General features: G+C 44.3%; 4 protein-coding genes and 2 non-coding genes across 7 annotated transcripts in view; 1 reads left to right on the top strand and 5 right to left on the bottom strand.

Annotated features, from left to right (window-relative positions):
• Nucleotides 1–437, top strand: part of SNF8 (SNF8 subunit of ESCRT-II) — an 8,232-nt gene extending 7,795 nt beyond the window's left edge. The window contains exon 8 of the mRNA XM_061176712.1: nt 1–437. This exon is cut by the window's left edge and continues 263 nt beyond it. The gene's annotated coding sequence lies outside the window, so the exon portion shown is untranslated.
• The window catches only part of UBE2Z (ubiquitin conjugating enzyme E2 Z), a 17,710-nt gene extending 2,144 nt beyond the window's left edge, over nt 1–15,566 (bottom strand). The window contains exons 1-7 of the mRNA XM_061176711.1: nt 15,140–15,566; nt 13,074–13,146; nt 10,959–11,146; nt 8,516–8,627; nt 6,233–6,345; nt 5,350–5,440; nt 1–3,374 (exon numbers count right to left, since the gene is read on the bottom strand). The exon at nt 1–3,374 is cut by the window's left edge and continues 2,144 nt beyond it. Of these exons, the coding sequence (XP_061032694.1) occupies nt 3,204–3,374; nt 5,350–5,440; nt 6,233–6,345; nt 8,516–8,627; nt 10,959–11,146; nt 13,074–13,146; nt 15,140–15,453 (1,062 nt within the window). The 5' untranslated portion in view covers nt 15,454–15,566 and the 3' untranslated portion in view covers nt 1–3,203. The remainder of the gene's footprint in view (nt 3,375–5,349; nt 5,441–6,232; nt 6,346–8,515; nt 8,628–10,958; nt 11,147–13,073; nt 13,147–15,139) is intronic.
• Nucleotides 15,567–24,289: 8,723 nt separating this feature from the next.
• ATP5MC1 (ATP synthase membrane subunit c locus 1) lies at nt 24,290–27,145 on the bottom strand. 2 transcript variants are annotated; one of them, XM_061175320.1, is made up of 5 exons: nt 27,051–27,145; nt 26,417–26,464; nt 25,411–25,488; nt 24,828–25,006; nt 24,290–24,507 (listed from the first exon to the last, which is right to left on the bottom strand). In XM_061175320.1, the coding sequence occupies exons 2-5, from the start codon at nt 26,453–26,455 to the stop codon at nt 24,393–24,395; spliced, it is 411 nt and encodes a 136-aa protein (XP_061031303.1). In that variant the 5' UTR covers nt 26,456–26,464; nt 27,051–27,145; the 3' UTR covers nt 24,290–24,392. The 2 variants fall into 2 exon arrangements, with proteins under 2 accessions (XP_061031303.1, XP_061031304.1); XM_061175321.1 differs by having other exon boundaries at nt 26,981–27,068.
• A 1,778-nt stretch (nt 27,146–28,923) lies between these two features.
• LOC133081014 (small nucleolar RNA U89) lies at nt 28,924–29,218 on the bottom strand. Its single transcript, XR_009698689.1, has one exon. It is a non-coding gene; the product is annotated as a small nucleolar RNA U89 (small nucleolar RNA).
• An 11,785-nt stretch (nt 29,219–41,003) lies between these two features.
• Nucleotides 41,004–41,952, bottom strand: LOC133079834 (small ribosomal subunit protein uS5-like). Its single transcript, XM_061175517.1, has one exon. The coding sequence runs from the start codon at nt 41,931–41,933 to the stop codon at nt 41,034–41,036; it is 900 nt and encodes a 299-aa protein (XP_061031500.1). The 5' UTR covers nt 41,934–41,952; the 3' UTR covers nt 41,004–41,033.
• A 24,816-nt stretch (nt 41,953–66,768) lies between these two features.
• On the bottom strand, nt 66,769–66,841 carry TRNAG-CCC (transfer RNA glycine (anticodon CCC)). Its single transcript has one exon. It is a non-coding gene; the product is annotated as a tRNA-Gly (tRNA).
• Nucleotides 66,842–70,994: the final 4,153 nt, after the last annotated feature.

Here is a 70,994-nt window from a genome sequence, read left to right as displayed (position 1 = left end):
TCCCCCAGTATTCTTCACCCATTACTTTATTTTTTTTTTTTTAAAGTGCCTTCACATTGCATCTTTATTGGAGAAAACCTTTTTTATCCGCTAAGGATAACCTGAGTAACATAGATAACAGTGAACATGTATAAAATGACTTGCACAGGTCATCTACAAGTTCATGGTAGAGCTGGGCCTAGAATGAAGGCCATCTGTCTCCTGGCTAGACAGTCTAGTTTCTGTGGCCCTGAGACATAAATTGTAGCCTCTGTTAATTCAAACCCCTTCCTCATAAAATGTTCCTTATCTCAAACGAGCAGACCCTAATGGACCAGTAAATAGTCACTCTTTCAGTCTCTTCCAGCTTCCTTTGTAGGGGTTCCAGGTTATGGCAGCAGACTCAGCTATGAGTATGAAGGAAATAGAGGTCAATGTTAAATGGTGGTTAGAGAAAAGAAAATTTGAGGGGAATTAACCAGTAGTGGATGCAGTATTTCTCCAATTCCTGACTACCTTTTCCTCCTATAGTGATTACCAGGTCATCCCTCTAACCTTAGGGCTGGGAAAGGAAATCATTTATTGAGCACCTACCAGACACCCAGTTTTATATACACCTTGTATAGTCCTCACAACCTTAAAAGTTAAATAGGTGTCCTTAACTTTGGCAGGTGAGGAATCTAATTGACCAGAGGCCACCACCTTAAGCAGAGCCAAAGCTAGAGCCTAGGCTCACTAGTCCCCCGGGCCCACGCTTTCCTGTACGCAGCTTTGCGTGGCACAGGTTGGCAGGACATTTTGTGTATAATTTCTTCTTACACACATGGTCAGCCAAGATGAAAAGCCTCTGTACCAGAAAGCAAGAGCCTTCTATAGCAAGTAGAGAAGGTAGTGATGAGCTGGGAGGCCAGCATTAAGCCCTGTCTTCATGGTCTGAATTCTGAATTCCTAAGAAGGGGTAGTTTGCTATCAGAAAACTGAAAACCCAATGGTTTGGACTATCCATACTAAGACACCTTTCCCTTAGCAAGGGGATATATAGTCTGAGCCCATCTCTACCTCTGCCTGTCCTTGAGGACAAGCTCACTTCCTGAACAGGTCTTTCTTTCGAAGCAGCCAAGGCTAAGATGGCATTCCTCTCCTTGACTCAAAAAAAGGACCCTATTTCTTTTGCCACCAGTAGTCCTGCTTCCACCCACACCACGTAACCCAAGTTTTTGGCTTCCACTGAGCACTGTCTTTATCCCTGACAGTTTCAGGCCTAGGTGAGAGGTGCAGCTGTCAAAACGATCCCGTTCTTCCTTTTACACAAACCCTCCCACACCCATAGGCGCTTCCTCCTTCTGCCAAAACAAACTTTATTGCACCAAAAAGAAAAAAAAAAAAAAAAAAAAAAACATTATGTACAGTCAGATATAAAGACATCTCTTTGACTCCTGTGCATATATTTCCTCAACTCAAGATTAGGACGTAAAAGTCAGGCTAGTACGCCAGACATGCTCTGCCCATGGCAGGACCAAGGAGAGGATTGTCACTTGAAAGTGGGAACACTTAAATGTATGACAGGTTAACACTGGACCAACAGACCAAGGGCATTCTTCCAAGCCCTGTACTAGCTCTGGGAATGGAAGAGGGAAATTGGAAGCAGGGCCCCTTCTTGAGTCTCCTTGGGAAGAGACCCAGCCTTCAGGTATCAAAGCTAAACTTCTGTCCCCCAAGCCCACTTCCTGTCCAGTTCCTTTGCTTCCTGCCCTCCCAAGTAGGACATTCTCCTTTGTGCCCAACCCCCTTCCCAACTTCCCCAGGAAGTCCCATGACCCACAAGGCAGAGGCCTCTCTAGCAGCGGGCAGAGCAGGTATCCTCTCCCTTACATGTGGCTGGATACTGACAGGCCCTGTGTCATGTGGATCACCAATACCCCACTGGGAGACCTATCAGTAAGAATCTGGAAAGTACAGGAGAACACATCAAAAAGGGGAAGGATGGGTCCCCTTGACGCCCAGTGTCACAGGGCGCCTAAAGCACATTTTTCTGAGCCAACCAGCTAAAGGATCACTGCAGCTAAATAGATAGAGAAGCGACACAGCCAGGCAAACACCCATCAGTCAGTGACAAAGAGCAGTTGGGGGGTGGGGGGGGGAGAGAAGGGGAGGAGTCTTCAGAGTCCCAGCCCCAATCCCCTCTGCCATTGGCTACCCTTGCTCCCCACAACTCCCTGGGCTTTGAAGTGAGGAGGGGGGCTACAGGCTGAGGTGAAAACACACAAGGACAGCCAAACAAAACACAATGGGACTAGCATCAGCCTCCCCCCTGTACCCCACCCCCAGGAGTAATACCCTCATTGTGACTAGTATTTATGAAAAATCTGTAAGAGACTGTTCTATGTAGTGGCTCTAATCCCATACACACAACAGCTGTCTGCGTTGGGAACTTTTCAAATCGGTGATTGCGGGAACAAACGGCATTTTCAGCTTCTTACGGTGCCTGTGCAGGCTTTACCAAGACCTTTGTTCAGGCCCAGTCACATTTACCTTCTGTCTTAAATCTAGAATGGGTGAGGGAATGGGGGGCAGAGGAGAAAGGTGCTCAGGTGCTAGGTAAAGCTTACTCATCAGCAGCCTAGACTCCACCACTGTTCCTTCTCTTTGGTCTGTCTAGAACAGTGACTATAAATTAGGAAAAACAAAATTATGCTGGCCTGTGGGAAATAATGGGGGTAAAGAGGCAGGGAGGAAAAGGGCATCGGGAAGCCCTGCTTCAAAACTGACGACAGACAGACAGACAACCACCCAGACTGCTTAAGTGTCACAGACAGCCCCCCACCCCAACCTCCCTTCCAGATATCCCCATAAATCATTTGGGCACACTCCCTCTAGGAATTGCAATTTCTGTCTCCACCTGTCCCTAAGGAGCTGGCCCTGTGGAGAGGTGTGTTGGTTGTTTTGTTTTTGCCAGAGGCCCTCGCCCTAGGTGCTCCTGCATAGGTACCTTGGCCCCTGATATGGGATGAACACAGCCCCAGATGCTCGAGAGCCAAGGAGGTCAGGTCGGGAACAGCCTCCCCACTTCCACACCCTGGGATCCAAGCTTGCTTGGTTCTTGCCATCTTGCGGGATGATGTCACATTTGGAGGGAGATACACAAGTGCCTCTCCATCCCTGGGGTGGGGGGAAGGGACTTTGCTGGGACTCTCGAGTGGGGGGAGGGGAGAGGGGAGCAGGGTCTAAACCCTCAGGCTCCCGTGCAGGTCTGTCTCTGTCCCAGACGAGCTGCTATCAGAGTCCATTTCGGCGTTCTCATTATGGAGCCTCTCCAGCACTTTCTGACGAATCAGTCCCAGGCGCATCAAGAGGGACTGGTAGTCAAAGTGGCCCCGCTTCTCTCCAAAAGGGTCCTGTGGGGGAAAGGAGACAAGCTGGAAGGAAGATTCAAGTCTGGGTGGCTCACCCTGGACAGAGCAGCTTTAGGCCCACGTGAAACACACGCTCAACTTCTGAGCATGGGGACAGAAGGGGGCATAGCACAGAGAGTTCCCAACAGCAGACAACAGCACCTTTGTTTAGGAATATTGTGGCACGTTCACCACCCCAGATAGGTCTGGCTTGGGCCAACATTAAAATGTGTTTGCATTCCCCCAAAGCAAGCCACTGTGCAGAAGGGGGACACAGTAACGGCGAGATAGATGGGGAAGAGAAATTCAAGACCAGGACTGTAATCATTGAGTGTGCTGGTGTTTTCAATTAACCTCATACAAACTATATAAGGGGAAAATTATCCTTCATTCCCTATACTCAAAAAGGGTAATTTGCTTTTCTACGATCACAGGCAGGTCTAGAATGAAGGAGTTCTGACTTCGGATAAGCACCTGCCCTCCTCCCCACGGACCAGTCATCACATTCCTGTCCGGGTTTCTGGGCATCACTCCAGTCCTTGTCACTCGAGATCAAAGATGACCAAACATTACGTGGAAAGGGGTTAACTGTCCTTAAAGTCTCAAAAATAACTATGGGTGGGGTGGAGGGTATAAAGAAAGAAATTTAAAATGCTAAATAAGGATTATGGCAGCAAAGTAGCTTGCCCAGGGTTCAAACAAGTGGAGACCTCTTTCCTTGGCAGTTACCAAAAAGTCCACGATTTTCCCTCTCACATAATGTCTGCTTCTCCCACCTAAACTCCTTCCACACTTATGCCCACACATTACCCTCATGTTCAAGGGCCAGTGGATGTAAGTCAGTCTCTTGTGACTACAGCCCATACTTTTCACATTTGAGGGTTATGTGCCCCCAAAACTGAACTCCACACTTACTCTGGAGCTGTCAATTTCCCAGATCTTCCTCCTTTCATCACTGGCTCCATTTCCACCCATTCTCTTCCTCCCCAGATGCTGCTCCTCCCTGCCCTTCCCTCGTCATGAGTTGTTTTTCCTTCACAGACTGAATATTAGAAATGCTGCTAGATACCAGCAATGATAATTCCTGATGGGGAACAAGCTATAGCATGCATCATCCTCGATACATTCTCAGAAAAGGTTCAGGAAACAAGTCAGCCTTGAGCTGGCCCTGCCCTATGAGTTTAAATGCGGCACATAGGAGGGAAGTCCTTGAAGGGAGGATAGGGAAGCTACCATCTCTGAGCAGCACCTGAGGAAACAGAACAGTTACTCCCACTGCTGGTGGTGCTGGGTGGGTGGGAACATAGACCAAAAAGAACTGGAAAGAAACTGAAGAGGCCTTAGCCACTTATCCAAGTCACCACTTTTCTAAGCAAGTAAATGATCCAAGAGACACAGGACTGGCCCTTCAGGACAGGAAGATTCTCAACCAGTCGCTTATATTTGATCCTATTTACAATTCGGTTTAATAAGAACCTCTTCTTTTAAGCAAGCCTAAATTCTGCATTCTTATTGGAAGCAGAAGCACATTTCCCCAGTAGAGGCAGAGAATGAACAACTGGTTACCATCCTTGTATTAGATTCTTTCAACAATAATTGCACACCCAATGTTTCCCTAAGCATTCCTTCTCTTAGCACCCCCCTGAGCTAGGGATGGAATTCCAACAGATGACTCTCATAATCCCTAAGTTCTGAGAGGGCTGAATGTTCTTGGTTTGAAAAGACTACTGACCAAGAAGGGAAGGAGTTCCAGGCTAGAAAGCAGGATGATTCAGCTTCTACTCTTGAGTACCTACTTTATGCTAGGAACCTAGAACCAACTCCACATGACTTCAGTCTCTCTCTGGGCCTCAGCTACTCAATGCACCAGGTTCCTTTTGGCTCTGAACTCTATGAGAGATGCGGATGTCACCCTTGTGAGGGGGGTTTACATGGTCTGTTGTAAGGCCTCTGGAGTCAGCAGCAGGGGTGCTGTTACCTGCATAGTCTGGCCTTGAAGGTGCAGACGATCTTTGCAGGCCACCTCATAGAAGTCATAATACTCCAGGAAGGACTTCTCCATCACCCCTCTGAAAAACAAGCAGAGAAGCTTCACTTAGGAACAAGAGGGGAAGGCACCACCCCTTCACCATCTAACCTTAATGGCAAATTCAGCAGCTAGAGTTCCCAAGACCAGATTTGGTTTCCTACAAAGATCTTTCATTGGAAAATGGAAAAAGAAACAGCTGACTGCCCATGGTTGATTTCCCTTATACCCTAAGGATTATAAAATGAGAGTGACTGTTAATACTGATCATTTGAACTTCAACTTCAACTCATGACTTGCTCAATCTCATTCGTTTTCCATAGGCCATCCCTAATCCCAAACCTTACTCAAAATTCTCCTAGATACACCTGAAACATTGTAATCAACTATACGTCAATTAAAAAAAAAAAGAAAAAAAAACCGTTGCCCCCCCATTTCCTAGAAAAGTTTGTTTCATTAACTCTTTGCTCACCTAGTTTTTAACACCTAGAAATAAACTTGAACCCTAAGAAATGGGTTTATTATGAAGTACTCTACACCTCATTTGGCTGTATAACAGTTAAGTGTCTTTAGTCAAACAGGGGCTCCCTGAAGGCATGGACTATGTCTTTCCCATCAGGCTTGGCACTCTCCAAGAACCAAAAAGCTCTCTGAACTTCCTTTTGGGTAACCCCTCGGTCACTTGCTCTTTAAAAGCATGAACCACATCTTTCCTTTTTCTCTATCCTTCTCTGGTGCCTAACACTGGACTTTGCCCCAAAGGTTCTCAAATGTACAAACAAGCTAAATATCCAAAAGGAATACCAAGTACCAAGTGGGCTCTCTTTACACATACCGTAGGGGTTCAGGGCAGGGACATTTTCCTTCCATCATGTCACAGACCGCCACTCTGATGGTCTCATGCCGAATACATTCATTGTAATTTTTGCTGTCTCCTGGATGTCTCTCCTATAATGTGACAGACACCACAGTATCCAAGTACAAAATTTAGGTAAAAAGAAAAGCCAATGGGAAGAGATTTTAGGATTAGTATGGGGTACGTGACCCAAGCAAATGAACTAAGAGGATACCTTTCCCACTATATGGCAGATCCATGAAGAGCAACTAAGTCCTTGAGACCACTCACCCCGCCCCCCCCGCCACACATACCAGTACCCATCCTCTGTTATGGGTCATTTGACCTATAAGCAGCAAACCACATCCATCAGATTTCCCTAAGCCTGAAATGAAAGGCCTTGCAGGAAGGATTAAGTGGGAAATAACCATGTATGAGAATAATGGTGGGACAAAAAGGTATAAATGATGCTAGGAGTCTTAGCCTGAAAAACCTATAGATATCGGGATGCTTCCTGGTTAACTCCTTTACACATCTGTGGATTCCACCATCATTGAATTCAACTATTGTCTATCAGAAGTAGAACCTGAAGTTTTCAAAAGAAGAAACTCCAAACCTGGTCTGGAGAGCTGATAGGAACATGTGGGCGTGAACAGACGGGAGCATGGCGTTCCACCCTTTAACTCTTCCCTTGTTCCCCCCTCCCACCACCAACTCTAGTCAATCAGAGCCTTGGCTCTGATCAAAACATGTAATGAACAGGAAATACACACATGCCTTCAGCCTACCACCACGGTTCCCAATGTGCACCACAGCCAAATCACAAGGGCACTGTGGGATACTGTAAACTTTTTGAGGAAAACCACAGTATTCAACACCTGTGAAACTCCATGCAAACTACTACCTTGAGATAGGTAGTTCAGTTTTAATGCTGAATTGTATTACATTCCTTTTGATGACATATTGTTTTCACGAAGCTGGATTTTCAGTCACTACTTTAATAAATAGCAAGTAGCATATGAAAACAGGAGGGAACAGAAATGAGGGTGGTGGCTCTGATCTGATTCCAAGATTTTAAAAGTTGCGTGGCACTGAACAGGTGTACACATCCTATTATTAAGTCAGTGTAGTCATCTGAGAAGGAAGTAAGTTGTTGGGACCTAACTACTTAACAAATGGAACAGTGTGGCATTTCTTTCTGCCTGGGGAACTGTGAAAAAAACTACCAAGACAAGGGGGTTCTGTGAACCAAGAATGTTTGGTAGTTTTAAGAATAAAAGTCCCATCTCTTGAATTTCCAAACAAGAAGTAAAAATCAGCTCCTTGGTTAGCCAATGAGGTCCGTTTCCATTTCCACCTACTCCTGAAATCACGTTCACTATTTGTTTGAAAGGATGGCTTAGGGAATAATTTTTGTTCATTCTTAAAGGGTATTTCCCTTTGTTTAGGACTGCAGAAGAATCACCAATGTTAGTGTTATCTCAAATAGTTTCGAAATGAATTAAGCCGTTTTAATCATTTAAACTGAATTATTATATCTTTTGATAATATCACTGGAACTCTTTTCCTGTGCTCATGAGTAATCTGAAAGGGGCTTTGAAACAATGGAAGACTTTGGGCTCCTGGGACTACATCCTGATCTGTGTGTCCTTGTGAAAGTTAACTAACCTCTCCGAGTCACCATTACCTCAGCTGAAAATGGGGATAACATTTATCTTGCAGAGTTAGTATGAGGATTAAATGAGAAGTTACATATAAAAGCTTGGCAGTGGCTGGCATATAGTACACCCTTGGAAAATATGAGTTTTCTCCACCTTCTATTTGGCAGCACTGACTAAAATATTCTTGCCCTAGCCAATGACTGTTCCTGTGGCTCTGCAGGTAACAGTACTTCATAACTCCAAAAGAAACTCTGGCTCAGCAGCAGTCACTAGGGAGCACCTTAAAGGGATACTGGGGAATGGAGGCATACAGAAGAACACACTGTCTCCAAGAGCCCCCAACACAGACGCAGAATCAATTTCCAAATGACTCCACTGACTTCCACATGGTAGATTAATCCAAGTCAAATGGAAATAACTTGGCAATGTTATTGTAATTTAATAGGGAAAAAAATTCATTATTAAGGCACACACACACCAGCTCCTTTTTTCTCCCACAGTGACGAGTTTAATACATGGGGCTGGGCCAGGTCAAAAACAAAACAAAAACCCTCAAGCAGATCTTTCAGATCTCTTAAAACCCAATATTCTACACCCCAAAGCTGGGCCCACCTGGCCTTACCTGCTCAAAGCCAGGTTCATTGTGATAGGGGTTCTCAGTCATCAGGGACTGGATGGAGATGAGCACGGAAGAGATGCTCTGGGCTGGGCTCCAGGCAGGGCCAGTCCACGTACTGCAAAACACAGCAGAGGGAAGGGAAGAGGGTGAGGCAGAGAGAGACGGGAAAGGCCATACAGAAAGACCAGTGTACGAGTACCCCGGGGCCTGGCAGCACCATCATAAGTGACTCACTTTCTCTTTCACTATTAATACTCTGGAATTTCCCAGCCTCCATCTCACCCTCATTCACCAGAAATCACTCAACTGCCTAATCCTCTTATCAAGTGTCACAAAAGAGGGCAAAGCAAGCAAAGTAACTTTGAAGGGATTTTCTTTGGGCTAGGAGAGAAACAGTAGCCAGGGAAGTTTCCCTTCATCAAAATGAAAGAAATAAGGTAAGAAAACAGCTCCAAAGGCAGTCTAAATGTTAACCTCTACGGATCTTAAAGAGCTTATTTATTTATGGGTGGTGATGGAGTCAGAGAGGAGAGAGAAGTTGAGCACAGAGGCAGAGAAGGGACTGAAGCTCCCTGGTTAGAGGCCATGTGGTGGGGTTGATGATCGGGGATCCAGCTCTCTATCAAACCCCCAAAGAGTGTCAAATCCTCTGAAAACTACAGAACTCTGCCAAAGGACAGCAAGGGAATAAGGGGCACTTCTAAAGTGCAGAGGGTTTGAAATAATACATGAACAACATCTTCAACAACAGAGAAACACCAAAGTTGCTCCTCTCTCTCATATGCCTGATGGAATGTTGGGAGAAGGAGGGAAGCTTGGACATTAAGGACATTTATTTTTAACTCAATTAATTGAAGAGATGGCACCTGAGCTGGAAACTGAACACAACGTGAACCAGGACTGGCTTGTTCAAGTTAACTCGCCACTTCCCTTTCCCTGCTGGCCTTGAGGGAAGGGCAGAGTAAGTGATGGGGAACAGTAACCTCCTCAGAGCTCGCCCTTCAGTGCCTCTCAACCTCTCCTCTCAGCTTCGGTCCCCCAGGAACCCTAGACCTTGTGCTCTCCCAAGCGTCTAGTATTCGGGGATTGAAGTCAACAGGGTAAACTCATTCAATTTCTTTTGTAAGTCAGCCCAATATTTTTTTCTAGGTAGGGAGGAAAGGAATGCAGCTGTTAAAGTGAATAGTCAACTAAGTACGCATGGGAATTTTCTACTCTGATTCTTGACAGCAAATTTTCAAATTCAGAGTAGCTTCTCCTTTTCCACCCAATACTTCTGCCACTTTTACCCCACCATCCTACTTCCCCTGTTTCTACCGTGAGCTGATGTTTGCTCGAAATAGTTTTATATTGGCCTAATGAAGGAAAACCTAATACAAAAACACTTTCAAGAACAACTTTCATACACAAACAACAACTAAGTTTCCTTACCACTGTGGTTTATATATACCACTATCCTTCTAGCACAGACAATCCTATACCCTAACGAGATAAAGGACTTCTTTAAGGACAACCTCCTTCAAAGGACTTTCTCACTGCCGCAATCACAGAACATATTCTTGGATCTGAGAGAATTGGGCAGAGGGAGAAGTTTGTTTCAGCTGCCTTTTCCCTACACAAACCTAAAAATGTATTGGATTGGACAGGAAGAAAGAAAACAGTATCACCAGTCTGGGCAACTTTCTTAACTTCAACTTTTACTTGTTCTCTGCCCCAGGGAAATTCAGACCACACTAAAAAGACCAATCCAGAATATGCTAGAAGATATTTCCATTCTGAATTTTTAACCCCCGAAGGAGATTAAAAGGGAATGGATGAGAACTACATGAAGCAAAATCTTGGTAGCACCCAGAAACAAAAATGTACTTGAAACATCTGTGTTTCATATTTGATGTGACTTCCAACCTCAGACATTTTTCATCCAGTTGCTAAAATATAATCATCATCATCACCACCACTGCCTCCAAAGCCACTCACGAGAGACTCAATAAGACATTCACAGCCTTGAATGGCACAGGATCTGCAGCCTTTCTCAACCTGCTCAGGAGAGAATTAAGCCCTGATGCCCTAAGGGAGTGGTTCTCCAACAGTTTGCACCAGAATCACCTGGAGAGCCTGTAAGACACAGACTGCTGGCCCTACCCCCAGAGTTCTTGATATAAGTCTAGGGTGGGGGCCCAGACTCTACATGGCTCTAAATTCCCAGATGCTACTGCTGCTCGTGGTGAACCACTTCACTAAGGCATCCATTGTACGTCATGAATTAACTTCTTTTTCTGCATCTAGAATGACAGTAATCAAGTACCATCCGGGGGAGAATTGAGGAAACAGTCACTCCAATCATTTTCTGTGTCCTGTGATTCAGATGAGAAACCTGGTTGATGAAGGCTGGCCTAGAGTAATATTTGCTAACAACCAACTTGGCCACTTAGAAGTCTCCTCTTACCCTAGAATACTCAAGCAGACTTTCCCATTGCGGTAGAAGTTGGGGTTAAACCTCACTGTGTTATTGCCCGTTGTCATCAGTTTGACCCGAGGTGGGTGGATGGGATAGTCGGGCGGACACCGAAACACGAACAGGAAGAAACCCCCTTCATAAGGAGTGTCAAATGGGCCTGTGATCAATGCATGAATCTGCAAAATAAAACCCCATCTCAAAATTGTGAGGTGATGTCCCATCCCAACCCTCCTGACTTCCACTTGCTACCCACGCCAGAAGCAGGACCTTCATCTGAATCGATATTCCATATCCTCACCATGAAATATGAATAGCCTGTGCTCACTCACACTAATAAATATTTTTGGAATTTTAAGAAACCCCATTACAGTGTAGTGGCATCTTACTCAGGGGTTACATTCTGAAGTTAGAGCCCAAGGTGAAAATTGAATCTAGCCAAAATCACCCTTGAGTGTCCCTTAAAACTCCCTTAAAGCATGTTTTTTGTTCGGACGTCCCTGATCAGTATTTTATATAACAAATGGATAGAACACCAACGTGCAAAACATAATATACATCTGTAAAACATTGTCCTAGCATGTTTAATTTTAAGAAATCAATACATATTTTTACTGAGTACGTATGTTTGGATTTGCCTAGGTTAAACATGCGTACGATGCAACTCCACCCTCCATTTATGTGGCACAAAGGGGAGGAGATGAATGGAAAAGAAGAAAGGGATTGGAGGCCACAGCACCAGTGCCAATCCCAGGGCAGAGCTGAGGGTTGTGATGGAGGCCTACGGTGTCTGTCTCCTCCGCAGAGGATCAAACCTACTGTGGAGGATGTGGCTCAGGCAGCATCCAGCTGTGTGAAAGATACAAAGAAAAATGGGGAAACTCAGGGTCCACTCAGAGCCACAGACTATCCCCAGAACTTTCCCCAACACTGTAGGTTAATAATAATATAAAAATATCAGCAGCACTTCAAACAAAACACTAAATTCTCTTTCTCCAGCTGTGATTTATTGAACAAGATTTCCCTTCTTGAAGGGAAGAAAACCTAACTGACTCAGTTATATTTCTTCATCTACAAAGGCTCCTAGGCACTTAAGTCTGCTCAGAATTTAAACAGCAAGAGGAAAAAGGACCTGCAATCCAATGTCTCTGTCTATAGTCCCCACCTTGCCCTGGTAGCATCCTATGTTATCTTTTAGCCTTCAGTCATTTGGAATAGCAAGCTCAAACGGTATCAACATGACATCAATTCTGGGACCCCAGGGACTAGCATATTAACACTAATACTTGACTAAGAACAAGATGTCCCAGGAAAAACATTTCCAACCACATAAAAAGAAAAAAATCAATTTAAAGGGAAACCTATTCAAAACAAAACAGACACACAAATAATACCAAATCTGAATTTTTACTATAAGAAATTTGACACTACAAGGAGTTTTCATTTAAACAACACTAGATTTAGGTAATCTGATTTCTTCCCGATATCAGTTGAAGTAAAAATTCACTTCTCAGGGTAGAGCAATCAGTGACAGAGAAGTCTAGGTATCTATGCTAGAGGAATTTAAGCTTTCTCTGTGTCTGTGTGTGGACAAGAGAGGAACGGTCTTTGGGGTGGAAAGGATATTCAAAAGCAATCAGTAAGGACAGGAGCCTCTACAAGGCCCTGTAACTACAAACACTGTTCACTCAAGCTTGTCCCATCCCCAACCTTCTTGGCATCTGACTTACAGCACCACACTTAAACGTCAAGAGTGGCAGGATGGGGGAAGAGTTGGCTAGTACAATAGGGTGACCATATAATTTATCATCCAAACTGGAGCATTTCTGAGAGGTAAAGAGTGCTCTATTAATAATTAAGCTTGGACAACAGGCATAAACTGGGATTTTCCAAGCCAACCAGGACCTTTTGGCACCCCAAAACAGATACCTGTTCAAGGCTCCGCTCCACCTCACTGTGTGACCTTGGGCAAGCCACTTACTCTCTTGGGGTTTTGATTTATTCATCTATGTAATCAGAGATGTGAGCTGGATAATCTCTTTTAGGCTCTTTCAACTTTATGGGCCCAATTTCCCAATAACCCCCAAACCCCACCAAGGTACATACCTTAGTCATGTCAACAGTATCAGGTACAACGAACATTCCTGGAGGAGGCTCCTTATAAATGGACATGATATCCCTGTATAACACCAAGAGGAAGTGGGGGAGGGAGTGAGGGAGAGGAGAAAAAAGGGGAATCCCTTGAGCAGGACAGTTGTTATCACCTCAGTGAGGCCAGGGTTCGAGAAAGTGGTGCTTGGTACCACAAATGTTTGCACCGTCTTGTTGGCTGAGAAATCTCAGCTGAGTATTTGTCAGGCAAGCAGAGAGCAAATTATTATCAAAGGGGCATTGTTTCCTCAGGGGGAGGGAAGGGAGAGGCGGAAAAAAAAATATCGGAGATCCCAATGGTATCCGATGTCACCCTGGAAAAGCCACATCCCATTTACTCTCACTTCCTCCCACATGGCACTTCATTCACTCCCCACCTCCGAGATTCCCAGGTACTACGGCTGAATGTTAAATGAAGATTTCTCGGTAACTGGGAAGGCATAATCAACTCCACTAAAAAATTAATTCCATAAACCACACAGTGGACCGTTGTTAGCATGGGGATTATATGAAGCAAGTGAGCTAGCAGGGAGCAATAATGGCCTTCTTGCCCAGAAGACTAATAGTGTACGGACCTCTTCAGGTTGGGATGGGGGACCCTCTGAAATTGCTGAGAATCTCACAGGTGGAAGATGACATGAAGTCATTACTATAGAAGATGAGACGACTTCTAGGTCATAGCTCATAAACTAGAATGGATCAGTTGTGAGCAAGGGCCTACAGGTGGGAAATCTAGGGACTTGCTATGGTAGACGGACATAAAAAAGTGCAAACAAGCGACAGAGTGGAGGAAAAGAAGTATTGGCAGAACTCAGAGGTATGTTAGGATTGGAAGACTGAAATGGCTGAAGGAGTACAAGAGTTGAGGAGTGCTGAGTTTCTTAAGTTAAAGGTGGCAACCTTGATGGAGTTGGCAAACTGTGTCAGGCACTGGGCAAGGTACTTTACACACAGTATGCTGTTTAATTTTTAGTACAACCTTGAAAGTAGGTAGAAACATCTGAAAGAACTTGGAATGTGGGGAATGTGATTACCTAGATGAGGATGACTGTGATGGGGGCATGGGGAGAGAGAGTCTGGCTATCAGCAAACAGGTTTCAGGATTAACAGCAGCTAAAAAGCATTCCCTTTTCCTATGTGATAGGTACTATGCTAAGCAATTTCACAGAAACATTATCTACTAAATGATATGATCTGAGATCAGTCACCCAAGAAATAAGCACAGAAGGGACTTGGGCCTTTGTTCCTATATTTCAATTGGGTACACTTGCTTCAGAAAGTAAATCACATGATTCAGAGGAAAGAATACAGAAAAGAAAGTCTTGAGTGGGATATTACAAGCCAATGTGAGACTGGGTGGGGGGGCGGCAGGGGGATGGAAGCTTGAGTTCCTGGAACAGGTGTGAGAGTAGAGAGCTTCGGGGTTCTGGAAAAGTGGTTCAAGAGAAGGCTGCGGGCATGCGGGGGAAGCGACCTAGACTTGGGGAGGGGACTCTGTGGAGGGGGTTGAGGAGGCCGGGAATAAAGCCAGGATGGCCTGACGTCTCAGGCCGGGCAAAGCAAGCTGTGTGTGTGTCTTACAAACGGGGCTCGGGAGGAGACGACGCAGGGGACCGCTGAGGGTGGGGCCTCCGGGCTGCATCTAACAAGGCTGGGGTGGAGAAGGGGGGAGAGGGGCGGTGCGGAGGGCGGGAGGGGGTGTTACTGAAGCGCCGAAGGGTCGGGTTTCGGGCGGGAGGTCGGGAGGTGTGGGGGAGGGTGTCCGGACTGGAGACCGAGGGCTCAAGGGAGGTTACCGAGGGGCGGGGTCGGACCTGGATACGCGAGGAGGGGCTTGGTGCGTGTGGGGCTGGGGGCGGGGGGAAAGGGGACTTGGATCCCGACGCTCCGGGCTGGCAAGACGTGGGCTTTGGAGCTGGGCCGCCGCGAGGGCAGCGGGGGTGGTAGTGGGACAGGGTGGGGGCGGCGGGGAAGGTCGAGCCCCGGAGCTCGGGGCTGGGGGAGGAAAAACCCCGGCTCACCGCTTGATCCGGAGTAGACACTGCGGCGCGGTTCGCTCGCCGTCCCAGTCGGAGCTGAGTGTGGGGTCCCAGTGGCTAAGCAGCGCGGCCCCGTGGGCAGCGGCCGAGGGCGGGAGCCCGGGCAGCGGAGCCAGGCCGCTCCCTGGCCCCCCGGCCCCGCCCGCTGCCGCCGCCGCCGCCCACACATCCGGCAGGAAAGGCGGCCCGAACCCGCCGCCGCCGCTAACGCCAACAACACCGGCGACGCCGCTCGCCCCGGGGCCCGCCGCCCCGGCGCCTGCCGTCGCCGCCTCCTCCGTCGGACTCTCCGCCATCGCTCCTTCGCTTCCGGGACTGCTCGGCAGCACGTCCGCCGACCAGAGCGGCCGCTGCTCCCTCCCGCTCCCCGCACCACCGAGAGCCGGGCCAGAGTGTCCCCACCCTGCACTTCCCCGGCCTGGGCGGCGTTGGCTCCGCCCACCCCCGCCCCGACCAGCGAGAGGCGCTCTGCAAGAGCGTCCACCCACAGTCCTCCAGGGCGGGCGGGGGACGGAGCTCGCCGGCCAAACGAGGGTACTGGGCCTGCGCGGGTCCCGCGCTTTGCGGGAGGAAGTTCTGAGGCGGGTCCGGGCTCGTAGGTGCAGTTGAGGACCCAATTCCAAGGAATATTTTAGTTTCAAGCGTTGAAAGGGGAGGAGAGGAGGACCATTTACCACATCTAGGAAAGCGACCCTCAGACGTGCCCAAGGGGTAGGACTGGGGATCCAGCTTCCTTGTGGGGAGGTGCTGAGTAGAGGAGTTGACTCGCTTAGGGCCCTTCCTGTCTGAAAGTCTCTGTGATTTATCCTTCCTGCACCCTCACCCACGGAGGGCAGGCTGCCATTGCCCCCTGCCTGCAACAGGACCAAGAGGAAGGAAGGAAGGAATCAGGAACTATGAGTGAAAAACTACCTCGTTTTAGAGTTTATTCGATATATATTTATGAAGGACCTGCTAAATGCCAGGCACTTTTGCTAGGCGTTGCCATAGGGATAATAAAACAAACCTAGAGAAGCTTGGTAAAAAGAAAATCAGGCCTCCTGACTCCAGGCTCAACATTTCTTTCCACAAGTCCTTGAATATTCAGGAATCAAGGGGCTGTGAGTTTAAATCCTGGGAGGATTCCTCAGGACTTTACTGAGATTAAGCTGAAAAAATAAAAGCCATCAAAAAAACAAAAACAAGCCATCAAAAAAAAAAACTTTCCCTTTTCTCCCTATCAAGAGTACAGGATCATAATTTAACACTCCCAGCAAGACCTCGGGCAGCACTCAGTAACCAAACATACTGATATTTCAGTAGCAAAGTATATGAATATTCATATTAATTTGGGTACACTTATGAATATTCATACGAAATCAGCCGAATAGCCTCACTTTATTTTTAAACTTTTTTTATTTCTTTAATGTATCTATTTATTTATTTTTATTTTTGGCTGCATGGGTCTTCGCCGCTGCTCGCGGGCTTTGTCTAGTCGCAGCGAGCGGGGGCCACTCTTCGTTGCGGTGCGCGGGCTTCTCATTGCGTTGGCTTCTCTTGTTGCCGAGTGCAGGCTCTAGGCGCATGGGCTTCAGTAGTTGTGGCACAAGGGCTCAGTAGTTGTGGCACGTGGGCTCTAGAGCGCAGGCTCAGTAGTTGTGGCTCACGGGCTTCGTTGCTCCGCAGCATGTGGGATCTTCCTGGAACAGGGCTCGAATCCGTGTCCCCTGCATTGGCAGGCGGATTCCCAACCACTGCGCCACCAGGCAAGCCCCTAGCCTCACTTTAGATTACGTTTTGCCGTCAAATTTGTTTTTTAAAAAAGAAGTCCTGTTTTCACAGCTTTGTGAATTTTCCAACCAGGGACTGTGGAGTTGAGTGATAATAGCCAGCATTTATTGAGAGCTAAAATACTGGTTTTTTAGTTAACATTTATTGAGTGCCTAATAGGTGCCAAGCGCTTTTTTTTTTTTAAACACAAATGGGGTTTTTTTTAATAATTTTTTTTTTTTTAATTTTTGGCTACGTTGGGTCTTCGTTGCTGCGCGCGGGCTTTCTCTAGTTGCGGCGGGCGGGGGCTACTCTTCGTTACGGTGCGCGGGCTTCTCATTGTGGTGGCTTTTCTTGTTGCGGAGTACGGGCTCTAGGCGCACGGCCTTCAGTAGTTGTGGCACACAGGCTCAGTAGTTGTGGCGCATGGGCTTAGTTGCTCCGCGGCATGTGGATCTTCCCAGACCAGGGCTTGAACCCGTGTCCCCTGCATTGGCAGGCGGATTCTTTTTTTATTATTATTTTTTAAATTTTATCTTATTTTAAAAATTATTTTTGGCTGTGCTGGGTCTTCGTTGCTGTGCACAGGCTTTCTCTATTTGCGGCCAGCAGGGGCCACTCTTTATTGCGGTGCGCGGGGTTCTCATTACGGTGACTTCTCTTGTTGCGGAGCAAGGGCTCTAGACGTGCGGGCTTCAGCAGTTGCAGCACACAGGCTCAGTAGTTGCAGCACACGGGCCCTAGAGCGCGTGGGCGTCAGTAGTTGTGGTGCAAGGGCCTAGCTGGTCCGCGGCATGTGGAATCCTCCCGGACCAGGGCTCGAACCCGTGTCCCCTGCCCTGGCAGGCAGATTTCCAACCACTGTGCCACGAGGGAAGTCCCTGGCCGGTGGATTCTTAACCGCTTAACCACTACGCCACCAGGCAAGTCCCGTGCCAAGTGCTTTGTATGTCTTATTTATTCCTTTCAACAAACCTATGAAGTAAGTACTATTAGTCCATTCTGATAGATGGAAAAAGAGAGGTTTACAGAGGTTCAGTCATTTACATGGGTCACAGTGAGAGCAAGCCAAATCCATCTCCAGAAGAAACGTTCTGACCACTATGTGATACTGTCACAGCTTGGAACTCTCTCCCACACTTATCACATTGTACCTTGTACTAATTACGGTCCTTTGGTACCTGTTGCTTCCACCCCCTACTCCCCCCTGCTCCCCGTTCTTCGGACTCTAGATCGTGTATTATCTATGAATCCAGCATGGGGCCTGTCACAGCTTAGGTACTTAACATGAAGCAAAATGAATTGATACAATGTTTTATACAGATTTCATGTTTTATTGGTATAGCGTTTTACCACTCTATAATAAAGATGCCTAAATATCTCTGAAAGGATATGCAAGAAACTGGTAACAGCGGTTGCCTCTTGATTGCAGACAAGATGGGGCAAAGGGCATATATATACACATACATACACACACACAAACACACTTGTACCTTTTAAGTGTTGTGCTATACATCTATTGCCAATTCAAACTATATATTTCATTCATTTTTTAAGGATTCTAGAATTTTTCTTGGGTATTATTTACTTAGTAAGATGGTCAAAAGTCAACCCGTTGGGTAACCTCACACGAAGAAAAACACTACTCTGTAACTGCTCCATGGCTACAGACTGCAGAGGCCCATAGGGGGCCCATGGGGTGAGAGGACTCCTCAGTGGGTCCCTTACTTATTATTGGACCATTGTTTTCAGGTACAAGGTCCATTAGAGATGGGACAATGAACAGAAAAACACTTACCTCAGATCCAGAAAAAAGAGGTTCAACCTTTGATATGTACCACTCTGCAAATATCCTCTTTGAGCCTATTTCTGCATCCATAGAATGGTGATAATTACTACCTCTCAGGGTTTCTCTGAGGATTAAGTGTGGCATTTTTAGAAGTGTTTTGCAAAGTGGTAAGCACTGTCCAAATAATTGGCACCTCACTTGCCCATGTGCCTTCTCTCCTCTGGGCCTGTGCTCATATTTTCTCTACCTGGAATACACTTTCCCCTTATTAGGGAAAATCCTAGTTATTTAAACTCTCTAAGCTTCTATTCTTCATCAGTAATATTGATAAAATAATAGTAGCTATAAAGAAGAGATAATGTGATGATGAATGTGCACAATACCTGGCCAAAGTAAGTGTTCGATAATAATAATTATTATTATTATCTTAAATTTAATTTATTTATCTTTGGCTGCATTGGGTGGCTTCTCTTGTTGCGGAGCATGGGCTCTGGGTGTGTGGGCTCAGTAGTTGTGGCGCATGGGCTTAGTTGCTCCATGGCATGTGGGATCTTCCTGGACCAGGGCTCGAACCTGTGTCCCCTGCATTGGCGGGTGGATTCTTAACCACTGTGCCACCAGGGAAGTCCTGGAAGTCCTGTGTTCAATAATTATTAACTCTTTAAAAAAAAAATTATTTATTTTATTTTTGGTTGCATTGGGTCTTTGTTGCTGTGCACGGTCTTTCTCTAGTTGTGTTGAGTGGGAGCTACTCTTTGTTGTGGTGCTCAGGCTTCTCATTGCGATGGCTCCTCTTGTTGCGGAGCATGGGCTCTAGGCGTGCAGGCCTCAGTAGTTGTGGGACACGGGCTCATTAGTTGTGGCGCATGGGCTTAGTTGCTCCCAGGCATGTGGGATCCTCCCGGACCAGGGATCGAATCTGTATTCCCTGCGTTGGCAGGCGGATTCTTAACCACTGCACCACCAGGGAAGTCCCAATAATTATTAACTCTTATTATTCTTACCTTCAAGCCTGGCTGTAATATTACTTTCTCTGCCAAGCCTTAACACCCCCAGGCATATTATTAATATTATTAGTCATTTTTAATTACTCCATCCTCTGAAGTAATTCATACCTTTATTATAGCACATACTGCTTTTTATTTTAGTGGTTTGGTTACTCATCTGTCTAGCTACTACATATGACGTCCTCTAGGGCAGTAAGCATGGAGCACCTATCTTGTATCTCCAGGACCTGACATTCAGTGAGTATTGCAGAAATGGTAAACACAATGGAAGTGAAGACATGGTAGCCAGTTGCCCTTCCCCTGGCCACGGATCTTTAAGATTTCACCTCCTCTTCCTCAGAAATGCCTATTTTCTTTCCAAAGGGCTGGCCAAGCTTGTACAAAGAATCTTCAACTCAAGGTCTAAAGGGCTGCAGCTGCTTGAAGGACCAGCTCACCAACTCCCAAGGGAACTCCAGAAAGCCTCTAAACTGGGAAGAGGAAGGACCAGGGAGAGGCTAGCAGAACTTTTGTGAATTGGCATTGCTTAGTCCAGTGCTCACTGGCTTTTTCAAGGCAACACCTGGCTGCTTTTCCCTGGCAGCTTGGCCAGAGGGCAAGAGTGTGCCTCCTGGAGCCACTCCCCTGGCCTCTGGGGATGGATGACACAACCAAGCTGTCTTCCGACAGGAAACTGGATCCAAGCCTCTCCTCCCCAGCACACTGGACTGCATTGAGCCATCTCTTAGTGCAGCACAGTTTGGTAGCACCTTGCTCATGGCAACCTGGCAAGCACTCTCCCCCAGGACACAGACCAGCAAGTATCCTGGAGTTCAGGTCACTGCTGTGCTTCAACCCTCTAAATAGATACATCGTGAAGATCCTTCTCCCCTTCCCCAAGGTCCTGTGTCCCACTGCTCTCTGGAGCAGTCCTTCCCCTCCAGGGCCTAGCCTTTTGTCTTGGGCTCAGTGCCAGGAATAGATGAAGAGTTCCCACCCAGGTCACAAATTGGGGGCTAAAAGGAAAAATCAGAACTTGGACTGGGTGTTTTGAGGCTTCTGATTATAAGTAATAATAGCTATATTAAAAATTTTAATAATACATGTATTATGTGTTATCTCATTACATATCTCAATACATCTTTATATTACATATATCATTAATACTGTACATGTATATTTAAAAATATTGTACATGTATACATTACATATATTATCATTATTTGTATACATTTACCTGTATTATCTTACTTTGTTGTCACAATCACTATGAATTGTTCTCATACCCATTTTAGAGATGGGGAAATCAAGGCTCAAGGGAGATAATTAACTTCATAGTTAGGAAATGGCAGGGCTGAGATTTGCACTCCCCTCTAACTCCCAAGTCCATGCTCTTTGCCACCATGCTGAAGGCAGTGGTTACTCAGTGTTTTTTTGGTCATTACCCCTCTCCCAAGAACAATGCACCTCTGTATGCACTCACAAATATTTTGCAGTAAGCGAAATGGTACCATCCATGGGCCAAAGAACTTAGATAAAGAATCTCAATGGTAATGGACTAATTGCCTGGTTGGGGGTGGGAGCACATTCTCTCTCTCTTTTTTTTCCTAACATTTATTTATTTATTTATTTATTTGGCTGCTCCTAGTTGCGGCACTTGGGATCTTTTAGTTGCGGCATGCAGGATCTAGTTCCCTGACCAGGGATGGAACCTGGGCCCCCTGCATTGGGAACTCTAGAGTTCCATGGGCCCACCAACCACATTCCCAACCCCGCTGATTTGGATTTGAAAGCCCAGCAATTCCGAAGCTGGTTGGAACCCATGATGAAGGGAAATTCTTACCAGCCCCTTGGGAAAAAATAGGTTCCTGGAGTTTCACAGGAAGGAAGAGGTAACCATCTTCCCTGGGGGCTGCTCCTTGATTACCACCAAAGGGTAGTGACCTGGCAAGGATGCCAGCCTGACATCCCAAAAGGTTACTGCATTCCATTTGCATAACAGCATTACCGGTTAATCCATTGCTCCCTTGGTGATACCTCAGCTGCCACTTCAACCTCAGTCTGATTCCTTCTCTTTGGCCCTAAGATTCCTGGGCTCTGCTTCAGGTTCTATCACTGGGTTGCTGTGGACAATCTTGAGAGTTACTTAAGGTGAACAGACTAAGAGGACAAGTAGCAGATTACAGTAGACCAATAGTTCTCAACTGGGAGTGATTTTGCCCCAAAACTAGGAGACATTTGTCAATATCTTACATTTGGCAATTGGTTGTCACAACTGGGGGAGGGGAGGTTGCCACTGGCATCTAGTGGGTAGAGACTAGGGATGTTGCTAAACATTATCAGACAATGATTTATCTGGCCGGGAATGTGCCAAGGGTGAGCGATCCTGTGGAAGAAGACCATGATTGTTTAATGTTAGGTGGTCTCGGATTGAAATCGTTGGCCTGCTGTATGACCTTAAGCATGTCACTGAATCTTGGATGAGTCAGCACAGTGATTAGAACACAGGTTCTGGAGTTTGAATCCCAGCTTTACTAACCAGCCGTATGACCTTCACAGGATTCCTCACCTCTCTGAATCTCCCTCATTTTCCTTACCTATAGAACGACTTATTTCATAGGGAGGTTGAAGTTATTCATTGAAAATGCTTACCACCATGCCTGACATACAAGTGCTCAAATGTTAGCTCATGTTATTACAACCAACACGAGCCTCCTTGCTTTTCCTCTTCTATAGCACATAGCTTCTGTACCCACGTATTCAATAATGTATGGCATTGTTCAGTATTGTTTCCACTTTTGATTTTTCAGCATTCCCCAAGACTCCTAGGAGGATGCTTAACACCTAAATACCTGCATGACTATCTTTATTTATTTATTTATTTTTGGCTGTGGTGGGTCTTCATTGCTGCTCTAGTTGCGGCGAGTGGGGGCTACTCTGTTGTAGTGCGCAGGCTTCCCACTGTGGTGGCTTCTCTTGTTGCGGGATATGGGCTCTAGGCATGCGGGCTTCAGTAGCTGCAGCACGCGGGCTTCAGTAGTTGCAGCACGCGGGCTCAGTAGTTGTTGTTGCTCGTGGGCTCTAGAGCGCAGGCTCAGTAGTTGTGGCGCACGGGCTTAGCGGCTCCGTGGCATGTGGAATCTTCCCGGACCAGGGCTTGCACCGGTGTCCCCTGCATTGGCAGGCGGATTCTTAACCAGTGCGCCAACAGGGAAGTCCCATAACTGTCTTTAAATTGCATTAAATTGAATCCATTCTTATTGACTCACATTTTTTGGTGTTTTAACCTTCTCTACTAGCTGCCCTTCAGCTGGAAGGTGTTAACAATTATTAGGAATTTTTTTTTGGTTTCACTATTCAGAGTTTTGCAATAAGTTGAAGTATCGGGTTTTCAAAAAATGGGTCCCATGTTTGAGATAGACCATGCCTACTAGCACCCCTGAGTTCATTCTGTGGATATATCACTTAGCTTTCTCTTACCTGGGTTAACAGTTCCACTTCAGGCCAAGTGGGGGGCACCTGCTGGGCATAGACTGAGACCACAGGATGATACTGTGAGGAGCTCTCTAAGCAATTCATTAGTTGGTTCACCACCCCGCACCCCCCCAAACACCCTTTTCTTTTTTTTCTTTTTTTAATTTATTTATTTTTGGCTGTGTTGGGTCTTCGTTTCTGTGCCAGGGCCTTCTCTAGTTGCGGCGAGCGGGGGCCACTCTTCATCGCGGTGCGTGGACCTCTCACTATCGCGGCCTCTCTTGTTGCGGAGCACAGGCTCCAGACGCGCAGGCTCAGCAATTGTGGCTCACGGGCCCAGTTGCTCCGCGGCATGTGGTATCTTCCCAGACCAGGGCTCGAACCCGTGTCCCCTGCATTGGCAGGCGGATTCCCAACCACTGCACCACCAGGGAAGCCCCGAAACACCCTTTTCATCCCTAGCAAAGCTAAGATTGTAAATTCTCCAAGAACACAGACCATGTCCCTCATCTGCTTTATTCAAGAACATTTAGGCACTCTAAGAAAGGAAATGAAACTTACAGGTGGAGCTAAGTGCAGGCAGATGGAGGCCCACCTCCAACTCTAATGTGCTATACAACTTCTTTGCGACGAAGTTTCCCTATCTGTGCCACCTTAATTGTGTGGCCAAAATGAAAAGAGATGGCACAGCACAGCAGGTAAAGGTTTAGGCTGGCCCGAGTGGGGGGAAATCTCCAATTCTGCCACTTTCCAGCTGTGTGATGATGGACAAGTTATTTTGCTTCTCTAAGGCTCAGTTCCCTCATTTGCAGAACAGGTATAAAAACTGCACTTACAATTCATAGCGTTGCTGAGATGACAAATGCAAAACACTTGGTAAAGAGCTTGGTGCAAATTAAGCCCCTCAAAAATGTTACATATGATTACAGTAAATTTGAAGGGAAAAAAGCACCAATTATCATTAGACAAATCCGTGTTCCCTCCTGTGGGAGATGTTATTACAGTCACGGCAGTGCTACTTCTCAGCCCTGAGGAGTTCCTAATCACCAATGGCTGACCCAATCCCACTTCCTTGTCCCACCTTTCTATGAAGGCCCTCCCCAAGGGCAAAGGACAGAGGCGCAGGCATATGAGTTTAGAGAAACATTGTGTTTAATGGTAAAGCTTAGCACACTCTAGCACCGGGCATGGCCTGGAGTCGAAGCAGCAGGGGTGGACAGGTGACCTCCATGGAGCCTCACATGGCAAAGAGGATGAGGAAGGCGACCATCAAACAGAAGAGTCCCATAGCCTCAGACAGGGCAAAGCCCAGAATGGCATAGGAGAAGAGCTGCTGCTTCAGAGACGGGTTCCTGCCGGGGACAGAGACAGGGAAAGGAAGGGGTGAGGGTATGGGTCATGGGTGGTGGTGGAGGACTCAAGTAGGTTAGGTGAATGGAGAGTGCTGAAACTGGGAGAGGGCTTAGCTTGCATATATCCTGGGGATTGGACAGGCAAGCAGAGTACCAACATGGTAAGTTTAAGTGAGCCAGATTGGAAACTTATATTTAAATTCTGAGAAAACAGGAGGTAGATGAAATCAACACAAAGCTAGAAGGATCTCTTGCTGAGGCTTCCTCCAAATAAGGTGGAATTTACAGTAGAAGATGCTCTAGGCCACCCCACAACTTACCTGGCATAGCCAATGATCAAACTGCCAAACACTGTTCCAATGCCGGCCCCTGAACCAGCCACACCAACTGTGGCAGCCCCAGCACCAATAAACTTGGCCGCTGTGTCAATGTCCCGGGAGACAACACTGGTCTGGAACTCCCGCCTGGCCACCTGGAGTGGGACACTGCTGTAGGAAGGCTAGAAGGAGGGGGAGAGAGAGTGAAGTAGAGAAGGAAAGAGAGGAAGAAGGGAGATAATGAGGCTCAAGGACAGGTGACTGACTCCACCCCTCACCCCACCCACCTGAGCTCGGAAGTTGCCGGCAAGCTCTTAGCAAGCACAGAACGCTCAGACTGCAGAGCGTGCTTGGAATGAGTCTTAGGGTCCGTTTCCAGACAGGACTAGGGAAATTTCGTGGGCTTCGTGAAAACCCAATTTCACTTTTGCAAGTTTCTCACCTACAATGCTCACCTTGGGGTACTTAGAACTATTAAAGCACCACAGATTCTCTGACTCTCCTCCCACTTTGGCCTAAAGGCAACTGAACAAACTTAAAGGAACTTAGTCTGGGGAAATTCTTAAGAGGGCCCAAATTCCTTTACCTGTCCAGATGGGATCTCTGGCCTACTCAGGAAGGAGGCAGACACAGGCCTACTCAGACCCCTGGTACAAGAGCGGATCTATAAAATCAGAAAGACACATTTCTCCAAATCAGGCAAGAAATCAAAACAAAACAAAAAATCCCCCTAACTGCTGAGCTTCAGTCAAAAATGACTACAAATATTATAAATAAAACAAGTCCAAGGTATTTCAAGGTCAATTAATGTATTACTGTTGCTACCAGATATGCCCACACCAGAGACAGCTGTCCTGAGACCCTGGTGTAGTCAGCAGTGGCAACCCTTCCATTTAAAACTGGGTAACAAAGTTCACTTCTATGAGCACAGCCCTTAATCAATATCCCAGAATGGAAAAAAAAAACAAAAAAAAAACCCCACACTAACATCAAACCAAGTACAGGAAGGGTTTGTACCCAGACCACCAAAGGAATCAGAAGGGGAAAATCTTATTTTGCTAAAACTGTAGTCACTGTTACACACCCTGAATGGAGTGAGCCAGTAAGCCTGGTGAGGCTCCTGAAACAGTCACCTAAGCAGAGACTCCTGTAACAAGGCTTTCTTGAACTATTTCAAGAAATATAACGTAGCAGTTGTGAAACTTGGTCGAACATTAGAATCACCTGGGGAGTTCTAAAAAAAAAATACTGATGCATGGATTCCACTCCCATAGGGTGCAGCCTGGGCATCAGGATTTTTAAAAGCTCCCCAGATGATTCCAATGTACAGCCAAGGTTGAAAATCACTGTTTCAATGGGCTAACTATGGCCAAGTCAGACTGGGGGTAAAGGTCAGATCCAGACTCTGACCACATTCCAAAGCCAAGATAGCTTGGTTTACAGGCCCAAATAATCAGGGGTTAACTGCATCCATCCTACTGCTTCGCTAAAGGGGCAACATCATCAGAATGCCAAGCTCCTCTCAGTTCATTCATTAAACACTGATGGTTCCCACACCTGGCGCTACAGAGCACCCGGGAGCCGCAGCTTACCAGAGCAGGAGGAATGAGTAGTGCCCCGGTGGTCTGCATTTTTTCGGTCTGCAGAGGAAAAAAAAAAAAAAAATCCACTGACAGCCTGGTTGTTTGTTTACAGTCGCGACCTTCGGTCGTCCCCTTCCACCCGCCCGTCCCCCCTGGACCACGCTCTTCCTCGAACCATGCCCCAGCTGAGGAGACCATTAGAGGTCAGAGGGACAGCGCAAATTCCCTCTCCACCACTTTCAGCGCGACAGGTCTGCAAAGGAAGGTCACGGAGATCGGAAGTAAAGGAAGGAGGCCCGAGCCCCAGCAGGGAAATGATACCCAAAGAGGATGATCTGCCGGGAAGACTGGGGAGGCAGAAACTAGGCAGGTGCCGTTCAGGGTCCTGCCCATTTCACACAGCAGTCCACGGCCCGCCTCAGCCGGGACAGTAAATTGCTCATTACCGTTGGTAACTAACATTAATTGTTAAGGTTACAGACGGCCATTGCCTTTCTCGGCCCTAGGGGCAAATGCCCCACCACACAACCCAGCCACATCCCTGCCGATTGCTGGCTTTCGGCCCCAGGTCACCTGCACTCCCACTGCCCTGCTGCCCCTGCTCGGAACACAGCGCTCGCCCGGCTCAAGGTGACTGACTCACCTCCGGGCTTTAGCTCGAGAACTCAGCGCTCAGCTCCCCGGCCCACGTGTCCGGGGGTCCCCCCACTCTCATTGGCCGCAATCCCCCCGCGCCCTCATTGGTTAACATCCTCGAGTCCTCCTTTCTTATTGGTCTTCCGCAGCTTCTTCCTCTCTCTCCACAGGAGCTTCGTGGCAGTTCCCGCCTCCGTGCGGGTAAAGGCGGGGTTTTCCTCCGAGATCTGGCTTCCGATTGGCCGATCCCTGAAGTGCTCGATCACAGAGTCGGCTGGACTCAGAGGTTCTATAACCTCCGGCACAAAATGGCGGCCAAGGTGGAAAGCAGCAGAAAAAGGCGTGGGAGAGATGACCGGTCGCCTTACGCAGACAGACACATGACCTTGGACCTTAGCCTTCATTCGAGCGCTCGGGCCCTGAGGCGCGTTGCATGTTGGGATTTGTAGTCGGGTCAGAGGCCCTAAGGGCGGCTGAGATCCCGCGAGACGTTTCTCCCCAGGCTGGGAGAGCAAATGCCTTTGCAGCAACTCCCGCCCTAGTGTTTTGTGGGAGGCATGCTTCCGCCAAGAAGCGTTAAAGGCTACCTGCCTCCATGTAAGTTCGCTAGGGGGTGAGCGCAACTTTGTGGGCCTCTGCCAGTGTTGAGCAGTCATGAACTAGCAACCAGTAGTTTGTTTGCTTGTTTTTTTAAAGTATTTTTGTATTGTAAAAACAACATTCCAAGGACAAAACACTTAACACCCTGATAGAGAAACAAGCAAAGGATGGGAAACAGAAGAAATATAAACTGAAGGGAAGAATCTTAAACTAAACTATAAAAAGAAATAGAAGTTTAAACGCAACTTTTCTCACTAAATCAAAAAGCAGAATTCTTTTTACTAATGTGAGCCAGGCACTTCTGTACTGCTGGTGAGAAGTATGAATTAGAACTTTTCTTGAAAGTGATTTGGTAATGTTTGTTGAAAGGTTTTGAATGGTCCATCGTCTGACTCAGAAATTCTCGAGGAATTGAGAGCCTTTAAACTCTCTATCCTCTTTGACCCAGGAATATCACTCATAGAAATCGGTCTTGAAGAAAAAAATCAGAAATGCAAAGCTTCTCTTCAAAGGATGTACATTACAGAATTTGTTGAAATTGGAAACAAGTAAAAGGTAAACGGTTAAATAAATTGTGATATTTTCACTTGATGAAATAAGCAGACATTGTAAATTTCCTTCCTTCCCCCCCCCCCTTCTTTCTTTCTTTCTTTCTTTTTTTTTTTTCAGCTTAAGTAATAAAAATTTATTAAGAATTCCTGGGATGGTGGTTGTGGCTTCCCAACCTCAAGAGAGGAACAACCAACACTAGGAAATCACTGAGAAATCACACAGTCCCAACACCCCTGGCTAACATAGGGAGGAAAGTCATTCCCCTGAAAATGGGTCAGTTCTCATTATTCCAAGAAGTGCTGGGAGGACAGATGCTGAGGGGACCATCACATGTTGCTGGGGGCAGGGTGGGCGTGTGCTGGACCCCAAACTGGCTCCTCAAAAACCAGGGGAGAAACAGATCCACTTCTTCTCTGGGGGCCGAGTTCTGGGTCACCAGGCTCATTTCTTACCCTTGATGAGGTGGTCACTTCCCTGGGTGTAGGGAAGTGACCTACACTTCATGCTGTAGGTTCAGCATAAGGTTGTCAGCAGTGAGATAGATACGATTCTGTGATGTGGCGATTGTCTTGGAGATGTTCTGTGCTGCCCAGATCTTGTGCAGTTTTGATGTAGCCTGGGTTCTTGCTCAGTGCTTCTCCGAGGTGAGCACAGTGGGTTCAACAAGACGAAGTCTCAATCCCTGACCCCACTCTTACTACCCCCCTCACCCCAGCCATCCTCTGGGCTCTCAGATCCAAGGTTGCATTAAGGTGGCTCGTGCTTAGCCCTACTTTGGTCCCTACCTGTGAACCCTCCCTGCAGGCAGCTGCCAAGAAGAGGAGGCAGCATCAGAAATTGAGGCAAGGCCAGTAAAACCATGTTTCTGGTTTTATGTTTTATACTGAGAAAATTTTCATGATGTAAGACAAATTTTGAAGATTTAAATGCAGAGCTGTATAGCATTGTGAAAAAAATGGAAAAAAGATTAAAAAGAAAATTAAAAAATATTAATAGTTAATTCAGTATGGTGTAATAAGGTTGATTTATATTTTTATGAGTATGTATTAGTTTTTTTTTTTTTTTTTTTTGGTTGTGTTGGGTCTTCGTTGCTGCACGGGCGGGCTTTCTCTAGTTGCAGCGAGCGGGGGCTACTCTTTGTTGCAGTGCGTAGGCTTCTCATTGTGGTGGCTTCTCTTGTTGCAGAGCACGGGCTCTAGGTGTGCGGGCGTCAGTAGTTGTGGCACACGGGCTTAGTTGCTCGGTGGCATGTGGGGTCTTCCCAAACCAGGGACCAAACCTGTGTCCCCTGCATTGGCAGGCGGATTCTTTTTTTTTTTTTTTTTGATCCGACTTCAGCCAGATGTACTTTTATTTATTTAAAAAAATTTTTTTTAATTAATTAATTTAATTTATTTATTTTTGGTTGCATTGGGTCTTTATTGCTGCACGCGGGCTTTCTCTAGTTGTGGTGAGCAGGGGCTACTCTTTGTTGCGGTGCGCGGGCTTCTCATTGCGGTGGCTTGGCTTGTTGCGGAGCACGGGCTCTAGGCATGCGGGATTCAGTAGTTGTGGCGTGCAGGCTCAGTAGTTGTGGCTCACAGGCCTAGTTGCTCCGCAGCATGTGGGATCTTCCCAGACCAGGGCTCGAACCCGTGTCCCCTGCATTGGCAGGCAGATTCTCAACCACTGCGCCACCAGGGAAGCCCTGGCAGGCGGATTCTTAACCACTGCGCCACCAGGGAAGTCCCCTGGCAGGCAGATTCTTAACCACTGTGCCACCAGGGAAGTCCCTGTATAAGATTTATAATAGAAATATATTAACAATTATGCTAATCTGGAAAGTCTGAACTTTGGACTCTTAGAAAAAATATTTTAAGATTGAGATTTAAGATATCCTGCCAGAATGGTACAGTGGAAAGAATGTGGAGTTTTGAAATCACACAGACTTGAGTTCCTATCATGGCTCTATCATATAACTAGATATGTCTGTCTCCGAGCAGATTGCCACATCTCTTTTGGCTTTAGTGTAATAAGCTACCATTTACTGAGGCCTCACCATATGGCAAGCATTGGATTAGGTGCATTCACCTGTTATATGATTTAAGCTTGACAACAGCCTTTTAAGTGGATATTATTATCCCCATTTTACAGATTACCCCCATGTTACAGAGCATCTTTTTTTCCAGTTTGGCATATTTGGTAAGAGGTAAAGTCAGTATGTGGACCCAGGTTGGTCTGGGTCCAAAGTGCTTAACCATTAGCTCTTGAGTCTCCCTAAAACTGGGGAACCTGTAAAACAGGGTTAATACTACTTACCTTATAGAAATATGAGATAAAATAAATGCCAGGCATAGGTTGGTGTTTGGTGAATAGTCCCCGTCTGTTACTACTCTAGGACAAGTTGTATTTTCGTGTGGAAATCCCTAACTTTGTCTACATGTTTTAATTTTTTTTTTCACATCCAGATTTGTCACATAGCTCTACTCATAGCTTAACTTCAACATTGTCAAGTTTATCCTGTGACCTGCTGGAAATCAGGTATTTCAGTGCCATGTTTAGGACATGAATTTTGGAGTTAAATAAGCAGGATTCAAATCCTGGCAATGCCACTTACTGCTGTGTGATTTGGGGCAAGGCTCTTAACCTCTCTAATGCTCTGTCATCATCTATAAAAAGGAGATACCCCTTTTTCAACAGAATTGTTATGAGTAAATGAGATAGTACATGTAGAGGTGCTCCTTTAATTATTGAAGTAAAAAGTACTGGTAAACCAGGGGAGGCTGTGGGAAGTGGAAGGAGGTTAGGAAACCTCAAACCTAGACCTGACATCTTGGGGGTTGTACTAGCTGGCTTGGAGGAGGCCCAAAAACTTCTGTGGGAACTCTGAGAGGATTCCTGAGTAGGCAAAAAAGCTTTTTTTTTTATGGTTACAAAATGATTTATTAGAGATATATTTTCTTATTGAGGTATAGTTGACTTACAATGTGTTAGTTTCAGGTGTACAGCACAGTGATTTGGTTCCATATATATATATATATATATATATATATATATATATATTTGTTCTTTTTCAGATTCTTTTCTCCTATAGATTATTACAAAATATTGGGTATAGTTCCCTGTGCTATACAGTAGGTTCTTGTTGGTTATCTATTTTTGTGTGTATATGTTAATCCCAAACTCCTAATTTATCCCTCCTCCCTACTTTCCCCTTTGGTAACCATAAGTTTGTTTTCTATCTGTGGGTCTCTTTATGCTTTGTAAATAAGTTCATTTGTATGGCAAAAAAGCTTTTCATGAAGGTGGCAAAGGGCAAACTTGTGGATAATAATACCAGCAGGTCCCTCTTTCCAAAGGCATTTCTCACTCCTCAAATCTACCTCTGCCACCCAGAGTCTTATCTCAGATCGTCTCGCTTTTCCTCTTCCTTTTCACTCTTCCTTTAGGAATTCAGTTCAACAAACATTTTTGATCACTTAACAGCTCCAAGCAGTGCACTTGGTGCTGGGGGTACACAGATGAATAGAACCAGTTTCCACACTAAGGAAACTCAGTTAACAAGAAAATAAATAGGCAAATAAATACTAAGAACTAGTATCTTTTTTTTTTTTTTAATTCTCCACTCTTTGATTCTTTTATTTATTTATTTATTTTTGGCTGCGTTGGGTCTTCGTTTCTGTGCAAGGGTTCTCTCTAGTTGTGGCAAGCGGGGGCCACTCTTCATCGCGGTGCACGGGCCTCTCACCATCGTGGCCTTTCTTGTTGCGGAGCACAGGCTCCAGACGTGCAGGCTCAGTAGTTGTGGCTCACGGGCCCAGTTGCTCTGCGGCATGTGGGATCTTCCCAGACCAGGGCTCGAACCCGCGTCCCCCGCATTGGCAGGCAGATTCTCAACCACTGCGCCACCAGGGAAGCCCAGAACTAGTATCTTAATGAGCACTACAAGAAAACTTCCTGCAAAGTACAGAGAAGGGAGGTGGAGAGAACCAAGGAAGAACTTTTTGGAAAAAAAAAATTCTGGGCTGAGCTTTGAGGATAAACGTATGTTAGCTAGATATATCAAGGGAGAGAGTGAGAATGGATGAAGATATTCCAGGCAGAGTGAATGGGATGTAGAAACACAGGAGAGTTGGTGTGGCCAATTTTAGACCAATCAGTCATGGCCATGGGACAGCAGAAATATGACTGTTATATTCCATTTCTGGCAATATGGCCAGACTAAGTATTCTGAAAATCCTCCTGCCACAACACCTAAAAATGCTACATAAATATAGCACACATATTTTAAAATGCATAGCCTTGTTTTTGACAGCTAAAAGAAAGTATATTCTATATTATATCCAAATTACCAATTTCCCACAGTCTGAAAAAAATACCTCCTCTGCCAAATGACCCAGGTGGTGATGATATATTCTGTAACAACAATAGTAACAAATATAAAGGGAGTTTGTTTTTTTTTTGCGGGGGGAGCTTTGGGCATAGATGATTCATGGTGATAAATCCTGGCTTTTAAATGCATAGCTGAGCTCACAAGAAAGTAACGAGAGTCCCTAAGAACCCAAAAGAAAGAGAGAACATAAAATTAGAGCAGTAAACATGTAATATTAAACTGAAGGTGCCATGACTGGGAATATAGTGGGATAGGGAAAGGGGTATCAGTCGCAGAAATTAAGTGGCTTGACTTTTTTTTTTTTTTTAACTTTGGATTGATTTATTTATTTATTTATTTATTTATTTATTTATTTATTTATTTATTTATTTATTTATTTATTTATTTATTTACTTATTTATTTATTTATGGCTGTGTTGGGTCTTCGTTTCTGTGTGAGGGCTTTCTCTACTTGCGGCAAGTGGGGGCCACTCTTCATCGCGGTGCGCGGGCCTCTCATTATCGCGGCTTCTCTTGTTGCGGAGCACAGGCTCCAGACGCGCAGGCTCAGTAATTGTGGCTCACGGGCCTAGTCGCTCCGCGGCATGTGGGATCGTCCCAGACCAGGGCTCGAACCCGTGTGCCCTGCATTGGCAGGCAGATTCTCAACCACTGCGCCACAAGGGAAGGCCAAGTGGCTTGACTTTTAATCGCCCATGGGGACAGAAGGATTTGGGGTCTGTATAAAATAAGGAGTTAAAATAGAAATTTCCAGATAAACCTAAGATCCTCAAAAGGCTACACCCTTTGAAGGGTGGATTTCAAATGTGGACTACCATCCACAGGGAGGTAACGATGAAGCTTGTGTGTGTGTGTTCCTGGCTCTCAGTGGGAAAAGAAAAACAAACAAACAAACAAAAACTTTCCTGAGAATTTATAGTGACAGGACTATGTGTTGGGTTTTGGATTCAAATCTATACCCTGGGTCCAGGAATGTCCAGGCTAAGGAACTGATATTGAAAGCCATTCTAGACAGGGGATGTCCCTGAGATGAAACAATGTAAAACTCCTCTGGACCCATGCAGGATTCTCACAATAACTGAAATGTAATCTCCATAAAGACACAATCCACAATGAGCGAGGATCAGCAAACATAACAAACAGCAAGAATTTCAGATAACACAATATTCAGATTGCAACTCAACTATAAAAGAGGCAGTAAAGTGTAGTGATTAAGAATATGGACTTTAAACCCAGACTGCCAGGCATTCTAGTCAAGGCATTCTACTTACTATCCAGGTGATCTTGGGCAAGTTGACTAAGTTCTCTGTGCCTCCATTTCCTTATACAGGGTTGTTATGAGGATTAAATGAATTAATATTTATAAAGTACCTAGAACAATGCTTGGCACATAGTGTCACAGATGCATTTGTTATTATTTAAAACTAAGTATGTTTACAATGATTAGGGACATAAGAAAAAATCAAGATGGTATAAAAAAGAACTTGCAGCGCACCTAGAGCCCGCGCACCGCAACGAAGAGTAGCCCCCGCTCGCTGCAACTAGAGAAAACCCGTGCGCAGCAACGAAGACCCCACGCAGCCAAAAATAAATAAATAAAAAATAAATAAATACATTAAAACAAAAAAAAAAGAACTTGCAGATTTGAAAAAGAAATGGGGGCGAGAGGGATAAATTAGGAGTTTGGGATTAACATATACACGCTACAATATACATAAAATAGGTAACCAACAAAGACCTACTACTGTATATCATAGGGAACTATACTCAATATTTTATAATAACCTATAAGGGAAAAGAATATATATATATAAAACTGAATCACTGTGCTGTACACCTGAAACTAACGCAACACTGTAAATCAACTATACTTCAGTAAAAAGCAAAAATAAGTAAATAAATAAATGAATAAATAAATAATAAAAAAGAAATGAACAAAGAAAAAGAAATAAATGAAACAAAAAATGAAAAATATAGTACTTGAAGTTAAGAAAAAACTTAATGGATAGGTTAAACAAAAGATTAATGAGAGCTGAAGGAAAAGTTAGCAAACTGGAAAACAGGTCTGAGAAAATTATTCATATTGAAGCACAAAGAAATAAAAGATCAAAAGTATGAAAAGGAGGTTAAGGGCCATGGAGGGCAAAATGAGAGCTAACATCCACCTAATTAGAATATTAGAAGGAGAGAACAGAGAGAATGGGAAATAATAAATATTGAAATATAATGGTTGAGACATTTACAGACTGATGAAAAACATGAGTCCTATAGTTTAGAAATCTCAACAAATCCCAAGTAGGATAGCTATAAAAAAAGAAAAATCCCATTTCCCATTTTAGTCAAACTACAGACCACTCTACAAAAAGAAGATATTAAAAGTTACCACAAAGAAAAACAATTTGTCTACAATAGAAAGTTTCACTGAGAAGGTAATATTTGAAAAAGTCTTGAAAGAGGGGCAATAAGGTATGAGGATATCTGGGGGAAACATATTCCAGGCAGAAAGAACAGCAAGTGCTGTGGCAGAAGAATGATTAACACATTCTAGGAATAGGAATAGACCAGTTTGAATAGAGAGGAGGGAGCAAGAAGGAGTATCCCTGGAGATGTAATCAGAGAGATACTGGTGGTGGGAGAGGAGGGCTTGTAAATGTTAGCTTTGTAAGAATTTTGACTTTTACTCTGAATGAAATGGTGACTCATTAGAGGGTTTTGAGTAGAGGAGTGACATAGTCTGACTTCTGTTTTAAAAGGGTAATTCTGAGAAAATAGTACTGACCAGGATAGGCAGGGACCCCAGTTGGAGGTTATTGTAATAATCTAGATGAGAGATGATGTGGCTTGGACCAAGATGGTAGCAGTGGAAGTGGTAAGAAATGATAGGATTCTGGTTTTATTTTAAAAGTAGAGACAACAGTTGCTATTAATGGATGATGAGAATGAGAGAAAGAGAGCAATTAAGAATGACTCCAAGGTTTCTACCTTGAATAGCTGGAATAATGGAGTTGGCATTAACTGAGATAAGGTTTGACTATGTTTAGAGCAGGATTTTTTTGGGAAAGTGGGATTAGGATTTCAATTTTACCATATTAAGTTTGAGGTGACTGTTATACATTCAAGTGAGGACAAAAAGTAGGCATTTGAATATATGAGTCTGGGGTCCAGGAGAAGTCTGGGCTTGAAATATATTTGGAAGTCATCAGTAAGTAGTTAGCATTTATCACACCTAGACACATCAGAGCCAAACTGTCAAAAGACAAAGACAAAGAGAGAAACTTCAAAGCAGCAAGAGAAAAATGACTGATCATGGACAAGGGAATCCTCAATAAGATTAACAGCTGATTTCTTTTCTTTTTTTTTTTAATTTTTATTTATTTATATTTATTTTTGGCTGTGTTGGGTCTTCGTTTCCGTGCGAGGGCTTTCTCTAGTTGTGGCAAGCGGGGGCCACTCTTCATCGCGGTGCACGGGCCTCCCACCATTGCGGCCTCTCCTGTTGCAGAGCACAAGCTTCAGACGCACAGGCTCAGTAGTTGTGGCTCATGGGTCCAGCTGCTCCGTGGCATGTGGGATCCTCCCAGACCAGGGCCCGAACCCGTTTCCCCCGCACTGGCAGGCAGAATCTCAACCGCTGCGCCACCAGGGAAGCCCCAACAGCTGATTTCTTACCATAAAGTATGGAGGCCAGAAGGTAGTGGGATGACATATTCAAAGTGCTGAAAGAGAGATCCAGTGGTTAGGATTCTGTGCTTTCACTGCCAAGGTGTAGATTCAGTCCTTGGTCGGGGAACTAAGATCTCACAAGCTGCGTGGCATGGCCAAAACAAACAAACAAACAAACCGTGTTAGCCATGAATTCTATATATAGCAAAAATATCCTTCAAAAACCACAGAAGAAATTAAGACATTCCCAGATAAACAAAGACTGAGAAAATTCATTACTAGCAGAATTGCCTACAAGAAATACTAAAGGGAGTCCTTCAGGTTGAAATGATAGGAAACTAGACAGTAATTCAAATCCACATGAAGAAATAAAGAGCATTAGCAAAAGTAAATACACAAGTAAATATAAAAGTATTTTTTAAATTAATTAATTAATTAATTATATTTATTTATTTATGGCTGCGGTGGGTCTTTGTTGCTGCGCGCGGGCTTTCTCTAGCTGCGGTGAGTGGGGGCTACTCTTTGTTGTGGTGTGCGGGCTTCTCATTGTGGTGGCTTCTCTTGTTGCAGAGCACGGGCTCTAGGCACGTGGGCTTCAGTAGTTGTGGCACCCGGGCTCAGTAGTTGTGGCTCGCGGGCTCTAGAGCACAGGCTCAGTAGTTGTGGCGCATGGGCTTAGTTGCTCCACGACATGTGGGATCTTCCCGGACCAGGGCTCCAACCCATGTCCCCTGCATTAGCAGGCGGATTCTTAACCACTGCACCACCAGGGAGCTCCTATAAATGTATTTTTGTTTGTAACTCTTTTCCTCTTTTACCTGATTTAAAAGACAATTACATAAAGCAATAATTTTAAAGTTGTGTTAATGGGGTTTATAATATCTAAAGAGGTAATTTGTATGATAATAATAGTACAAAGGAGAGGGGAGGGAATTAGGCTATACTGGAGTAAAGTTTTTGTATGTTATTGAAATTAAGTCAGTATTAATCTGAACTACATTATTTTAAGCTAAGATGTTAATTGTAATCTCCAGGACAACCATTAAGAAAATAACCTTAAAAAATACTGTAAAAGAGACAACAAGAGAATTCAGATGACATACTAGAAATATCTATATGATGCAAAAGAAGAAATTCACAAATATGTGTAAATTAGACAATATACTCCTAAGAAACCAGTGGGTCAAAGAAGAAACCACAATGGAAATTAGAAACTACTTTGAGATGAATGAAAATGAAAACACAATGTACCAAACTTAATAGGATGCAGCTAAAGCTGTGCTTAGAGGTAAATTTATAGCTGTAAACACCTATATTAAAAAATAAGGAAGGTCTCAAATCAATAACCCAATCTTCCACCTTAAGAAACTAGAAAAAGAAGGGAAAACTAAATCCAGAGCAAGCAGAAGAAAGGAAATAATAAAGATAGTATGGAAATAAAGGAAATAGAGAATAGATGATAGAAAAAAATCAACAAAACTAAAGATTGATTCTTTGGAAAGATTAACAAACCTTCAGGTAGGCTAACCAAGAAAAACAGAAGATAAATTGCTAAAATCAAGGGTGAAAGAGGAAATGTCAGTACTGACCTTACAGAAATAAGATAGATTATAAGGGAATACTGTGAACAATTATATGCCAACACATTAGATAACTTAGATGACATGGACAAATTCTTAGACACAAACTATTATAACTGACTCAAGAAGAAACAGAAAATCTGAACAGACTTATAACAAGTAAAGGGATTGAATTAGTAATAAAAAAAAAATTCCCAAAAGGAAAGCCGAGGCCCAGATGGCTTCACTAGTGAATTCTACCAAACATTTATTTTTAAATTTTTATTTATTTATTTATTTATTTATTTATTTTTGGCTGCATTGGGTCTTCGTTGCTGCACGCGGGCTTTCTCTAGTTGCAGCAAGTGAGGGCTACTCTTCACCGTGGTAGCAGCCTTCTCATTGTGGTGGCTTCTCTTGTTGCGGAGCATGGGATCTAGGCATATGGGCTTCAGTAGTTGTGGCACGCAGGCTCAGTAGTTGTGGTGCACAGGCTTAGTTGCTCCACGGCATGTGGGATCTTCCTGGAGCAGGGATCAAACCTGTGTCCCCTGCATTGGCAGGCGGATTCTTAACCATTGCGCCACCAGGGAAGTCCCTCTACCAAACATTTAATGAAAAACTAACATCAATCCTTAACAAACTCTTACAAAAGATAGAGGAGAAGGGAACACTTCTCAACTCACTCTATGAGACCTGTATTATCCTGTAACCAAAACCAGATATTAACATCACAAGAAAAGGAAACTACAGACCAATATCTTTTATGAACATGATTCAAGGGCCCTCAACAAAATACTATCAAACCAAATGCAGCAACATATAAAAAGGATTATATGTCATGACTGAATGGGAATGTAAGGTTGGTTTAACATACAAAACCATTTAATGCAACACAGCATATTAATAGAATAAAGAACTACATGACCATCTCAATAGATGCAGAAAAAGCATTTGACAACATCCTTTCATGATGAAAATATTTAGTAATCTAGGAATAGAAGGGAACTTCCTCAACTTGATAAAGGCTATCTATTAAAAACCCACAACTAGGACTTCCCTGGTGGTGCAGTGGTTAAGAATCCGCCTGCCAATGCAGGGGACACAGGTTTGATCCCTGGTCCGGGAAGATCCCACATGTCATGGAGCAACTAAGCCTGTGCACCACAACTACTGAGCCTGCGCTCTAGAGCCTGCGAGCCACAACTACTGAGCCCACGCACCTAGAGCCCATGCTCCGCAACAAGAGAAGCCACTTCAGTGAGAAGCCCGCACACTGCAACGAAGAGTAGCCCCCACTTGCCGCAACTAGAGAAAGCCTGTGCACAGCAATGAAGACCCAAAGCAGCCAAATAAACAAATAAATAAATAAATAAATAAAATTAAATAAAATTTAAAAAAAAAGAAAGATCTTGGCCTATTTATTTAAAAAAAAAAAACCCCACAGCTAACATCATACTTAATGGTGAAAGACTGGATGCTTTCCCCTAAGATCAGGAACAAGACAAAGATTTCTGCTTTTACTGCTTCTATTCAACATTGTATTGGAAGGTCTAGCCAATGTACAGAAATTAGAAATGATAAAGAAAGAAAAGATATCCATATTAGAAAAGAAGTAAAACTATATTTGCAGATGACATGATCTTGTATATAGAAATTCCTAAGAAATTCCCCCAAATCTATTAGAACTAATAAGTTCAACAGTGTGGCAGAACCCAAGATCAATACATGAAAGTCAATTGTATTTCCATACACTAGCAGTGAACAACCAGAAATTAAATTAAGAAAACAATTTTAATCACCTGAAACTAACACACATTGTAAATCAACTATATTCCAATAAAAATTTTAAAAAGAAAAAGAAAACAATTTTATTTACAATAGCACCAAAAAGAATAAAATGATCAGGAATAAATTTAGCAAAATAAGTATAACACTTGTACACTAAAAAGTACAAATATTATTGAAAGAAATTAAAGAAGACTTCCCAGGTTCCTGGGCTGGAAGACTTACATTTTTAAAATGACAATACTCCTCAAGTTGATCTACAGATTCAATGCAATCTCTATCAAAATCTCAGCTGGCTTTTTTTTTGCAGAAATTGAAGAGCTGATGCTAAAATGTATGTGAAAATTCAAGGTTCCCAGAACAGTGTAAACAATCTTGAAAAAGAAGAACAAAATCTGAGGACTCATATCTCCCAATTTCAAAACGTTTACAGTAAAAAAAAGAGAAAAGCCCAAGCGCAGCAACGCAGCCAAAAAACAAAAAACAAAACTGCAATGAACTACAACTTTACACTCACTATGATGGCTATACTCAAGAAGACAAATAATAACGAGTGTTGGTGAAGATGTGGAGAAAACAGAGCCCTCATGCACTGCCGGTAGAAATATAAAATGGTGCAGCCACTTTGGAAAATAGTGTGGCAATTTCTGAAAACACAGAATTATCATATGACCTAGCAATTCCAGTTTAGGTATACACCCAGAAATGAAAGAGAAATCAAAATGTGTGTCCATAGAAAAACTTGTACACAAATGTTCATAGCAACTTTATAGCCCCAAACTGGAAACAACCCACATTTCCATCAACTGATGAATGGATAAATGAAATGTGGCATATCCATACAGTGGAATATTATTTGGTCATAAAAAGGAATGAAGTACTGATAAATTTTACAACATGGATGAACCTTGAAAACATTGTGCTGGGAATTCCCTGTTGGAGTGGTTAAGAATCTGCCTTCCAATGCAGGGGACACGGGTTCGATCCCTGGTCGGGGAACTAGGATCCCACATGCCATGGGGCAGCTGAGCCCACGCACCACAACTAGAGAGAACCCCACGCACCGCAACTAGAGAAGGCTGTGCGCTGCAACGAGGATCCCGCGTGCCGCAGCAAAGATCCCGTGTGCTGCAACTAAGACCCAACACAGCCAAATAAATAAATATTAAAAAACCAAACAAAACGAAACGTTATGCTTAGTGACAGAAGCCAGGCACAAAAAGCCACATATTATGTGACTCTGTTTATATGGAATTTGTCCAGAGACAGAATCTGTAGTGGTTGCCAGGTGCTGGGGGGAAGAAGGTGTGACTGCTAAAGGGTATGAGGTTTCTTTCAGAGTGATGAAAATGTTCTAAACTTATTGTGGTGCTGATTGCACAACTCCGTGAATAAACTAAAACCTTTTTTTTTTTTTTTAAACTAGCTTCATTCACTTTATTTTTCTTATAGAAAACTATGTGGTGGCTACAGCTGGAGCCTGGGTCCTCTGCACGGAAACTCTGGTGTGGGTCTTTACAAGATGGTCAGTGAATTCCTGATATGGAGACTTGGTGAACACCGTCTCTTTCCAGAGATAAGGAGTGAGATAACTGTAGGTCTTGGAAATGGCATCAAAAGTGGCCTTGGCGAAGTTGCCCAGCGTGGCAGTGCAGCCCCTGGCAGAGGTGTAGCAGTCGTCAATTCCAGCCATCATCAGTAGCTTCTTGGGCACAGGGGCTGAGACGATGCCAGTGCCCCTGGGGGCAGGGATGAGGCGCACCAGCACAGAGCCACAGCGGCCAGTCACCTTGCAAGGGACAGTATGGGGCTTGCCGATCTTATTCCCCCAGTAGCCTCGTCGCACGGGGATGATGGAGAACTTGGCCAGAATGATGGCCCCACGGATGGCAGTGGCTACCTCCTTAGAGCACTTCACACCCAAACCAACATGTCCGTTGTAATCCCCGATGGCGACAAACGCCTTGAACCTGGTGCGCTGGCCAGCACAGGTCTGCTTTTGCACAGGCATGATCTTCAAAACCTCGTCCTTGAGAGATGCCCCCAAGAAAAAGTCAATGATCTCAGATTCCTTGATGGGCAAAGAAAAGAGACAGATCTCCTCCAGGGACTTGATCTTCATGTCCTTGACCAAGCGGTCCAGCTTGGTGACGGGGAGCCACTCCTTGTCCTCGGCCTCGCCTCTGCGAGCTCCGCGGCCTCGGCCCCGGCCCCAACCGCGACCCCGGCGCCGGCCCCGGACGCCGCTGCCGAAGCCTCCGCGGAAGCCACCACGGCCTCCCCTGCCAGGGCCCCCGGGGCCTCCGGGGCCTCCGGGGCCTCCGGGCCCTCCCGCAGCATCGGCGTCATCCGCCATTTGGTGTTTTTACGGAGAAAAAGAAGCAAACTAAAACCTTTGAACTGTACACTTCAAATGGGTGAATTGTGTAGTAATTGAATTATGAAAAATTTTAAAGAGATTTAAAAAAATATATTTTAGGTTGCACAACAATGTGAATGTACTTAATGTTACTGATTTGTACATTTTAAAACGATTAAAATGGTAAACTTTGTTATGTACATTTTACCACAATTTAAAAAATATGTGTAAAAATTAAACAAAAATTGTGTATCAGAACACACACACACTACAATATGGAGGAAAATATATCCAAGTGATATGTAAATACTATTTTAAAAATTTTTTTAAATTGAAATATAGTTGATTTACAGTGTTCTGTTAGTTTCAGGTGATGTAAATACGTTTGTTTTCTTTCTTTTTTTTTTTTTTTGGCTGCGAGGCATGCGTGATCTTAGTTCCCTGACCAGCGATGAACCTGCGCCCCCTGCAGTGGAAGCGCCAAGGCTTAACCACTGGACTGCCAGGGAAGTCCCCAAGGTGATGTAAATACATTTTAATGGCATGTCACAACTCCTAAATAGAGAACCTAATAATCTGAAAAATACATTTGTTAACAATGGTTGCCTCTGGGTTTTTAGTTTATAAGTAACAATGCCTTAATTAATCTTTTTCTTTTTTGAATTTTTAATTGTATATAATGAATATATATTACATTTACTTTGAAAAATCAAATATATAAATTAACAATAAAAACATACCTTTCGGTTAAAGTTGAAAAAAGAATGAGTGTAGATAGAGAAGTCCAATCTTAAGAGGTCAGGGAAATGAGGGGAACTAGCAAAGGAGTCTGAGAAGGAATGGCTCAGGAAATAGGAGGATAAGTAGGCAAAGTGGTGTCTTGAAAGTAAAATGAAGAAAATGTTTCAAGGAGAGAGTGATCAACTGTCTCAACTGCTGCTGATAGGCGAATCAGATGAGAACTAGGCTTTACTTCTGGATGGAGCAACCTGGAGGTCATTGATCAACTTAACAAGGAAAGTTTTGTGGATTGGTGGGAGTGAAAGATGATTAGAGTGGGTTTGAGAACAGAGTTATTTGTCATAATTTTAAATGACTGTTTAACTAAAACTTACTTTGAGGGACTTCCTTGGCGGCCCACTGGTGAAGGCTCTGTGCTTCCACTGCAGGGGGTGCAAGTTTGATCCCTGGTTGGGGAACTAAGATGCTGCATGCCGTGAGGCATGGCCTAAAACAAACAAACAAACAAACAAACAAAAAGAGTTACTTTGAAAATTGGTAATTAAAGGAAAATAAGCATTTGTCTTGCCTTTCCAGTAGGAACTGTATTTTAGGATAATCAAATAGATTCAGTTGATAAAGAAAAACTTTCCTGAATAATCTAGAATTTCAACATCATCATTTTGCAAACCCTATGAAATTACTGATTCTGTCAAAGATTATTAATTGGTTTAAAACCATCAGGAGAAGGAGCAGATAGGGAATTGGATATCATGTAGTGCCAAAGTCGCAACACACAGATTACTTTCTAGTTACACAGGGGAAATACAATTTATGATAAAGGGATTAGGCTGTCCTCACCCTGAACCAGTGCCTAATACTGCTGTCATAATTGGTGTCATCAGATATTGTGTTTTATGATGAGATACAATGTGAAGTATACATCATTTATCATATATTTACTCAAAGTCATTTACCTTGAAACCATTAAGCCTTTAGCTCTAACTTTCAGTTTCTAAGAAATTCACATGATAGAGGAACAAACTAAACAATACCATGAGGGAGCAACCAGACAAATCCAGATGGAAGGACATCTGGGCTAGTGCCTTCAATAAGTTAGTGTTTTGAGAAAGGGGATTGTGACCAGATCCAATGTATGGCCATAGGTTGAATAGGATATGAACATATCAGTTATAAAGGACATTTTTGGGATAATTGTGAAAATTTGATTATGGTTTAGGTATTAGATGAGATGAAAAATCTCCATTTTGGAAAAGCAGAGATGATTAATTGATAAAAAGAAATTACAAAATGCTATGTACAATGTGATCTCATGTTGATTAAAAGAAACCCATACATTGACCCATGCACTGTTGGTGGGAATGTAAATTGATGCAGCCACTGTGGAAAACAGTATGGAGATTCCTCTAAAAATTAAGAATACAACTACCATATGATCCAGAAATTCCACTTCTTGGTATTTATCCAAAGAATATGAAAACACTAATTCGAAAGGATAGATGCACCCCTATGTTTATCGCAGCATTATTTACAATTGCCAAGATGTGGAAACAACCTAGGTGCCCATCAACAGATGAATGAATAAAGAAGATGTGTTTTTTATATATATAACGGAATACTACCAGCCACAAAAAAAGATGAAATCTTGCCATTTGTGACAACATGGATGGACCTTGAGGGTATTATGCTAAGTGAAATAAATCAGATGGAGAAAGACAAATGCTGCATAATTTCGCTCATATGTGGAACATAAAAAACAAACAAACAAAATAAATGAACAAACCAAACCAAACCAAATGAAAGCGAACACACAGATACAGAGAACAGAGTAGTGGTTACCAGAGGGGAAGGAGCAGGGGGGAGGGTGAAATGGGTAAAGGGGATCAACGGTATGGTGATGGATAGAAATTAAACTTTTGGTAGTGAGCATGCTGTAGTACAAACAGAAATACAAATATAATGTTGTACACAGGAAACATATAATGTTATAAACCAATGTTACCTCAATAAAAAGTAAGTTTAAAAAACCCATACATTAAAAAAAATGTAAAAGATCCAGTTATTACTGGAGTACTAAGTTATTAACATTTGTACTCTCAACATGGTGAGAATATAATGTTTTCATTTTATTATTTTTGCTTATCTACATTTTCTAATTTTCTACAATGCTTGTGTATTTCTTCTAAAATGATAGGTTATTTTAAAACAATAGAAAAAACTGAAAATGAGAAAAAATAAGTGAATGAGAGGAGAGGACTAAATATCATTCTTTTGAGGAAATTTGCTGTAAAGGAAAACAGAAATCAGGCTGCAGCTAGAGGAGGAAGTGGGATCAAGTGAATTTTTTTTAATCTTACTCTTTTTTTTTTTTGCCACACGGCACGTGGGAGCTTAGTTCCCCGACCAGGGATCGAACCCACGTCCCTTGCACTGGAAGTGCGGAGTCTTAACCACTGGACCGCCAGAGAAGTCCTGTGAATTTTTTTTTTAAATAGAAAAAATAGTAACATAATTTTATGCTGATTGGAACAAACCAACAAAGATGGAAAAAACTGATGATAAAAGAGAGAAAAGTGAGGACTTCTGAAGCAATGCTCTTAAGTAGCCAAAAGGAGCTGGCCTTAGATTATTGATGTCAGGCACAATATCCTTTAAAGCAAAAAGCACTACTACAGAAAAGAGGATCATATGTACATTAATAAAGGGTTCAATTCATGAAGAGAACGTAATAATTCTAAAGTGTATGCATCTAGGGCTTCCCTGGTGGTGCAGTGGTTAAGAGTCCGCCTGCCAATGCAGGGGACACGGGTTCGAGCCCTGGTCCTCCGGGAAGATCCCACATGCCGCGGAGCACCTAAACCCGTGCGCCACAACTACTGAGCCTGCGCTCTAGAGCCCGCGAGCCACAACTACTGAGCCCACGCGCCACAACTACTGAAGCCCGCGTGCCTAGAGCCTGTGCTCCTTAACAAGAGAAGCCACCACAGTGAGAAGCCGGCGCAACACTTCTCAACAACAAAGAGTAGCTCCCACTTGCCGCAACCAGAGAAAGCCCACACGCAGCAACGAAGACCCAACACAGCCAAAAATAAATAAATAAATAAAATAAAGTGTATGCATCTAATAACATGCATATAAAGTGAACATTGACATAATTATAAGGGGAAATTCAGAAATTCAGCATCATGTTGGGAGATAGTGCATCTGTCAGTAATTGACAGATCTACAGACCAATAATGAACCAGGATATAGAAGATTTGAATGACACAATTAACTCCCTTCATTAAGTGAACTTTTATAGAACTCTGCACTCAGCAATTAAAGAGTACACATTCTTTTCAAGCACACATGGAACACTTATTGACCACTTACTAAATAACAAAACAAGCTTCAATAAATACCAAAGAATCAATGTCACACAGACCACATTCTCTGACCACAATGTAATTAAATGAGAAATCAAAACATTACAAAACATGCATTTAGACATAAAGAAACCTTTCAAATGTGACTGTTGGAGTCCATATCAAGAATTGAAGGGCAGACCTTTCTCTCTCACCTTCTGAGATGGCCCACACTGTGGAGTGTGTTTCTCTCTAAAAAAATCCACTTCTTACCTATCACTTTGTCTCTCACTGAATTCTTTCTGCGATGAGACATCAAGAACCTGAGCTTCGGGCTTCCCTGGTGGCGCAGTGGTTAAGAATCCGCCTGCCAATGCAGGGGACACGGGTTCAAGCCCTGGTCCGGGAAGATCCCACATGCTGCAGAGCAACTAAGCCCATATGCCACAACTACTGAGCCTGTGCTTTACAGCCCACGAGCCACAACTACTGAAGCCCATGCACCTAGAGCCTGTGCTCTGCAACAAGAGAAGCCACCGCAATGAGAAGCCTGCACACCGCAACGAAGAGTAGCCCCCGCTCACCACAACTAGAGAAAGCCCGCACGCAGCAACGAAGACAAAACACAGCCAAAAATAAAAATAAAATAAATTTATAAAAAAGAAAAGAACCTGAGCTTCATAAAAAAAAAAAAAAAAAGAATTGAAGGGCAGTAACTAGAGAAGAGGAAGTGAAGACCCCCATTAGCCAGGCAGATACCTTGAAAAGTCTCCACTACATTCTAAACCCCATCCCCCCACCACCTTTCTCCCAGTACAGCCTAAGATGAGCCCTCTAAGCATGACCCAACCACTTCAAGAATAACCACTACTCACCTTCTTCCCAAAGCTAAAATCGTCTGTGTCCAGCTAGTAGCCAGAGGCACCATAATGAGGCAGCTATTCCCCAAGTGTATTACCTCCCACTGATGTCTATCTAATCTTCTAGTTCAGGTTAGATCTTACCTTGGTGTGGCTCCACATCGTCCTGTTATTTATGGACTAAACAATAGATAGAGCCCCACCTTGTGCACACTTGGGCTTCCTTCCATGCAGCAGAGGTCTCAGATGGTGCAAGGATCAGGACAGATTCATGGACACTTGGTTCATTTATGCAGGTGCAGTGCCAAGACCTTTTTGAGCAGTAGGCTGATTGCATTCCATTTTGTCCATAACTTAGACCTTCAGTTTAAGGATCTCAGTCATTATCTTTGCACAAAATCCTTCCACTTTCCAGCCCAATGCCTCCCTCTCTCTTATGATTAAAAAAAGTCAAATGGTACAATTTATTTTTTAAATCAGTTTTGCATCTCCCAGCATTTTGCTGACCAAGACACGTTCATCTAAATTTACTGAATTTTTTCTAACACAAAGTATTCCTAAACATCCATGCTCACATTAGCATCAATTATAAGGTACATTTCCCTACATATTACTGACCATACAAAATCCCAATTTTAATTCTGATTAGTAGTACCTACCAGTAACCACTACTCATATGCAATAGTGGGAAAGGAAAAAAAAAAGGACACTCACATTAGTTATTCTTAAGAAAAGGGTTTAGTGGGAAGCCTCTATGAAAGCACCATACTTGGCCACTGGTCCACGGGCTGTGCTGTATCTTGCTGGACAAGTCTGTATAGGTAAATGAGGCAACAGCAAATCTCATGGGCATCGTTGTATAACTCACTTCTTGAGCAGTGGAGTGACTTCCTTGGTCCCTATGATCTACTTGCTTGGAGGACTTCCTTTATATTGATATAACCAGCATCCTTCAGGACTGCTTCAAAGAGGACCAGTGGGTAGGGTCTCCTCTAGGGAGCCATCTACTTCCTACTATTGCTGGTATCCTTTTTATGAGGTTTGGGACCGAGTCTTCCTGTAACATTGGTTTAAGAAAATCTCAGGCCTCCGTTTGCCAGCATTACTTTTTTTTTTTTCTGGTACTACAATTCCCATAAAATTTTGGTGACCTGAGCATTTCCTTTGGGAGTTCTCTGCTAAAAACTCCAAGCTAAGAATCTTGTCTTTCTTTGATAATATCCAGGCCGGGTGAAGATTCAGAGCTGGGCCTGCCTAGGGGGTTCTGCCCAGCTATACCAATTCTCCAATTCACGCTTTAGCTTCAGGGTATGGATGGTGAATAATGAGGGTGGAGGTGTCTGACTTGCTCCTCTAATCTGCCTTCGAAGGTCAGTCATCCCTGCAACCTCGCGTTCCACAACCATGGGGAAGGTCTTTTAAGATGGGAGGCAATTTCACATTTGTCCAGCAGAGGGGGCTCAATGAAAGATGGTTTGGAGAGATCTGAGGTTTGGTGGTGGGTTTTTTTTTTTTCAATAAAGCTGTTTTCTCTTAAACCCTGCATTCGATCCCAGGAAACCATGCTGGTTCTGCTTTCAAAATTCGTCCAGGATCTGACCACTTAATCACACCTCCAATGGTACCGCTCTAGCCTGAACCGCCTTCATTCTCTCATCTGGGTTACTGCAGAGACCTCCTAACACTTGCCCTGCTTTTACTTGCTTCCTTATCATCTATCCTCATCCGACCCAGCAGCCAGAGAGATCCTTTAAGATATAAGTATACTGTGTCACTCCTCTGCTCAAAATCCTGCAATGGCTTTCTCATTTCTCTCAGAGTAAAAGCCCAACCTCCCTCCCGCTTGGTCCCCCACTACCTGTCTGACCTGTCCTACAAGTCCCCCCACCCCATACCCCGCTCCAGCCCCCTTAGCCTTTTGGCTGTTGCTTGAACCCCCAGGCATATTCTTGCTCTTCCCCTTTTATGTCCAGGTAACTCACTCCCTAGTTTCTTTCATGTCTTCGCTCAAATCTTGCCTTTTCAATGAGGCTTGCCCTGACCTCTCTATTTAAAATTGCAACCACCATTTCCCTATTCTCTCTACAAATTTCTTAGCCTGCTCTATTATTTCCTCCACAGTACTCAGCACCTTCTAACATACTGTTCTGTACTGACTGTTACAAACAAATGTAATTGTTATGTTTATTATTTATCATCTTTCTGCCTCCTACATGAGCTCCTTGAGGGCAGGGATGTTCAGTCACTGTGCTTAGAATAGTACCTGGCCCAGAGTAGGTGCTCAACAAATATCTGTTGACTGAATGAATCGATCAATACCTTCATTCCAACAGCTAAGATCTTACAGTTTCTCTAATCAATGCTGTAACTTCATTCCTGGGTTTGGGGAGGTATAGAGAATCAGAAAATCTGACACAGCAATTCAGCAGGATTCAAGGCTAATTTGTTTGTTTGTTTTGTTTTGTTTTTAATTTTCTGTATTTATTTTCTTTAATTTATTTTTTTTGGCTGTGTTGGGTCTTCTCTTTGCTGCGCGGGCTTTCTCTAGTTGCGGCGAGTGGGGGGGCTGCTCTTCGTTGCAGTGTGCGGGCTTCTCATTGTGGTGGCTTCTCGTTGCGGAGCATGGACTCTAGATGTGCGGGCTTCAGTAGTTGTGTCGCGTGGGCTCAGTAGTTGTGGCTCGCAGGCTCTAGAGCGCAGCCTCAGTAGTTGTGGCACACGGGCTTAGTTGCTCCTCGGCATGTGGGATCTTCCTGGACCAGGGCTCAAACCCGTGTCGCCTGCATTGGCAGGCGGATTCTTAACCATTGCGCCACCAGGGAAGCCCAAGGCTAATTTCTTAAAAAATTTTTATTGAAGTATAGTTGATTTACAAAGTTGTCTTAATTTCTTCTGTACAGCAAAGTGACTCAGTTATACATATATATATTCTTTTTCATATTCTTTTCCATATTCTTTTCCATTATGGTTTGTCACAGAATATTGAATATAGTTCCCTGTGTTATAGAGTATGACCTTGTTGTTTATCCATTCTATATATAATAGTTTGCCTCTGCTAATCCCAAACTCCCATTCCAAGGCTAATTCTTTTTTTTTTTTTTTTTTGGCCGTGCCATGGAGCTTGTGGGATCTTAGTTCCCTGACCAGGGATCAAACCAGGGCCCTCAGCAGTGAAAGCACAGAGTCCTAACTACTGTGCTGCCAGGGAATTCCCCCAAGGCTAATTCGTTTTTTGTTTTTTTTTTAACATCTTGATTGGAGTGTAATTGCTTTACAATGTTGTGTTAGTTTCTGCTGTATAACAAAGTGAATCAGCTATATGCATACATACATCCCCATATCCCCTCCCTCTTGCGTCTCCCTCCCCGCCTCCCTATCCCACCCCTCCCTATCCCACCCGTCTAGGTGGACACAAAGCACCGAGCTGATCTCCCTGTGCTATGCGGCTGCTTCCCACTAGCTATCTATTTTATATTCCCCAAGGCTAATTCTTGATCATGACTGCAACAACGTCAGGTCGCCCGGGGTTTTACCATCTGTGGTCAGCTGGGCCATTGCTGGATAACAGCTTGTCTCTGGCTGCACCTTACTGAAGTCCACAAACAATGGCCAACACACTCTGTTTTGCTATAAGGTCATCTGAAGCCTTGGTCTTAGTGGACACATGGACTGAGCACCAAAAGACACCAGGGAAGGGGTGGGGGAGATAAATTAGGAGGTTGGGATTAACATATACACACTACTATACATAAAATAGGTAACCAACAAGGACCTACTGTATAGCACAGGGAACTACTCAATATCTTGTAATAACCTATAATGGAAAAGAATCTGAAAAAGAATATATATATATATATCTGAATCATTTTGCTGTACACTTGAAATTAACACAGCATTGTAAATTAACTATACTTCAATAAAAAAAAGAGAAACTACCAAAAAAAAAAAAAAAAAAAAAAGACACCAGGGAAGAGCTTAACCAACCACTTCACTACCACATAGCAAGGACTGCCAGCTTCCCTTTCTGTGGTCACATATTCTTTCTCGCACCCCTCTGCCCAACTCAGCCAAGTCCACAGTATCTCTCAAGGTTTGTGAAATGAACCCAACTCTGGATGATCCTTTCTATGTCACCTAGGACTCTTTGGTTGCAAGGTAGTTTGTTTTTAAAATAAGAGGACTTATTATAAAGATACAGAGGTGTTTCACAAGGAGTAAAAGCTTAAATTTCATAAAACCCCAAACTTTGCTCCTTATACAATGTGTAGCCCAGATGTAATCAGATTACTTCCATTCTTTCCCAAGAGTTTTACTTGCTAGAGTGCCTCTGTTGGTTTGATTGCCTGACTAATAACCATGTCTTCCTTTTCTTCCTTCTGAAGGGCAGTTTGTGTTGGTGTTTTTTCTCCACGGTGTTATATATGTCAGTGGAAGGGGACTCTATCCTAACTCCAGTGGCAGAACCTGAAGTGAATCATGGCAATTCCATTGCCCTTGTCGTTGACTGGTTTAGCAATGGTTGAATATCTTCTGTTGGGTTCACTAGAGCACAACCTAAGACAGGGATGCTTGACTGATAGATGGACTGCCCTCAGGAGAAGGGAAATGAGGGAATCTGGGAAGCAAGGACATGGTCTCATTTGGAGATTAGCTTCAATCTGAGTCCATGGGGAGTTCTAGAGTGTAAATTGCACCACAGAGTTCCTCCCATCTTGGAACCAGGGGCCAACCTTTTGTACCCCCCGTCAGTTAATCACTGGCTACAGGCTCCCCTGAGGAGGGGCTGGGGTGGTGATGGTGTAACCTCCATAGCAAGGTGGCTCTGGTTCAGCTGAAGGCAATTCTTTGGAGTTGGAGACAATCTGTGGGTCATCAGTAGTCAACCCTCAGAGGAATCCCCAGCCCAGCAAAGGGAATTTGAGCGGGACACCAAAGGCATGTATTATAGCATGGAGCTACGGTGATCAACTGTCCCAGTTTGCATGGGACTGTCTTGGTTTTTTTTCTTTTCTTTTTTTTTTTTAATGTGGTTGACATACAATATTATGTTAGTTTCCAAGTGTAGTGCATAGTGATTTGACATTATGAAACAATCACCATGGTTAGTCTAGTAACCATCTGTCCCCATACAAAGTTATTGGAATATTATTGACTATATTCCTTATACTGCATATTACATTCCTGTGGCTTATTTATTTCATAACTGGGGGTTTGTACCTCTTAATCCCCTGCACCTATTTCACTCAACCCCCACCCCCTCCCCTCTGGCAACCACCCACTTGTTCTTTGTATCTATGAGTCTGTTTTCGTTTTGTTTTTTAGATTGCACACATAAGTGAGATTGTACATTATTTATCTTTCTCTGTCTGATTTATTTCACTTAGCATAATAGTCTCTAGATCCATCCATGTTGTCACAAATGGCAAGATTTCATTTTTTATGGCTGAATAATATTCCATTACATATATGTATATATGTATGTATATGTGTGTGTGTATATATATATATATATATATATACATATATATATATATATTACATCTTCTTTATCCATTCATTTATCAATGGACACTTAGGTTGAACACAGGGGTACATATATCTTTTCAAATTAGAGGTTTTGTTTTCTTCAGGTAAATGCCTGGAAGTGAAATTTCTGGATCATATGGCAATTCTATTTTTAACTTTTTGGAGAACCACCGTATTGTTTTCCATAGTGATTGCACCAATTTACATTCTCATCAACAGTGCATGAGGGTTCCCTTTTCTCCCCATCCTCACCAACTCTTTTTTTGTTGTTTGTTTGGTTTTTTTTGAATTTTTGAATTTTATTTTATTTATTTTTTTATACAGCAGGTTCTTATTAGTCATCCATTTTATACACATCAGTGTATACATGTCAATCCCCATCTCCCAATTCATCACAGCACCACCCCCTGCCGCTTTCCCCCCTTGGTATCCATACGTTTGTTCTCTACCTCACCAACTCTTGTTATTTGATGTCTTTTGAATGATAGCCATTCTGACAGGTGTGAGGTGATCTCTCATTGTGGTTTTAATTTGCATTTCCCTGATGATTAGCAATGTTGAACATCTTTTCATGTGTCTGTTGGTCATCTGTATGTCTTTTTTTGAAAAATATCTATTCAGGTCCTCTGCCCATTTTTTAATCTTTTTTTGTTTGTTTGTTTGTTTTTGTCTTTATGTTGAGGGCACTGTCTTGGTTTTAGCATGAAAGACCCACATCCCAGAAAACCCTCAGTCCCAGGCAAACCAGGATGGTTGGTTCCTCTACATCAAACCCAAGTTTGGCCAATGATATATGAGGGGAAGTCTGCCAGGGGATTTCTAAGAGATACAAGAAGGATAAATAATCGTTTTTCTTACTCGGGACGTTGTCCTCTGGATTTATGCCTGGAACTGCTGTACTTGCCTGGTGGCCGTAACAGAAGAGTCTTTAGGCAAAGTGGACACTGTCAGGGGGTGACTAGCAGTTACTCCACCTAGAAATCTGGGCTAGCTCAACAGAAGACCCCTGTGAAGTGATGTCCTGTCTTCCCTTCATGAAACACACACCAGGCAACAACGACTAAAGGAGCTGAAAAGACCAGTAGAATATGGGGAAAAAAAGCGGTAACTTTATGTTACGTGTTCCCTTGTACCATAAAAGGGAAGGGTCTTCCCATCCTAGGCCTTAGAAAGGAGGGTGTTTAATGTGGACGGTCCCTCTCACTCAGCTTTCTCTGTCCCCTCAGTTCTCCCCCTTCCCCTCTTACAGGACGCACAGTACAGTGCATCCCAGCCCCTTCTCGAGAAGCTTCACCCCTGGCCAAAAGAAAAGCATGTTCCGTTCCTTTCAGTCCTGTGGCAGACAACGTCAGTGTCCCTCCCGTATCCCTTCCACGTCCGCTCTCCCCTCATGTACCTTCCCTTCCACACACATGGTTCTCGACATCACACACCTGCAACTTCCCACTTGAGACACGCTCTGCTGTTGAAGCGAGGTGGCCTCCTTGGAGCAGGCCGGAAACGGGGCAGCTGGTGGGAGTTAACAGCTCTGGGGGTGGCCCTCAACCAATGGTGGGTAGGAGTTGGTGGATGAATACCCCAGCTTTCTCACTCGTGGTTGGGACAGCTCTGAGGTGGGTTCTGTAAGGACTGAGCCCCAGCTGCCCATAGCAGTCATCTGCTGCGGAACACATATTGTGTTGCATTCCTCCCCTCACTCCCCCACACCCCCCTCTGCCCATGCTTCCTGGGATCATCACCCAATAACACTATTTGTCCTCAAAAACAGACTCAGGGTCTACTTCCGGGGGAACCCAAGTTAAGTCCTTTGTTCTGTTTTAAAAACCCAAACATCTCAGGATTTGGTCAGATAATTGCCAGTAATATTCCCCTGTGTGCAGTCTTTGCTGACATCAGAGGGATAGAAGGTGATTTGACCAAGTGAGAACAGAAGTGGGTTCCCCAGTTCCCTTCACGCTCTACTAGCTTTTACCGCTAGTATGGAGTCTCCTGTTCTTAATTTTTCATTTATTTTTTTAAAAGTGAAAAACATGTTTTTAAAGTCAACATAATATATTTACACCATTTAAAAGCAAATGATACTAAAAGGCTTATAATGGAAAATATCAATTCCCTGCCTGACCCCGCCCTACTTCCCAGTCCTACTCCTCAGAGGCCACTATTTTCATCTAACATTTCTAGCTGTTTCCTCTGGTATTACCATCATATTTCTAAGTAATACGCTTATACCATTAACTCCTAATTTCTCAACGTTAGACATTACCCATTTTACTTATTATTACGGTAGATGAGCATAGAGCCCCCTTCAATTCCTGATTTCTCCTCTTGTACACCTCCACACTTCACATACCATAATTTTTGGTTAATTCAACATTTAACATTTACATTTTATGACTAAATAACTATGACTCCCAGCTAAGCCATATATTATACTAAAATTACATTTCCTTTCTTATGCAGTTTTTTGGTTTGCCTGGAAATAATTGTCTCATTCTTTCATTTGTTTAGTTTTCTTTGTAGCTACTACTAATTCTTCCCTCCCCCTTCCTTAATCCCATTTGTGACTGGGAATATTTCTTTTATACGAAAGGTAGTCTTCTATACATATACAGGTTTCCCTTGCTGTCTGAAAGTAGAGTGTTCCTATGAAATCTTTCATAAAATAAAATGGCGTAAAGTGAAGAAACAATTACCTTCGGACACATCTTGCTAATGGGATGCACAAAATAAACTGAGATAAATCACAGATGCTCACAGACACGTTCAAAGCTACAGTGGCTTGATGCTGAGATGCTGAGTGTAGTTCCCAGGGAAGGAGCTTGGTGGCGCCACTCCCGCTGCCCAGCTAGCTGCAAAGCTGAGCGCTTTTCTTTCTTTCTTTTTTTCTGGCCGCTCCAGGCGGCTTGTGGGATTTTATTTCCCTGACCAGGGATGAATCCAGACGCTTGGCAGTGAGAGCACTAACCACTGGATCGCCAGGGAATTCCCTTTCACCTTTTTTTAAAAAAAAAAAATTATTTTTTTATTTATTTGGCTGCTTCGGATCTTGCAGCATGTGGGATCTTCGTCGCGGTGGGTGGGCTTCTCTCTAGTTGCAGCTCGCGGGCTTAATTGCCCTGCGGCATGTGGGATCATTAGTTCCCAGACCAGGGATCGAACCCCCGACGCCTGCATTGGAAGGTGGATTCTTAACCACTGGACCACTAGGGAAGTCCCCCTTTTCACCTTTTTTCTTAAAGCAAAAATCCTCTTCAGATTTCTTTTTTTTTTTTTTTTTCTTTTGGCTGCGTTGGGTCTTTGTTGCTGCGCGCGGGCTTTCTCTGGTTGTGGCGAGTGGGGGCTACTCTTCGTTTTGGTGCTCAGGCTTCTCATTGCGGTGGCTTCTCTTGTGGAGCACGGGCTCTAGGCACGCGGGCTTCAGTAGTTGCAGCACGCGGGCTCAGTAGTTGTGGCTCGCGGGCTCTGGAGCGCAGGCTCAGTATTTGTGGCTCATGGGCTTAGTTGCTCCACAGCATGTGGGAATCTTCCCGGACCAGGGCTCGAACCCATGTCCCCTGTATTGGCAGGTGGATTCTTAATCACTGCACCACCAGGGAAGTCCCTTCAGATTTCTTTTGGTTAGCAAAAACAAGTACTAATGTAGGTCTTCTGTAAAAGCAAAGTGGCGTAAAGTGAACTTTTGAGAAGCAGGGGATATCTGCATACTCTTTTGTATCTTGCTTTTTCCACTTAATGATACATCCTGACCATGACTCTATATCAGTTCAAAGCAAACTTTCTTGTTCCTTTTTTATAGCTGCATAGTACTCCACTGCAGGGATGTACTAGAATTTCTTTAGCCAATCTCCTATGTTTGGGCATTTGTTTCTCATACTTTGCTATTACAAATAATGCTGAAAAACCTGTGTGTATTTTTTTTTAAATAGTGTTGGAGGGTTATATTCAGGGTAAATTCTAGACGTGGGATTGCCAGGGCAAAGGGTCAATGCCTATTTTGTTAGATATTGCCAGATCCTCCTCCATAGGGGTTGTACCATTTTGCACTCCCACCGGCTAAAGGAAAACTGTTTCCTCTAAACACCAACAATACTTCTGACACCAAATGTGTGGGGTTTTTTCCTACACCAACCAATTCTCCAATTCTCTGCAGACACCAACTGGGTGTCCTACAATTCAATTCACACACTAACTACCCAGAGATAGAGCAAACCCCACAGGTTAAGAGCTCAGGCCCACAAAGCTGCTCCTCACTTCAGACACCAGTCGTAAGTCCAGGCCTCACATACTTCTGACCGACCAGCTGTAAATCAGGGCTTCCCACAACTTTGTCCTCAGGTTCAATAATGTCCTAGAATGGCTCGCAGAACTCAGGGAAACACTTTGCATACTCTTACTGGTGTATTATAAAGGATGTAACTCAGGAACAGCCAGATGGAAGAGGTTCACAGGGCAAGGTATGTGGGGAAGGGGTGCGAAGCTCCACCACCCTCTCCAGGTGCACCACCCACACAGCACCTCTATGTGCAGCTCCCTGAACCCATTCATTTAGGATTTTAATGGAGGTTCCATTACACAGGCTTGATTAATTTAATCACTGGCCATTGGTGATTAATTTGATCCTCAGACCTTCTCCCCTCCCCAGAGGTGGGGGTGGGATGGAGCTGAAAGTTCCAACCCTCTGGTCTTGTGGTTGATTCCTCTGGCAACCGGCCCCTATCCTCCAAGAGTCACCTCACTAGCATAAATTCAGGTAAAGTTGAAAGGGGCTTATCACCCCTACACTCAGGAAATTCCTAGGGTTTTAGGGGCTCAGTGTCAGGCAACAGTGGCAGAGACCAAATATATTTTTCTTATGTCACAGCAGCAAAATATGAAAGTGTGTGTTTCCCATACAGCCTCGCCAACAGAGTATGTGGTCAAGCCTTTGAATTTCTGTCAATCTGATAAATGAGAAATAGGGTTACGGTGTACTTTTAATTTGCATTTCTCTTCTTCATGAGTAAAATTGAGCATATTTTCATCTATTTAAAGGCCATTTTTAGATGTTTTTTTCTGATGTATGTGAGTAAACTATCTCTTTGTGCCTCTTGCCCACTATTCTAACAGGGAAGCATTACTTTAGAAAAAGATACTGCATTCATTAAAGGTATACACTAAACTGCTATAACAAAGAGGCCCCTAGTACAGTGGCTTAGGTAAGACAGAAGATCAATTCTTTCTCATGTAGCAGTAAGAGGTGAGCAGCCTGGGGCTTTTGGAGTGCCTCTGCCATCTTCAACATGTGCTTCCATCTCTGTGTCTAAGCCACTTCTCATCAGCAGGAAGGGGAGACGTGAAGGGCAAGCACCTTTTCTCCTTCTAAGGACGGGCTCCAGAAGTTGGGCACCTCAGTACTTCTTGCCTCCTCTTGGCCAGAACTCGGTCACGTGGTCACACCGGGCTGCAAGGAAGGTGATGAAATCTGGTCTCTGGCTGGACTACCACTTATCCTTGAGGGTGGGGTTTCCATTACCAACCAGGAGAAAGGGAGACTAGGTAGTGGGGAGTGGTACTTCAGGGGGTAATTAGGCCTCTCTGCCCCAAGGCCTGCATGAATCATAATAGAGAATGTTTATTGAGTGGCTCCTATGTGGACACTCTATTTCAAACACAGGACATGTGTGAAACTTGTAATCTGCACAAAAATGTATGAAATGGGCACTAGTATAGAAAGGAAACTGAGGCAGAGAGCAGTCAATTAATTAATTTCCCCAGAATCTCATAGGTAATAAGTGATGCAGCCAGGCAGCCTGGTGCCAGGACCAATACTCTTAGTCACTATTTTATTCTGCTTCTGGACCATGTTTAGGTATTTTGAGATATTTTTTTGTTTTGCTCCCTGGGGCCAGGACTTTCTTTCCTCTAACACACGAATCTATTGTTCAGCTTTCAGACGTATCGCTCTCATACACTTTTGTAGGAATGTGTCATGTTTGCCAGTAAAGGACTGTCTCCCTCACAGCTGCGTTGCCGCCTTCGGGATTGCTCAGTCGCCTTCCAGTCACTGCACGGCCTGGTTGTTTGGCGGCTGAGACTCCTGTCCTCCTGCCTTCCTCGTGTGGCCTCGTAATAAACCCCCATTATGTAAAGAACTTTCTTCTTGAAAGAGCCCCAAACTCACCCCCTTATATGTGAGGCTGGGAGTCTGGCCTTTGCCCTGTGCCTGTTGATGTGCCAATGGAGAGGTTTAAGCAGGCAGAAGTCAGGAGCAACCTGACTGTGATTTAGAAGCATCCTTAGTTAGTGATGTGAGGGGCAGGGGAGAAACAAGGAGGCCAATGCAAGACCTTAACCAAACCCATGGGAATGGAGAGACATTCCTCCCTCTTGCTGGGCACAGGGTCCCGGCCAGAGTAGCATGTCCCTGTTTTTCAAACGGGAGCTGCGTCACCATCTGGCGCCACCTGCCTCTCTAGGCGGGGCTTGCACTGTTCCATGCTATGCACACTCCAGCTGCACGGCACCTCTCACTGCCCCCCAACAAGCTCACACTTCTACAGTGCATTGCCCTTGCTCATGCGGTTCCCTCTGCCCAGAATGTCTTTCCTCTCTAGCGCTGCCTGGAAAATGCTTACTTCTCCTTCGAAGTCCAAGTAAAATGTCACCTCCCCTGTGGTGACACTTCCCCTACTGTCCCAGACTTATTCACATCCCCCCAGTGCTCCCATGGAACTTGGTCCACACATATATTACAGCAGTCATTGCACTGAATTGTAATTGTGTGTTTGTGTTTGTAGTCACCGCTACAAAATGGTGGCCTCCCAGATGACAGGGATGAACTTTATTCCTGTCTATTACCCTTTGTTCCCAAAGTGCATACAGGACGCCTGGTATAGGTAGGTGCTCAATAAATGTCAGTGAGTGAATGGTGGAGTTGATCTCAGCCTGGTGGCAGAGGGGGCTCCCCATCTGCACCTTCCCAGAGCAACCTCTAGAGGGCAGTCTCACACCACATGCGGCTTTTCTACCCTCTGTCCAGTTGCCTTTATTACTTCAGGCAGCCTACATGGATGATGATGGATAGATAGATAGGTAGGTAGATAGATGCTACATAGATGATAGATAGGTGGGTGGATACATATGGTCGGGTGGTCCAGATGGGCTCAGGAACTGACAAGCACTGGGATTTGGGATTCTAACCAGGCACTGCCGGCCCATACCTTAGACACAGGCTTAGGGCCTGGGGACTATGGTTGAAAGTTGGAAAAAAGTTTTTCGTTTCAAAATGAACAAAGAAAATTGCAAAATGAAAATTCATATTTAAATAAATGGCTATAAGACAAAAATGTCAACCAATTAACTGCAGCTCCACTTGTACATAGTTTATGTATAAATGCCATTTCATGTGGCATGTGAGTGCATCTTAGTTTTTGTCATTATGTGGGCAGTCCTAAAGCATCGAGTGCCCTTGGTGCCCTTGAAAAGGCCCTGGGAGGGAGGAAGCGGAATGGAATGTTACTTGGAAGCCCAGACTCCCCACCAGAGGGCTCAGGGCCCTGCTCTTTAGCTCAGCTACCCAATGAGTCTGAGGCTGAAGGCCCGCACACCCACATCTGCCTCCCCCCTTCCTGCTGGGGGCTCTGGAGCCATGCCTACCCAGGCCTGGTCAGTAACAAAGGCTGACCTCAGCCACCATCTTTCTTGGTCTCAAGGTAAGATGGCAGAGGGGTGGTTTAAGCTTCTCCACTGGGAAGATATTGAATAGGAAGAGGTTCTGTCCCCTGGGACTTCTGGCTCAGCGGGTAGAATGGGCAGGAGACAAGAACGGGACCAAGTGACTCTGAATTCAAGTCAGAACCAGTCAGGGGCTCTAAAGCACTAGGTAGGGACCCAGGAAGGCTTCTGGGAAGAGGCAGTATTTTGAGTTGGCTTTGACAGGTGAGTGAGTGTCACACAGGCAGTAGTTGGAACATCCTAAAAGAGCAGGGGAGAGTGGAGGGGAAACTAGATGACATGTCCTTCAGGCTTCACAGAATTCATAGGGCAGTGGTGTCTCCAAGTCACACATGAAGGGGCTGAAGTTCAGAGAGTTAATAATAATAGTAACAAGGGCCAATTATTGAGTGCTTACTTCCATCCAGACCCTGTGCTAAGCCCCTTACGTATATTGTCTCATTTAATCCTCTCAACAATCCTAATGAGAGGTAGATGTTATTAGGTTCATTTTACAAATAGGGAAACTGAGGTTCAGAGAGGTTAAATAAGTTGTTGAAAGTTAGGATTCAAGGGCAAGGTTATCTGACTTCAAACCAAGTGCTCTTAATCACTACATCATGCCCTCTTTCAAAGTGGCCTGCCCAATTTTACAGGGCTATGAATTACATGGAAGAGTGGAACATTTATTGAGTGCTTCCAATCAATGTGTCAGACCCTGTTCTAGATGCTTTGCACATTTTAACTCATTTAGCTGAAGTAGAGGATGTAGTCATCATTACCATTCATAAATGGGGAAACCAAGGCCAAGAGAGGCTAAGTAACTTGCTGAAGGTTGCTGCCAGGCTGTCTGGTTCCAGAGTCTGGGCTCTTTACCACAAGCCTGCCTACTCTATGGGGTCACAAGGTATGGGGCTGGGGCAGTGACAGGCCCAGTGGGGTAGAGAATAAGAGGGAGGGATGTAGTGGTCTATGTGATGTGTGAGGGAGAACCCAGCCACAGGAGCTGATCACAGTGTTTTTCTCTGCTGTTTCCTCAGTTGGAGTTCAATGCTGAGTTCCTACCAAAACTACTGAGAGCATAATGCCTCCCCAGGTATCTTTTCCTTATGGCATTTTGTTGAAGTAATTTTTTTTTTTTTTTTTTTTTAGATTTGTCTGATGATTGGGACCTCCAGAGCTGCACTGGGTTTTTTTGTGTTTTTTTTTTTTAATTTATTTATTTTTATGGCTGTGTTGGGTCTTCGTTTCTGTGCGACGGCTTTCTCTAGTTGTGGCAAGCGGGGGCCACTCTTCATCACGGTGCGCGGGCCTTTCACTATCGCGGCCTCTCTTGTTGCAGAGCACAGGCTCCAGACGCACAAGCCCAGTAATTGTGGCTCACGGGCCCAGTTGCTCCGCGGCATGTGGGATCTTCCCAGACCCGGGCTCAAACCCGTGTCCCCTGCATTGGCAGGCAGATTCTCAACCACTGCGCCACCAGGGAAGCCCTGAAGTAATTTTTAATTAGCAAATACAGCTGCTTTGCAAAGAGGGGTTCATTTTCCCCTTGTGACCAGGGCTACTGGTCTGTTGGAGCTTTCCTGAATGGCTCACACAGTCCTCCAGTTAGGCTCAGGAACCACTTTGTTGAGAAGGATATTAACAAGATGGGGCCATACAGGGGAAAGGCTGGTGTGGAGGTGGTCAGAGATTGAATTAGGAGATGGAATGGAAAGCTTCCATGGCCCTGGTCCCTAATATGACTCTATTCAGGGCCTTTGGGACCAGTTCTAGGTTGCCTGCCTCAAGGGGAAATATTGTGGACAGGCATATGCAGGTGGAACGGTCCCATTTGGGGAAAGGAAAATTGTAGGGAGACACAGAGCATTAATAATTAATTAAGCACATGGGCCCTGAAGTTGGGACTATCTGAATTCAAATCCCTACTCTGTTATTGTATGATGTTGGGTAATTTACTCAACCTAAGTCTTGGCGCCCCATCAGTAAAATGGGTATATTAATGATACCTTTAATCATTAACTGTTTATACAGTAATGATTAATGGTTTTTTGTGGGAATTAAAATGACCAAGTACAAAGTGCTTAATACAATGCTTGTCATACAAACATTCAATGCCTATTATTTTATTCGAACTAAATGGGGGACAACAACAAAAACAATTCTATTGTTCAGAATATATTAACAGGGACTGAAGTTGGCTATAGAAAGAATTTCCTAACAACAAAGGGTGTGAAGCCTAAGAAAATTGTAAAAGCTCCTCCTCAGTTTCTTTCCAAGAGTGGATTTCAACTCAGGGGTGGTCATTTCTGGAGGCAGGGCCTGGGGATGCCCTGGTGATGGGCAGGTCTGTGTGGCTCCCTGAATCCATGACAACTGATAAACAGACACTCTGTATGGCATTGCTTGGGGTTTACAACCAGGAGATGGAGCGCCTGCATTGCCAAGATGCCCTTTATAGCTGTTTCCTGAACCTGAGTAAATTTCTGTTTAAAAAGTACCTCCTGGGCCCCTACCTAAGTCTCCTTACTGCTTAACGTTAGCAGTTGCTTCCCTTTGGCTGAGTGAGAGCTGAGCTGCAAAAACTCCCGGAAGGAAGAAAGGAAGGGATAGTGGGTTGGGTGGGGTGGCAGGGACGGGTCCTCCATAATGGGGGATGGGCCTGAATCCAGGCCTGGATGTCACTATAGGGCCTCTTTAAGAGAATTTGTCCTGACTTGAAGGTAGCTGGAAAGCCTGACTACTGGCAAAGAAAGAGTTACTAAGCGTCAGCTGAAGGGATGGCAAGCGGTGAGTGGGGCCCCGGCCAAGCAGTTTTTATCTTCAGGGAAGTTTCAGAGTCATTGTCACTTGCAGGGGATTTTCTGAACTATGAACTTTATTGCAGAGAGGGCAGAATGGGTGGGTGACAGGAAGTTGGCCTCAGGCACCACACCCACCCCGCCCATTCCCCCACAGCAGGATTCTGTGTTACAAACCTAAACCCTGGTCCAGCTTGGCCTCCTGCAGCTGTGCCACCCTCGTCAAGTCCTCATCCTCACTAAGCCCTGGCTCGCTCCTCTATAAAAGGGGATGACAAGAGCACTTAACTGGTAGTAAACACTCAATGTATCTTGGATTTAAATAATATAATATGTGATGACTCCTGAGGTCAGAGATTTGCACTGAGGGGAAGGAACAGAGAAGAGAGTCTGTCCCTTTTCTTGGGAGCTGATTAGAGGAACAAGCCGGGCATAAATTAAAAGAAATGCAATTGGAAAATGCCTTTTCCAGCCAGTGGTGGGGAGCAAAACACAAATATTGGAAAGAATTTCTAGTTACTCTCTGCAGTATATTTTGTCACACTTTTGCGTTGGTTTTCTCATCCCTGTCTATTTTGAGATGCTGTTCAAGTAAGTGTGTCCTCCAGGCTCCCACAGACTGACAGCAGGAAGCAGCAGTCAGGAAGCACATGGTGGCAAGCTGGACATTTGGTCAGAATGTGTTCTGGGCCCCCTGGCAGATTCTGGGGAATTGACTTGGGGAATCGACCATTTCACTACAAAAGCACGGAGGGGATGGCAGGGACTAGATTGTGCTGGCTGAAGACTAGGCAGGGGTCACCGAATTCAACAGGAGGCAACAAGCATCTACCAGGCACCTGTGTATTCAGTAATCAGAGAAGGCTTCCAGATGCAGGGGGCTTCTTCTAGTAATCGGCGGGAGATTATTGGCTCAGGCAAAGGGTATAGGATTCAAAAAGGAGAGGAGGATCAACACCAAGCAGCAGTAAGGTGGAGAAAGCACCTCTGCCTCGGGGGCTTGTAGAGAGACCAGGTGGTATCAGAGGTAGCGGGGCAGAGAACAACATCCCAGGGAGTAGATGTTGAGAAAGGATTAGCCTCTGACAACGGATGTGAAATACTGACCCAGAGAAAAGTGCCTGGTGTTTGTCCAGGCCAAACCAGTGCAGCAGCTTCTGCGGGACGAGGTGCAGGAAGATGGCCCAGGTTGGGAGGCCGAGGCTCCTGCAGCTCACCCTGGGGGAGCCTCACCAAGGTCCAGAACTCAGTCTCCCTACCTGGAGACAGATCCTCCAGGAGGATTTAGAGAAGGATCCTCACGTTTGAAATCAAGGCAGGTGGCTATGCACACACATGAGCACACACGTATAAATAATTAAATGTTTTTTTTTTTTAAGGTCACCTATGCATAGAAAGAACTGGATGAAAATGTTAATAGTGATTGCTTGATGGAACTATATGTCTTTTATTTCTATTTCATGCATTTCAAATGTTCTTTAATGAGCAAATACTGGTTTTTAAAAAGAGAGAAAAGAAGCGCATCTGCCTGTCAACGTTTAGTTCCTGAAATCAAAGGTTTCTTTCTAGCCCTACTGATATAGCTAAAACTGACTAAATTAGTTAGGCCTCCATAACCTTATACTTCACTTGCACGTCTTCTTTCCATATGTTTTTCTTTTCCTTTGTTAATGATTCCTTTGCACCTAATTTACCTGCTAGTATTTGACACTATTGAACTCATTTTCTGAAGCTGTTTTACCGCTTGGCTTTCAGGTGGCAGATTTCTTTTGCTTCTTGGATGGCTGCCTAGCCCCTAAAGTTGATGTTATTCAGGGCCTGTCCTCAACTGACCCTCCGGGTTAGCACACTCATTCCCATGGCTGCAGCTACACTGCCCTGTGTCAGTAACAACTTGCAGCTCCAACCCATCTTCTTATTTATTTATTTGGCTGCATCAGGTCTTAATTGTGGCACACGGGCTTCTCTCCAGTTGTGGCGCATGGGCTTAGTTGCCCCGTGGCATGTGGGATCTTAGTTCCCCCACCAGGGATCGAATCCACGTCCCCTGCATTGGAAGGCGGATTCTTAACCACTGGACCACCAGGGAAGTCCCCCAACCCATCTTCTTGCAGAAACATTTCTCCAATCACCTACTGTCTATCCCTACAAGTCCCTAAGATTCAATATGCTTAAAACTTAAACTCTCTGCCTGAGAGCAACTCTTCCTTCTGTATCATCTATCTTGGTGGTCTGGGTCAGAATCCTAGTTATCATCTATTCTTCCCTACCTCTCTGTAGCAGGTTGAAAAGAGATGTCCATGTCTTATAATTACTACCTTATATGGATAAAGTACACTGCCTTATAAGAAGAAAGATGTGATTAAGGATCCTGAGAGGAGCTTATCTTGGATTATCTAGGTGGGTACTAAATCCAATGAGGAGTGCCCTTAAGAGACACATGGAGGAGAAGACACACTGAGAAGAGGAGGCATTGTGACCACGGAGGCAGAGATTGGCATGACGCTGCAAGCCAAGGGATGCCAACAGCCACTCAAAGAACAGACTGTCCCCTACAGCCTCGGGAGGGAGTGTGGTCCTGCCAACACCTTGAACTTCTAAGAGCCTCCAGAATCTGCCACTGTGAAAGAATAACTTTCTGTTGCTTTAAGGCACCCAGTTAGTGTTGTTATGGAAATTAATATAACCTCATTCTTTGGCACCTAATTGATCACAAAAGTCCTGTTGACTTCAACTCCTAAATAGCTCTGGTTTTCCCTCCCTTCTGCATCTCCACTGTCTGGTCCGGGCCCTCCTGCGCTCTCTTGAACCACTGTAGTGGTCTCCTAACTGGTCTCCCTTCCTCCAGGCTTCCCCTGATTATTATCCCTACACCCAATCCATTCTCCACAGTGCTTCCACAACCTAGAACCACAGGGATCATTCTAGAATATAAGTTTGACTACATCACTCCCCTATTAAGAGACCTCAAAAGCTCTCTACTGCCTTTAATAGGACCAAGTCCAGATTATTCCATTATTCCATTCAGGATGGATTATTCCATTCAGGATGGTATACAAGGCCTTTCCCAGGCTGGATTGAACCTTCTTTCCAGCCTCCTTTCTCACTCTGCCCCAATAGGAACGCTGTGCTCTCATCACACGGATCGTTGCAATTTCCTTGTCATGACCTGCTTTTTGAAGCTCCTGCTCTTTTTTAGAAAATAAACCTTTAATTTTGTGGTAATTGTAGATTCATGTACAATTGTAAGAAATAATAGAGATCACGTGCACCTTTTAATGCAGCTTCCCTCAGTGGTAACATCTTGCAAAACCTTAGTACAATATCACAACCAGGATATCAACATTGATGCAATTCACCTACCTTATTCAATTTCCCATTTTTCCGGTTCTCATTACATAGTTGGTTCAATGCATTTTTATCACATGTAGGTTTGTGGATCCACCACCAGAGTCAAGATACAGCACAAGGACCCCTTCCTCACATAGCCCTCACACCCCTACCTCCCTTCTACCTAACCCCTAGCATCAGTAGCCTAGTCTCCATTTCTATAATTTTGAAATTTCAAGAGTGTTAAATGAACAGAATATATAGTATGTAATTTAAAATGCTTTCAAATTTAGCTTAATTCTGTGGAGATTTCAGTCAAGTTATTGCATGTGCCAGGTTTGTTCCTTTTAAGTGCTGGGTAGTATTCCATCCTTTGCCTTTTTAAAAAAATATATTTATTTATTTATTTATTTGGCTGTGCCGGGTCTTAGCTGTGGCACGCGGGATCTTCGTTAGCACGTGCGGGACCTTCGTTGTGGCATGCGGGATCTTTAGTTGTGGCATGCGGGCTCTTTCAGTTGCAGCATGCAGGATCTAGTTCCCTGACCAGGGATCGAACCTGGGCCCCCTGCATAGGGAGTGCAGAGTCTTAACCACTGGACCACCAGGGAAGTCCCCATCCTGTGCTTTATTATGGCATTCTCCCCGGTTTTCTCCACCTAAAGGCCACTCATCTTTTAATCAGATTCGAATCCCATCCTCCCACCCGCAGCATTTGTTATAAATTATTGCAATTATCTGTTGTACGCTCAGCTCACACCATCTTCTCTGGTATTTTCCTCTCCCCATACACCCCCCCATCCCATCCTTGCAGTGACTCAGAGCAGCCAGGTTGGTGCAGGGTGACCGCACATTCTGGCCACAGTTGATTGAACAAGGAGTGAGTGCATTGGTTCACCCTAGCAGGGCCAAACAAGTCCCTCCCTCAGGGAATCTAGAGTTGGACTGAGATTCCCATCCTTTCCTTTCAAAGCTTTTTTTTTTTTTTTTTTTTAAAAGCAGAGTAGCCTAAAAACTCAGATAAGCAGCAACCATTTTACATCAAGCAGTCTGGGAGGCAGAGAATCAGGATAACAAAAGGCAAGGGATGATGTCTGTGTGTCACCTAGCACTCTGGCCCTGAGGGCTGGGAATCTTAAGCCTGGGGCTCTGAGACACTCCTATATCCTTAAAACTGACACCCTTCCGCCACCCTCCCTCCTGTCCCTTTTGAACTCAAATGAGCTTGTTAGATGTGATTCAACTAGACTGTAGTGTCCTTCAGGACAGAAACTTGTTTCTTTTTATATGCTAGTACTTTTGCTTAAAAGTTCTTTGCATTCTGGAGCTGCTTCTCTCTCCCCCTTTGTAGAGACCCTCAGGATACCCTCCCCATTTTGGTCTGCCATTTTTGTCCCTCAACCTCTTCCAAAGCACACTCTTATAAGACATCATTAACTTGGGCTTTGCTCACATCTTAATTAACACTCAGGTCCCATAGCCCTCATGTCTTCAGTTTGGGAGATGATGTCCCTTATCTTTGTGTCCTTAAATTGGGCAGTTAATCTCATTTCCCCAACAGATTAGGAGACCCCTGAAACCTGAGAATCTCTCCCCCAGCAGTTCGAGGGCTCCCAGAGGGCAGACAGAATGTCTTCATTAATCTTGCAGATCCCTCGAGGGAAGAACTTTTCTATTAAAAAAAAAAATCCTGGCCCTGCATTAGCTCTGCACACTGTGGGTGCTCACTAAGTGTTGACTGACTGGGTAAACGACAGACTTAGTTCCCCGGAGTGTCATATTCTTTCTTTCCACAGGGAGAAAGTAATAACACTAGGCAGAGCAGGCTGGATCCCTTAATATGATTACCTGGGATTTGTGGGCTGGTGACTCTTTCCCCCAACTTTATTGGGTCCATTCATCTCCACAAAATAGATATTCCCAGAGACCACTAATGCTGCTAGCCAGATGGTAGGCTACCATTAATTGACCTGACCCTACTAATCACAACTGAAGCGCTGCCTCCAGCCCAAGATAGGGGGAGAACCCAACACTGCTGAGGCAGGGGTTGTACTGACAAGTGTGATTTAACCAAGGTCAACAGTGCTGAACCTGCTCTGTATCTGTATTTAAGACATCCTAGGGACTTCCCTGGCGGTCCGGTGGTGAAGACTGCACGCTCCCCATGCAGGGGGCACAGGTTTGATCCCTGGTTGGGGAATTAAGATCCCGTATGCCACATGGCATGGCCAAAAAAAAAGACATCCTTTTAACCTTTTAAAAACATACCAACTTGAGATATAACTCACATAGCATACAATTCACCTGTTAAGTGTATAATTCAGTGGTATTTAGTATATTCACACAGTTGTGCAACCATCTCTATAATAAATTTTAGAACATTTTCTTTACCCTAGAAAGAATCTCCATACCCATGAGCAGTCATTCTCCATTTCCCCCAACAGCCAGCCCTAGAAAAACACTAATCTATTTTATTTCCGTAGAATATTTTCTTATTTTGGACATTTCATATAAATGGAATCATACAATATGTGATCTTTTGTGACTAGCTTCTTTCACAGCATGTTTTCAAGGTTCGTCCATGTTGTGACATCTCAGTACTTCGTTCCTTTTTATTGCCAAATAATATCCTGTTGTATGGCTTTACCCAGTCATCAATTGATGGACATTTGGGTTGTTTCCACTTTTAGCAGGTTATTTCTCCACGTTTCATCTTATTCATCTATAAAAATGGGAGTTAATAGCTGTCTGTTTCAGGGACTTCCCTGGTGGCGCAGTGGTTAAGAATTTGCCCGCCAATGCAGGGGACACGGGTTTGATTCCTGGTCTGAGAAGATCCCACATGTTGTGGAGCAACTAAGCCTGCGAGCCACAGCTACTGAGCCCGCGTGCCACAACTACTGAAGCCCACGTGCCTAGAGCCCGTGCTCCACAACGAGAGAAGCCACCGCAATGAGAAGCCCGCGCATCGCAACGAAGAGCAGCCCCCGCTCACCGCAACTGAAGCCTGCCCGCGTAGCAAAGACCCAATGCAGCCAAAAATAAATAAATAAATTTTTTAAAAAAATAGCTCGCAGTTTCAAAGGATTACTGAAAGTATACCTGGATTATATGAAATGCATTCTAAACTATAAAGCACTACATGCTTATAAAGCCATTATTTTAATATTTATATGAGATTAAGGAGATCTCTGTCATTTCCCCGAGCTTGTGGCCTATTGTTGGTTAACTCAGGGGAATTAGGTGCTATCTCTTCCGGTTTGATCTCTATGTTATGCTGAGTCCATTTTGCTTTTTTCCCTAGGTAATGGATGGCATCTTTTAGCCACAGCCTACCATCTCATTAGCATTTGTTGCTAGGAGACCAGGTTAGAGAGTGCTTAGCTCAGTGCAATCCACAGCCACTGCAGAAAATCACTCGGATCACAGTATCATATTTAAACATCAAGGCAGTTCCATTTCATCCCAATTTTTAGCAAGACAAGGCAAAAGGGCTAAAGCTACAGGTGTTCTTAGGGGCCTAAGTTTACCAAATATCTTGCCAACTCTCCCTTCTCTGATGTTAGGTTAGCTTTCCTTCACCACTCACACTCATGGGTGACTTTTTTTCCCACTGCTTAGTGAGTAAGTGTGCTAAGGTAATGCAAAAACATATTAATATTAGAAAAGAGAAAATGAACTAGGAAGGAAAACTTGTTGCCATAACAAGTACAAAGATTCTAAAATCCAATTTAGATGTAGATACCATTTTGCTCCCACAAGCTGCAGGAATTTTACAGCTTTAAAATCTGTGGGTGTAAGAGGTATAGAGGGGAAAGGCTGGGGTGATGACTGTATTACATAAGAATGACTGTTTCCTTTACCACTAGTAGATGCCTGGAGCATAATTTCCCCTTCAAAGCCTTGGTAAGAGCAGCTGGGGATAATGAACAGTGGTTAAAGATGCTTTGTTTTACATCCAGCAAAAAGGATCATTAACACCTCAACTGTTTTTCTTTACCAAGCCTGTGGAAGGGCTCCTGCTGCTGTTGATAATCACGGTAACCCTCAGGGTTGCAGGGGCAAAGGGGTGGGTAATTCACCAGAAAATGGTATTCACTGATTTGGGTTATGTGCACCACTGCTCCTCTCCATTCATGTGCTTAATTAAGAGCTGACTAGTATAAAATAAATGAAACTGCAATTCTTCATTGGAACTATCTCGGGAGCAACAGAAATTTTGCAGGAAGGGTATCTGCCAGAAAAACTGTGTTACTGTCTCCCCATTATATTTCTATTCATTCATTCATTTATTTTTTGGCTGCATTGGGTCTTCGTTGCTGCGCGTGGGCTTTCTCTAGTTGCGGTGAGCAGGGGCTACTCTTCGTTGCGGTGCACGGGCTTCTCATTGCCGTGGCTTCTCTAGTTGCGAAGCACGGGCTCTAGGCACGCAGGCTTCAGTAGTTGCGGCATGTGGGCTCAGTAGTTGTGGCACACGGGCTTAGTTGCTCCGGGGCATGTGGGAACTCCCCAGACCAGGGATCCAACCCTTGTCCCCTGCACTGGCAGGCGGATTCTTAACCACTGCGCCACCAGGGAAGTCCTATATTTCTATTCTAGACTTTGTCTTAATGTCACATCTGATTCTTACGGGGCAAAGGCTTATGAGTCCAAGAGGCATCATATCGAAATGGTGATACGGGAGAAGGAGGGGGAATATAGTTTCATCTTCATTTTATCAAAGGAGAAATAAAGGTGAGGAGCTGTGACCAGGACAATACAGTT

The sequence above is a fragment of the Eubalaena glacialis genome, chromosome 19 (genome assembly GCF_028564815.1).
Source record: "Eubalaena glacialis isolate mEubGla1 chromosome 19, mEubGla1.1.hap2.+ XY, whole genome shotgun sequence".
NCBI lineage: Eukaryota > Metazoa > Chordata > Mammalia > Artiodactyla > Balaenidae > Eubalaena > Eubalaena glacialis.
Note: the sequence above shows the minus strand (reverse complement) of the source record. Positions and strands in the feature narration are given on the sequence as shown.

Excerpts from the sequence above, each read along its gene's own strand:
- ATP5MC1 (XM_061175320.1), bottom strand. The coding sequence starts at position 26,455 with ATGCAGACCACCGGGGCACTACTCATTCCTCCTGCTCTG. Across the intron at positions 25,007-25,410 it reads CAGAGATCCCATCTGGACAG|CCTTCCTACAGCAGTGTCCC; the intron begins GTAAAGGAATTT and ends CCCTCCTTCTAG. Across the intron at positions 24,508-24,827 it reads TTGATCATTGGCTATGCCAG|GAACCCGTCTCTGAAGCAGC; the intron begins GTAAGTTGTGGG and ends TGTCCCCGGCAG.
- LOC133079834 (XM_061175517.1), bottom strand. The coding sequence starts at position 41,933 with ATGGCGGATGACGCCGATGCTGCGGGAGGGCCCGGAGGCCCCGGAGGC.